This window comes from Bombina bombina, chromosome 5, assembly GCF_027579735.1.
Source record: "Bombina bombina isolate aBomBom1 chromosome 5, aBomBom1.pri, whole genome shotgun sequence".
Lineage (NCBI taxonomy): Eukaryota > Metazoa > Chordata > Amphibia > Anura > Bombinatoridae > Bombina > Bombina bombina.
This window is the reverse complement of record NC_069503.1, coordinates 1,043,825,141-1,043,897,229: the sequence shown is the minus strand read 5'-3', so window position 1 is coordinate 1,043,897,229 and position 72,089 is coordinate 1,043,825,141. Positions and strand designations below refer to the sequence as shown.

The 72,089-nt window shown below is 39.6% G+C and overlaps 1 protein-coding gene across 1 annotated transcript; it reads right to left on the bottom strand.

Moving 5' to 3' along the window:
• Nucleotides 1-24,437: 24,437 nt before the first annotated feature.
• Nucleotides 24,438-58,920, bottom strand: MED30 (mediator complex subunit 30). The gene is made up of 4 exons (XM_053713199.1): nt 58,697-58,920; nt 53,049-53,207; nt 33,410-33,520; nt 24,438-25,289 (listed from the first exon to the last, which is right to left on the bottom strand). Exons 1-4 carry the CDS (start codon nt 58,880-58,882, stop codon nt 25,194-25,196), a joined length of 552 nt encoding a protein of 183 aa, XP_053569174.1. The 5' UTR covers nt 58,883-58,920; the 3' UTR covers nt 24,438-25,193.
• Between the last annotated feature and the right edge of the window lie 13,169 nt (nt 58,921-72,089).

Genomic DNA, 72,089 nt, shown 5'->3' with positions numbered 1-72,089 from the left:
GGCTTAGTTCTAGGGAGATTCTCTAAGCACTAGCACACAAGCTACTTAGGTTTCCTGCGCAGCAAAGTCTTCTAATCCGCAATCGCTAGAGTGGATCTACTGTATCCAGAACTGACATGAAGGCGGTGACGTATTCAATGACGTTTACCTATCTTGCGCATGCGCATCGCGTACAACAGTCGTCATCTTCCAACTGGAGTTGTCCGCCCGCATTGGAAAGAGCAAACCGATAGCAAAGCAGTGGGTTTGGAAAAGTTAGAAAATTCAGAGCAATATTTTTTTACAAACGGTAAGTATTTGGAACATGATGGGCATTGAAAATGTATTAACCCCTTAACGACCAAGGACGTACGCCACACGTCCTCAAAAAAAAAACAGTTAATGACCGAGGACGTGTGGCGTACGTCCTTGGTCTGGAAAGCAGCTGGAAGCGATCCTGCTTGCTTCCAGCTGCTTTCCGGTTATTGCAGTGATGCCTCGATATGGAGGCATCCTGCAATAACCCCCCTTGGCCATCCGATGCAGAGAGAGCCACTCTGTGGCCCTCTCTGCACCGGACATCGATGGCCGGTATCGTTGGTGGGTGGGAGCTTACGTGGGAGGCGGGTGGGCGGCCATCGGTGCTCTGTGTGAAGTGGAGGGGGCGGGATCGGGATCTACGGGGGCGCGCACAGGAGCGCGCGCGTGCACGGGGGGTGGCGGGAGCGTGTGGGAACCGCTACACTACAGAAAAAAAAAAGTTAAAAGCTTAAAAAAATAAAAATAAATGGCCAATTAAAAATGTAATCTAAGGGACCTGGAAGGGGTTGGGGGTTGGTCTTGGTGGGGAGGGAAAGCTACACTACAGAAAAGGGCATTTTTTAAAACAAAAGGCACATTTTGTTACAAAACTGGGTACTGGCAGACAGCTGCCAGTACCCAAGATGGCGCCCATTAAGGCAGAGGGGAAGGGTTAGAGAGCTGTTTGGTGGGGGATCAGTGAGGTTGGGGTCTAAGGGGGGATCCTACACATCAGCATATGTAAATATGCTTTTTTTTTTTTTTTTTTTTTTAAAAAAAGGGCCAAATACCTTTTATTTTAGTACTGGCAGAGTTTCTGCCAGTACTTAAGATGGCGGGGACAATTGTGGGGTGGGGGAGGAAAGAGAGCTGTTTGGGAGGGATCAGGGGGTCTGATGTTTCAGGTGGGAGGCTGAGCTCTACACTAAAGCTAAAATTAACCCTGCAAGCTACATAATTAACCCCTTCACTGCTAGCCATAATACACGTGTGATGCGCAGCGGCATTTAGAGGCCTTCTAATTACCAAAAAGCAATGCCAAAGCCATATATGTCTGCTATTTCTGAACAAAGGGGATCCCAGAGAAGCATTTACAACCATTTGTGCCATAATTGCACAAGCTGTTTGTAAATAATTTCAGTGAGAAACCTAAAATTGAGAAAAAATTAACGTTTTTTTTAATTTGATCGCATTTGGCGGTGAAATGGTGGCATGAAATGTACCAAAATTGGCCTAGATCAATACTTGGGGTTGTCTACTACACTACACTAAAGCTAAAACTACCCCAAAAAGCTTCCTACATGCTCCCTAATTAACCCCTTCACTGCTGGGCATAATACACGTGTGGTGCGCAGTGGCATTTAGCGGCCTTCTAATTACCAAAAAGCAACGCCAAAGTCATATATGTCTGCTATTTCTGAACAAAGGGGATCCCAGAGAAGAATTTACAACCATTTATGCCATAATTGCACAAGCTGTTTGTAAATAATTTAAGTTAGAAACCAAAAGTTTGTGAAAAAAAACATAATTTATGTAAGAACTTACCTGATAAATTCATTTCTTTCATATTAGCAAGAGTCCATGAGCTAGTGACGTATGGGATATACATTCCTACCAGGAGGGGCAAAGTTTCCCAAACCTCAAAATGCCTACAAATACACCCCTCACCACACCCACAATTCAGTTTAACGAATAGCCAAGAAGTGGGGTGATAAAAAAGTGCGAAAGCATATAAAATAAGGAATTGGAATAATTGTGCTTTATACAAAATCATAACCACCACAAAAAAAGGGCGAGCCTCATGGACTCTTGCTAATATGAAAGAAATGAATTTATCAGGTAAGTTCTTACATAAATTATGTTTTCTTTCATGTAATTAGCAAGAGTCCATGAGCTAGTGACGTATGGGATAATGATTACCCAAGATGTGGATCTTTCCACACAAGAGTCACTAGAGAGGGAGGGATAAAATAAAGACAGCCAATTCCTGCTGAAAATAATCCACACCCAAAATAAAGTTTAACGAAAAACATAAGCAGAAGAAACCGCTGCCTGAAGTACTTTTCTACCAAAAACTGCTTCAGAAGAAGAAAATACATCAAAATGGTAGAATTTAGTAAAAGTATGCAAAGAGGACCAAGTTGCTGCTTTGCAAATCTGATCAACCGAAGCTTCATTCCTAAACGCCCAGGAAGTAGAAACTGACCTAGTAGAATGAGCTGTAATTCTCTGAGGCAGAGTTTTACCCGACTCAACATAGGCAAGATGAATTAAAGATTTCAACCAAGATGCCAAAGAAATGGCAGAAGCTTTCTGGCCTTTTCTAGAACTGGAAAAGATAACAAATAGACTAGAAGTCTTTCGGAAAGATTTAGTAGCTTCAACATAATATTTCAAAGCTCTAACAACATCCAAAGAATGCAACGATTTCTCCTTAGAATTCTTAGGATTAGGACATAATGAAGGAACCGCAATTTCTCTACTAATGTTGTTGGAATTCACAACTTTAGGTAAAAATTCAAAAGAAGTTCGCAACACCGCCTTATCCTGATGAAAAATCAGAAAAGGAGACTCACAAGAAAGAGCAGATAATTCAGAAACTCTTCTGGCAGAAGAGATGGCCAAAAGGAACAAAACTTTCCAAGAAAGTAATTTAATGTCCAATGAATGCATAGGTTCAAACGGAGGAGCTTGAAGAGCCCCCAGAACCAAATTCAAACTCCAAGGAGGAGAAATTGACTTAATGACAGGTTTTATACGAACCAAAGCTTGTACAAAACAATGAATATCAGGAAGAATAGCAATCTTTCTGTGAAAAAGAACAGAAAGAGCAGAGATTTGTCCTTTCAAGGAACTTGCGGACAAACCTTTATCTAAACCATCCTGAAGAAACTGTAAAATTCTCGGTATTCTAAAAGAATGCCAAGAAAAATGATGAGAAATACACCAAGAAATATAAGTCTTCCAGACTCTATAATATATCTCTCTAGATACAGATTTACGAGCCTGTAACATAGTATTAATCACAGAGTCACAGAAACCTCTTTGACGAAGAATCAAGCGTTCAATCTCCATACCTTTAAATTTAAGGATTTCAGATCCTGATGGAAAAAAGGACCTTGTGACAGAAGGTCTGGTCTTAACGGAAGAGTCCACGGTTGGCAAGAGGCCATCCGGACAAGATCCGCATACCAAAACCTGTGAGGCCATGCCGGAGCTACCAGCAGAACAAACGAGCATTCCTTCAGAATCTTGGAGATTACTCTTGGAAGAAGAACTAGAGGCGGAAAGATATAGGCAGGATGATACTTCCAAGGAAGTGATAATGCATCCACTGCTTCCGCCTGAGGATCCCGGGATCTGGACAGATACCTGGGAAGTTTCTTGTTTAGATGGGACGCCATCAAATCTATTTCTGGAAGTTCCCGCATTTGAACAATCTGAAGAAAACATAATTTATGTAAGAACTTACCTGATAAATTCATTTCTTTCATATTAGCAAGAGTCCATGAGCTAGTGACGTATGGGATATACATTCCTACCAGGAGGGGCAAAGTTTCCCAAACCTCAAAATGCCTACAAATACACCCCTCACCACACCCAATTCAGTTTAACGAATAGCCAAGAAGTGGGGTGATAAGAAAAAAGTGCGAAAGCATAAAAAATAAGGAATTGGAATAATTGTGCTTTATACCAAAAAATCAGAACCACCACAAAAAAAGGGCGGGCCTCATGGACTCTTGCTAATATGAAAGAAATGAATTTATCAGGTAAGTTCTTACATAAATTATGTTTTCTTTCATGTAATTAGCAAGAGTCCATGAGCTAGTGACGTATGGGATAATGACTACCCAAGATGTGGATCTTTCCACACAAGAGTCACTAGAGAGGGAGGGATAAAATAAAGACAGCCAATTCCTGCTGAAAATAATCCACACCCAAAATAAAGTTTAACGAAAAACATAAGCAGAAGATTCAAACTGAAACTGCTGCCTGAAGTACTTTTCTACCAAAAACTGCTTCAGAAGAAGAAAATACATCAAAATGGTAGAATTTAGTAAAAATATGCAAAGAGGACCAAGTTGCTGCTTTGCAAATCTGATCAACCGAAGCTTCATTCCTAAACGCCCAGGAAGTAGAAACTGACCTAGTAGAATGAGCTGTAATTCTCTGAGGCGGAGTTTTACCCGACTCAACATAGGCAAGATGAATTAAAGATTTCAACCAAGATGCCAAAGAAATGGCAGAAGTTTTCTGGCCTTTCTAAAACCGGAAAAGATAACAAATAAACTAGAAGTCTTTCGGAAAGACTTAGTAGCTTCAACATAATATTTCAAAGCTCTAATAACATCCAAAGAATGCAACGATTTCTCCTTAGAATTCTTAGGATTAGGACATAATGAAGGAACCACAATGTCTCTACTAATGTTGTTGGAATTCACAACTTAGGTAAAAATTCAAAAGAAGTTCGCAACACCGCCTTATCCTGATGAAAAATCAGAAAAGGAGACTCACAAGAAAGAGCAGATAATTCAGAAACTCTTCTGGCAGAAGAGATGGCCAAAAGGAACAAAACTTTCCAAGAAAGTAATTTAATATCCAATGAATACATAGGTTCAAATGGAGGAGCTTGAAGAGCCCCCAGAACCAAATTCAAACTCCAAGGAGGAGAAATTGACTTAATGACAGGCTTTATACGAACCAAAGCTTGTACAAAACAATGAATATCAGGAAGAATAGCAATCTTTCTGTGAAAAAGAACAGAAAGACAGAGATTTGACCTGTCAAGGAACTTGCGGACAAACCTTTATCTAAACCATCCTGAAGAAACTGTAATATTCTCGGTATTCTAAAAGAATGCCAAGAAAAATGATGAGAAAGACACCAAGAAATATGTCTTCCAGACTCTATAATATATCTCTCTGGATACAGATTTACGAGCCTGAAACATAGTATTAATCACAGAGTCAGAGAAACCTCTTTGACCAAGAATCAAGTGTTCAATCTCCATACCTTTAAATTTAAGGATTTCAGATCCTGATGGAAAAAAGGACCTTGAGACAGAAGGTCTGGTCTTAACGGAAGAGTCCACGGTTGGCAAGAGGCCATCCGGACAAGATCCGCATACCAAAACCTGTGAGGCCATGCTGGAGCTACCAGCAGAACAAACGAGCATTCCTTCAGAATCTTGGAGATTACTCTTGGAAGAAGAACTAGAGGCGGAAAGATATAGGCAGGATGATACTTCCAAGGAAGTGATAATGCATCCACTGCCTCCGCCTGAGGATCCCGGGATCTGGATAGATACCTGGGAAGTTTCTTGTTTAGATGAGAAACCATCAGATCTATTTCTGGAAGTTCCCACATTTGAACAATCTGAAGAAATACCTCTGGGTGAAGAGACCATTCACCCGGATGCAACGTTTGGCGACTGAGATAATCCGCTTTCCAATTGTCCATACCTGGGATATAAACCGCAGAGATTAGACAGGAGCTGGATTCCGCCCAAACCAAAATTCGAGATACTTCTTTCATAGCCAGAGGACTGTGAGTCCCTCCTTGATGATTGATGTATGCCACAGTTGTGACATTGTCTATCTGAAAACAAATGAACAACTCTCTCTTCAGAAGAGGCCAAGACTGAAGAGCTCTGAAAATTGCACGGAGTTCCAAATATTGATCGGAAATCTCACCTCCTGAGATTCCCAAACCCCTTGTGCCGTCAGATACCCCCACATAGCTCCCCAACCTGTAAGACTTGCATCTGTTGAGATTATAGTCCAGGTCGGAAGAACAAAGAAGCCCCATGAACTAAACGATGGTGATCTGTCCACCATGTCAGAGAGTGTCGTAAAATCGGTTTAAAGATATTAATTGAGATATTTTTGAGTAATCCCTGCACCATTGGTTCAGCATACAGAGCTGAAGAGGTCGCATGTGAAAACGAGCAAAGGAGATCGCATCTGATGCGGCAGTCCTAAGACCCAACATTTCCATGCATAAGGCTACCAAAGGGAAAGATTGTGACTGAAGGTTTTGACAAGCTGATATCAATGCCACCTTCATCGGAGGCAAAGTTTGTAAAACTGAATTGTGGGTGTGGTGAGGGGTGTATTTATAGGCATTTTAAGGTTTGGGAAACTTTGCCCCTCCTGGTAGGAATGTATATCCCATACGTCACTAGCTCATGGACTCTTGCTAATTACATGAAAGAAATACCTCTGGGTGAAGAGACCATTCGCCCGGATGTAACGTTTGGCGACTGAGATAATCCGCTTCCCAATTGTCTACACCTGGGATATGAACCGCAGAGATTAGACAGGAGCTGGATTCCGCCCAAACCAAAATTTGAGATACTTCTTTCATAGCCAGAGGACTGTGAGTCCCTCCTTGATGATTGATGTATGCCACAGTTGTGACATTGTCTGTCTGAAAACAAATGAACGAATCTCTCTTCAGAAGAGGCCAAAACTGAAGAGCTCTGAAAATTGCACGGAGTTCCAAAATATTGATCGGTAATCTCACCTCCTGAGATTCCCAAACTCCTTGTGCCGTCAGAGATCCCCACACAGCTCCCCAACCTGTGAGACTTGCATCTGTTGAAATTACAGTCCAGGTCGGAAGCACAAAAGAAGCCCCCTGAATTAAACGATGGTGATCTGTCCACCACGTTAGAGAGTGTCGAACAATCGGTTTTAAAGATATTAATTGAGATATCTTTGTGTAATCCTTGCACCATTGATTCAGCATACAAAGCTGAAGAGGTCGCATGTGAAAACGAGCAAAGGGGATCGCGTCCGATGCAGCAGTCATAAGACCTAGAATTTCCATGCATAAGGCTACCGAAGGGAATGATTGTGACTGAAGGTTTCGACAAGCTGCAATCAGTTTTAGACGTCTCTTGTCTGTTAAAGACAGAGTCATGGACACTGAATCTATCTGGAAACCCAGAAAGGTTACCCTTGTCTGAGGAATCAATTAACTTTTTGGTAAATTGATCCTCCAACCATGATCTTGAAGAAACAACACAAGTCGATTCGTATGAAATTCTGCTAAATGTAAAGACTCAGCAAGTACCAAGATATCGTCCAAATAAGGAAATACCACAATACCCTGTTCTCTGATTACAGACAGAAGGGCACCGAGAACCTTTGTAAAAATTCTTGGAGCTGTAGCTAGGCCAAACGGCAGAGCCACAAACTCGTAATGCTTGTCCAGAAAAGAGAATCTCAGGAACTGATAATGATCTGGATGAATCGGAATATGCAGATATGCATCCTGTAAATCTATTGTGGACATATAATTCCCTTGCTGAACAAAAGGCAAGATAGTCCTTACAGTTACCATCTTGAACGTTGGTATCCTTACATAACGATTCAATATTTTTAGATCCAGAACTGGTCTGAAGGAATTCTCCTTCTTTGGTACAATGAAGAGATTTGAATAAAACCCCATCCCCTGTTCCTGAACTGGAACTGGCATAATTACTCCAGTCAACTCTAGATCTGAAACACAATTCAGAAATACTTGAGCTTTTACTGGATTTACTGGGACACGGGAAAGAAAAAATCTCTTTGCAGGAGGTCTCATCTTGAAACCAATTCTGTACCCTTCTGAAACAATGTTCTGAATCCAAAGATTGTGAACAGAATTGATCCAAATTTCTTTGAAAAAACGTAACCTGCCCCCTACCAGCTGAGCTGGAATGAGGGCCGCACCTTCATGTGGACTTAGAAGCAGGCTTTGCCTTTCTGGCTGGCTTGGATTTATTCCAGATTGGAGATGGTTTCCAAACTGAAACTGCTCCTGAGGATGAAGGATCAGACTTTTGTTCTTTGTTGAAACGAAAGGAACGAAAACGATTATTAGCCCTGTTTTTACCTTTAGATTTTTTATCCTGTGGTAAAAAAGTTCCTTTCCCACCAGTAACAGTTGAAATAATAGAATCCAACTGAGAACCAAATAATTTGTTACCCTGGAAAGAAATGGAAAGTAGAGTTGATTTAGAAGCCATATCAGCATTCCAAGTCTTAAGCCATAAAGCTCTTCTAGCTAAAATAGCTAGAGACATAAACCTGACGTCAACTCTGATAATATCAAAGATGGCATCACAGATAAAATTATTAGCATGCTGAAGAAGAATAATAATATCATGAGAATCATGATGTGTTACTTGTTGCGCTAAAGTTTCCAACCAAAAAGTTGAAGCTGCAGCAACATCAGCCAAAGATATAGCAGGTCTAAGAAGATTACCTGAACACAGATAAGCTTTTCTTAGAAAGGATTCAATTTTCCTATCTAAAGGATCCTTAAACGAAGTACCATCTGACGTAGGAATAGTAGTACGTTTAGCAAGGGTAGAAATAGCCCCATAAACTTTAGGGATTTTGTCCCAAAATTCTAATCTGTCAGACGGCACAGGATATAATTGCTTAAAACGTTTAGAAGGAGTAAATGAATTACCCAATTTATCCCATTCTTTGGAAATTACTGCAGAAATAGCATTAGGAACAGGAAAAACTTCTGGAATAACCACAGGAGATTTAAATACCTTATCCAAACGTTTAAAATTAGTATCAAGAGGACCAGAATCCTCTATTTCTAAAGCAATTAGAACTTCTTTAAGTAAAGAACGAATAAATTCCATTTTAAATAAATATGAAGATTTATCAGCATAAACCTCTGAGACAGAATCCTCTGAACCAGAAGAGTCATCAGAATCAGAATGATGATGTTCATTTAAAAATTCATCTGTAGGGAGAGAAGTTTTAAAAGATTTTTTACGTTTACTAGAAGGAGAAATAACAGACATAGCCTTCTTTATGGATTCAGAAACAAAATCTCTTATGTTATCAGGAACATTCTGCACCTTAGATGTTGAAGGAACTGCAACAGGCAATGGTACTTTACTAAAGGAAATATTATCTGCATTAACAAGTTTGTCATGACAATCAATACAAACAACAGCTGGAGGAATAGCTACCAAAAGTTTACAGCAGATACACTTAGCTTTGGTAGATCCAGCACTAGACAGCGATTTTCCTGTAGTATCTTCTGACTCAGATGCAACGTGAGACATCTTGCAATATGTAAGAGAAAAAACAACATATAAAGCAAAATTGATCAAATTCCTTAAATGACAGTTTCAGGAATGGGAAAAAATGCCAAAGAACAAGCTTCTAGCAACCAGAAGCAATGAAAAATGAGACTTAAATAATGTGGAGACAAAAGCGACGCCCATAATTTTTTAGCGCCAAATAAGACGCCCACATTATTTGGCGCCAAAAATGACGCCACATCCGGAATGCCGACATTTTTGGCGCAAAATAACGTCAAAAAAATGACGCAACTTCCGGCGACACGTATGACGCCGGAAACGGAAAAGAATTTTTGCGCCAAAAAAGTCCGCTCCAAGAATGACGCAATAAAATGAAGCATTTTCAGCCCCCGCGAGCCTAACAGCCCACAGGGAAAAAGAGTCAAATTTTTGAAGGTAAGAAAAAATGATTAAATCAAATGCATTATCCCAAATATGAAACTGACTGTCTGAAAAATAAGGAAAGTTGAACATTCTGAGTCAAGGCAAATAAATGTTTGAATACATATATTTAGAACTTTATGAACAAAAGTGCCCAACCATAGCTTAGAGTGTCACAGAAAATAAGATTTACTTACCCCAGGACACTCATCTACATGTTTGTAGAAAGCCAAACCAGTACTGAAACGAGAATCAGCAGAGGTAATGGTATATATAAGAGTATATCGTCGATCTGAAAAGGGAGGTAAGAGATGAATCTCTACGACCGATAACAGAGAACCTATGAAATAGACCCCGTAGAAGGAGATCACTGCATTCAAATAGGCAATACTCTCCTCACATCCCTCTGACATTCACTGCACGCTGAGAGGAAAACCGGGCTCCAACTTGCTGCGGAGCGCATATCAACGTAGAATCTAGCACAAACTTACTTCACCACCTCCATCGGAGGCAAAGTTTGTAAAACTGAATTGTGGGTGTGGTGAGGGGTGTATTTGTAGGCATTTTGAGGTTTGGGAAACTTTGCCCCTCTTGGTAGGAATGTATATCCCATACGTCACTAGCTCATGGACTCTTGCTAATTACATGAAAGAAATTTGTGAAAAGTGAACGATTTTTTGTATTTGATTGCATTTGGCGGTGAAATGGTGGCATGAAATATACCAAAATGGGCCTAGATCAATACTTTGGGTTGTCTACTAAAAAAAAATATATACATGTCAATGGCTATTCAGAGATTCCTGAAAGATATTAGTGTTCTAATGTAACTGTCGCTAATTTTGAAAAGAAATGGTTTGGAAATAGCAAAGTGCTACTTGTATTTATGGCCCTATAGTTTACAAAAAAAGCAAAGAACATGTAAACATTGGGAATTTCTAAAATCAGGACAAAATTTAGAAACTATTTAGCATGGGTGTTTTTTGGTGGTTGTAGATGTGTAACAGATTTTGGGGGTCAAAGTTAGAAAAAGTGTGTTTTTTTCCATTTTTTCCTCATATTTTATAATTTTTTTTATAGTAAATTATAAGATATGATGAAAATAATGGTATCTTTAGAAAAAAAAAATTACAGCTAAACACAAACACCTCAAAAATGTAAAAATAGCTTTGGTCCCAAAAGGACAGAAAATGGTGCTGTGGTCATTAAGGGGTTAATATAGGGGTTAATATAGATGCATATATTTTAACAAGAGTTAATTATTTTGGGACTACAGTGTCCCTTTAAGAAAAAAAGGAAATGAACAATCTCTACAACGTAAGTAAAAAATTTGTATCTATATACATCAGTGTTAATTTCGTCAACTAAAACTAGACTAAAATGAGTATAAAACTAAAGAAATTCTGATGACTAAAATAAGACTAAAACTAAAATGGAATTTTAGTCCAAAGACTATGACTAAAACTAAATCAAAATTTGCTGACAAAAAACATTTTATGCAAGGTGTTATAATCAATCCATATCTAATTATAGTTATATACCACAACAGTTAAATCTGTTAAATCTGTATTGCATGTTCAAACCTTAATACCATAAATTAAATCAGGTTAATAAACCTTTTCTCCAGGAGTATATAATAAGTTTGGAAGTTCTAGAACAGTGCTAATATTGTTGCCGAAAAGTTATCGAATCTGTGAACAATTAATGGATTATTCATATAGAAATAAGCACAACCCACGAGTATGAGTTCTAGCTGCAGAAATGTTTTGTTGTGTTGAGTTACTTGATACTCGTTTTAATTATTAAAGGGACATTAAACCCAAATTTTTTATTTCATGATTCAGATAGAGAATACCATTTTAAAACACTTTCTAATTTACTTATATAATCTAATTTGCTTCATTCTCTTGATATGCTCAGTAGCTTCTGATTGGTGGCTGCACGTATTTGCCTCATGTGATTGGCTCACCAATGTGCATTGCTATTTCTTTAACAAAAGATATCTAAAGAATGAAGCAAATAAGGTAATAGAAGTAAATTGGGATGTTGTTTAAAATTGTATTCTCTCTCTGACTCATGAAAGAAAAATGTTGGGTTTAATGTGCCTTTAACAGAGAACTGTTAAGGTTTTTATATTGGGTAATATGTGCAATACAGCCAATACAGTTTAGTTTTGTTTTCTTATATTTTAAAGTTGCACTTCTGTTTCTTTATGGAACTTGGTTTTATTTAATTTGAAGTTTAATAAAGATGTTATATATCACAATGGCTAAATCTGTGTCTGTATTGCATGTTTAAACCTTAATACCATAGGTACCATAACAGGTGTTATGTTTACTCCTGGAGTATATAATCATCTTGCAAATTATAGAAAAATGCTTAAATAATGCATTACACCTTAACTAAACCACTAAGATGTTAGTTGACTAAAACTAAAACAATTCAGATTACTAAAATACAAATAAAACTAAGACTAAATTGAAATTTGCCGTCAAAAACAAAATTTATGCTTACCTGATAAATTTCTTTCTTTTGCGATGTACCGAGTCCACGGATTCATCCTTACTTGTGGGATATTATCCTTCCTAACAGGAAGTGGCAAAGAGAGCACCACAGCAGAGCTGTCTATATAGCTCCCCCTTTAACTCCACCCCCCAGTCATTCAACCGAAGGCCAAGGAAGAAAAAGGAGAAACTATAAAATGCAGAGGTGAGTGAAGTTTTCAATAAAAAATACTATCTGTCTTGAATAGAAAGGGCGGGCCGTGGACTCGGTACATCGCAAAAGAAATAAATTTATCAGGTAAGCATGAATTTTGTTCTCTTTGGCAAGATGTACCAAGTCCACGGATTCATCCTTACTTGTGGGATACCAATACCAAAGCTTTAGGACACAGATGAAGGGTGGGAAAAGACAGGAGCCTAAACGGAAGGCACCACTGCTTTCAAAACCTTTCTCCCAAAAATAGCCTCCGAAGAAGCAAAAGTATCAAATTTGTAAAAGGTATGAAGTGAAGACCAAGTCGCAGCCTTACAAATCTGTTCAACAGAAGCATCATTTTTAAAAACCCATGTGGAAGCCACCGCTCTAGTAGAGTGAGCAGTAATTCTTTCAGGAAGCTGCTGTCCAGCAGTCTCATAAGCCAAACGGATGATGCTTTTCAGCCAAAAGGAAAGAGAGGTAGCCGTAGCCTTTTGACCCCTACGTTTTCCAGAATAGACAACAAACAAAGAAGATGATTGACGAAAATCTTTGGTTGCCTGCAAATAGAACTTTAAAGCACGAACCACGTCCAAGTTGTGCAATAAACGTTCCTTCTTAGAAGAAGGATTAGGACACAGAGAAGGAACAACAATCTCCTGATTGATATTCCTGATAGTAACAACCTTAGGGAGGAATCCAGGTTTGGTACGCAAAACTACCTTATCAGCATGGAAAACAAGTCACATTGTAATGCAGATAATTCAGAAACCCTTCGAGCTGAAGAGATAGCAACTAGAAACAGAACTTTCCAAGATAGAAGCTTAATATCTATGGAATGCATGGGTTCAAACAGAACCCCCTGAAGAACATTAAGAACTACATTTAAATTCCATGGCGGAGCAACAGGTTTAAACACAGGCTTGATTCTAACTAAAGCCTGACAAAAGGCCCAAACGTCTGGGACATCTGCCAGACGCTTGTGCAGATATCTGTCCTTTTAAGGAACTAGCTGACAATCCTTTCTCCAATCCTTCTTGAAGAAAGGATAAAGTCCTAGGAATCCTGATCTTACTCCATGAGTAGCTTTTGGATTTGCACCAAAAAAGATATTTACGCCATATCTTATTATAGATCTTCCTGGTGACAGGCTTTCGAGCCTGAATCAAGGTATCTATGACCGACTCAAGCAGTCAGTTGCAGAGAAATTAGATTTGGATGCTTGAACGGACCTTGAATCAGAAGGTCCTGTCGCAGTGGCAGAGTCCATGGTGGCAGAGATGACATGTCCACCAGGTCTGCATACCAAGTCCTGCGTGGCCGCGCAGGTGCTATCAAAATCACCGAAGCTCTCTCCTGTTTGATTCTGGCAATCAGACGCGGAAGGAGAGGGAAAGGTGGAAACACATAAGCCAGGTTGAACGACCAGGGTACTGCTAGAGCATCTATCAGTACTGCCTGAGGATCCCCTGAGGATTATGGTGTGCCCCATAGCTGAACCAGTTGAGCAAACACCTCCAGATGGAGCTCCCACTCCCCTGGATGAAAAGTCTGACAACTTAGAAAATCTGCCTCCCAGTTCTCTACCCCTGGGAAATAGATCGCAGATAGATGGCAAGAGTGAGTCTTTGCCCATTGGATTATCCTGGAAACTTCTATCATCGCCAAGGAACTCCCTGATGATTGATATAAGCTACAGTCGTGATGTTGTCTGACTGAAATCTGATGAATCTGGCCGAAGCTAGCTGAGGCCACGCCTGAAGAGCATTGAATATCGCTCTTAATTCCAGAATATTTATCGGCAGGAGGGCCTCCTCCTGAGTCCACAAACCCTGAGCTTTCAGGGAATTCCAGACTGCACCCCAGCCCAGTAGGCTGGCGTCGGTCGTCACTATAACCCACGCTGGCCTGCGGAAACACATTCCCCGGGACAGGTGATCCTGTGACAACCACCAAAGAAGAGAGTCTCTGGTCTCTTGATCCAGAATTATCTGGAGGAGATAAATCTGCATAATCCCCATTCCACTGTTTGAGAATGCAAAGTTGCAGTGGTCTGAGATGCAAGCGAACAAAGGGAACTATGTCCATTGCTGCTACTATAAGTCCGATTACCTCCATACACTGAGCCAGACGGCCGAGGAATGGAATGAAGAGCTTGGCAGGTGGTTAAAATCTTTGATTTCCTGACCTCCGTCAGAAAAATGTTCATGCCCACCAAATCTATCAGAGTTCCCAGGAATGGAACTCTTGTGAGAGGAATAAGAACTCTTTTTCACGTTCACCTTCCACCCATGAGATCTTAGAAAGGCCAACACTAAGTCCGTGTGAGACTTGGCAAGTTGGAAAGTCGACGCTTGAATTAGGATGTCGTCTAGATAAGGCGCCAATGCTATGCCCCGCGGCCTTAGGACTGCCAGAAGGGACCCTAGCACCTTTGTGAAGATTCTTGGCGTCATAGCCAACCCGAAGGGAAGAGCAACAAACTGGTAATGCCTGTCAAGAAAGGCAAACCTGAGGAACTGGTGATTATCTCTGTGGATAGGAATGTGTAGATACGCATCCTTTAAATCCACGGTGGTCATATATTGACCCTCCTGGATCATTGGTAAAATAGTCCGAACGGTCTCCATCTTGAAGGATGGAACTCTTAGGAATTGGTTTAGGATCTTGAGATCTAGAATTGGTCTGAAGGTTCCCTCTTTTTTGGGAACCACAAAAAGATTGGAGAAAAAACCTTGTCCCTGTTCTGCTTTCGGAACTGAGCAGATCACTTCCATGGTAAAAAGGTCTTCTACACAGCGTAAGAACGCCTCTCTTTTTGTCTGGTTTACAGAAAATTGAGAAAGATGGAATCTCCCCCTTGGAGGAGAATCTTTGAAATCTAGAAGATACCCCTGGGTTACAATTTCTATGGCCCAGGAGTCCTGAACGTCTCTTTCCAAGGCCTGAGCAAAGAGAGAGTCTGCCCCCTACTAGATCCGGTCCCGGATCGGGGCTACCCCTTCATGCTGTCTTAGTGGCAGCAGCAGGCTTTTTGGCCTGTTTATCCTTGTTCCAAGCTATCCAGGTTGGCTTGGATTGAGCAAAGTTCCCGTCTTGCTTTGCAGCAGGGGAAGAGGAAGCAGGACCACCCTTGAAGTTTTGAAAGGAACAAAAATTATTTAGTTTGGTCCTTGTCTTATCTTGGGGGAGGGCATGACCCTTCCCCCCAGTGATGTCTGGAATGATCTCTTTCAGTGCAGGCCCGAATAGGTTCTTACCTTTGAAAGGGGTAGTCAAAAGCTTAGATTTAGAAGACACATCAGCCGACCAGGACTTAAGCCATGACGCTCTACGCGCTAAAATGGCAAAACCTGAATTCTTTGCCGCTAACTTAGCAAGATGAAAGCGGCGTCTGTAATAAAAGAATTAGCTAGCTTAAGAGCCTTAATTCTGTCCAGAATATCATCTAGTGGGGTCTCCACCTAAAGAGCCTCTTCTAGAGCCTCAAACCAGAAGGCAGCTGCAGTGGTTACAGGAACAATGCACGCTATAGGTTGAAGAAGAAAACCTTGATGAACAAATTTTCTTTAGGAGACCCTCTAATTTTTTATCCATAGGATCAATGAAAGCACAACTGTTTTCAATAGGTATAGTTGTACGCTTAGCCAGAGTAGAAATAGCTCCCTCCACCTTAGGGACCGTCTGCCACGAGTCCCTCATGGTGTCCGATATGGGAAACATTTTCTTAAAAAGAGGAGGGGGAGCGAACGGAATACCTTGTCTATCCCACTCCTTAGTAACAATGTCCGAAATCCTCTTAGGGACCGGAAAAACATCAGTGTAAACAGGAACCTCTAAATATTTGTAAATTTTACACAATTTCTCTGGAACTACAATAGGGTCACAAACATCCAGAGTCGCTAAAACCTCCCTGAGCAATAAACAGAGGTGTTCTAGCTTGAATTTAAATGCCGTCATATCTGAATCTGTCTGAGGGAACATCCTTCCTGAATCAGAAATCTCTCCCTCAGATAGCAAATCCCTCATCCCTACCTCAGAACATTGTGAGGGAATATCGGATACGGCTACTAAAGCGTCAGAAGTCTCAGCATTTGTTCTTAACCCAGAGCTACTGCGCTTCCCTTGCAACCCTGGCAGTTTAGATAAAACCTCTGTGAGGGTAGAATTCATAAATGAGGCCATATCTTGCAAGGTGAAAAAATAAGACGCACTAGAAGTACTTGGCGTCGCTTGTGCGAGCGTTACTGGTTGTGACACTTGGGGAGAACTAGATGGCAAAACCTGATTTCCTTCTGTCTGAAAATCATCCAATGCCAAACTCTTATAAGTCAAAATATGCTGTCTGCAATTTATAGACATATCAGTACAAGTGGGACACATTCTAAGAGGGGGTTCCACAATGGCTTCTAAAGAAATTAAGCAATGAGTTTCCTCAATGTCAGACATGTTGAAACAGACTAGTAATGAGACAAGCAAGCTTGGAAAACACTTTATTTAATAAAAAAAAACCACAATTTTCAAAAATGGTACTGTGCCTTTAAGAGAAAAAAAAGGCATACACAAACTGCAAAACTGCTTAAAATTGCTTCAAATTTTCCGAAATTTTTACAGTATACCCACTAAGCTTTAGTAAGATTGCACCACAAGTAATTAAGCAATAAACCCCCAAATGAGAAAACCGGATTGACAAATGTCCAAAACCTGTAAAAAAAAACCTGCCCTTAGGGAACGATAATGTGGGGATAAAGCTTTTGATTAGGCCCCAGAAGTATACCAGGACCTCTGGAGATGTTGCTTGCTGCTTGTCTGCATAAACTAAATGCGCAACTGAGGCGTGAAAATAGGCCCCGCCCATCTCACTCGATGTTGCTGGGGCCTACACAAAATCTACCAAACCTTTTTTTGTAAGCCATGTGGGTTATAAAACCCCTAAATAAGCCAAGTGTACCCTCAAAAAGATGTCCCATCAGAATAAAAAAACATAATTTATGCTTACCTGATAAATTCCTTTCTTCTGTTGTGTGATCAGTCCACGGGTCATCATTACTTCTGGGATATAACTCCTCCCCAACAGGAAATGCAAGAGGATTCACCCAGCAGAGCTGCATATAGCTCCTCCCCTCTACGTCACTCCCAGTCATTCGACCAAGAATCAACGAGAAAGGAGAAACCAAGGGTGAAGTGGTGACTGGAGTATAATTTAAAAGATATTTACCTGCCTTAAAACAGGGCGGGCCGTGGACTGATCACACAACAGAAGAAAGGAATTTATCAGGTAAGCATAAATTATGTTTTCTTCTGTTATGTGTGATCAGTCCACGGGTCATCATTACTTCTGGGATACCAATACCAAAGCAAAAGTACACGGATGACGGGAGGGATAGGCAGGCTCATTATACAGAAGGAACCACTGCCTGAAGAACCTTTCTCCCAAAAATAGCCTCCGAAGAAGCAAAAGTGTCAAATTTGTAAAATTTGGAAAAAGTATGAAGCGAAGACCAAGTTGCAGCCTTGCAAATCTGTTCAACAGAGGCCTCATTCTTAAAGGCCCAAGTGGAAGCTACAGCTCTAGTGGAATGAGCTGTAATTCTTTCAGGAGGCTGCTGTCCAGCAGTCTCATAGGCTAAACGTATTATGCTACGAAGCCAAAAAGAGAGAGAGGTAGCAGAAGCTTTTTGACCTCTCCTCTGACCAGAATAAACGACAAACAGGGAAGAAGTTTGGCGAAAATCTTTAGTTGCCTGCAAGTAGAACTTGAGGGCACGAACTACATCCAGATTGTGTAGAAGACGTTCCTTCTTTGAAGAAGGATTTGGACACAAGGATGGAACAACAATCTCTTGATTGATATTCCTGTTAGTGACTACCTTAGGTAAGAACCCAGGTTTAGTACGCAGAACTACCTTGTCTGAGTGAAAGATCAGATAAGGAGAATCACAATGTAAGGCTGATAACTCAGAGACTCTTCGAGCCGAGGAAATAGCCATTAAAAACAGAACTTTCCAAGATAACAATTTTATATCAATGGAATGAAGGGGTTCAAACGGAACACCCTGTAAAACGTTAAGAACTAAGTTTAAACTCCATGGCGGAGCAACAGCTTTAAACACAGGCTTGATCCTAGCTAAAGCCTGACAAAAGGCCTGGACGTCTGGATTTTCTGACAGACGCCTGTGTAACAAGATGGACAGAGCTGAGATCTGTCCCTTTAATGAGCTAGCCGATAAACCCTTTTCTAAACCTTCTTGTAGAAAGGACATTATCCTAGGAATCCTAACCTTACTCCAGGAGTAACCTTTGGATTCGCACCAGTATAGGTATTTACGCCATATCTTATGGTAAATCCTTCTGGTAACAGGCTTCCTAGCCTGTATCAGGGTATCAATAACCGACTCAGAAAAACCACGTTTTGATAAAATCAAGCGTTCAATTTCCAAGCAGTCAGCTTCAGAGAAGTTAGATTTTGATGTTTGAATGGACCCTGTATCAGAAGGTCCTGTCTTAGAGGTAGAGACCAAGGTGGACAGGATGACATGTCCACTAGATCTGCATACCAAGTCCTGCGTGGCCATGCAGGCGCTATTAGAATCACTGATGCTCTCTCCTGTTTGATTTTGGCAATCAATCGAGGAAGCAGCGGGAAGGGTGGAAACACATAAGCCATCCCGAAGTTCCAAGGTGCTGTCAAAGCATCTATCAGAACCGCTCCCGGATCCCTGGATCTGGACCCGTAGTGAGGAAGTTTGGCGTTCTGGCGAGACGCCATGAGATCTATCTCTGGTTTGCCCCAACGTCGAAGTATTTGGGCAAAGACCTCCGGATGAAGTTCCCACTCCCCCGGATGAAAAGTCTGGCGACTCAAGAAATCCGCCTCCCAGTTCTCCACTCCCGGGATGTGGATTGCTGACAGGTGGCAAGAGTGAGACTCTGCCCAGCGAATTATCTTTGATACTTCCATCATTGCTAGGGAGCTTCTTGTCCCTCCTTGATGGTTGATGTAAGCTACCGTCGTGATGTTGTCCGACTGAAACCTGATGAACCCCCGAGTCTTTAACTGGGGCCAAGCCAGAAGGGCATGGAGAACTGCTCTCAATTCCAGAATGTTTATTGGCAGGAGACTTTCCTCCTGATTCCATTGTCCCTGAGCCTTCAGAGAATTCCAGACAGCGCCCCAACCTAGTAGGCTGGCGTCTGTTGTTACAATTGTCCAGTCCGGCCTGCTGAATGGCATCCCCCTGGACAGATGTGGCCGAGAAAGCCACCATAGAAGAGAGTTTCTGGTCTCTTGATCCAGATTCAGAGTAGGGGACAAGTCTGAGTAATCCCCATTCCACTGACTCAGCATGCACAATTGCAGCGGTCTGAGATGTAGACGTGCAAAGGGAACTATGTCCATTGCTGCTACCATTAAGCCGATCACCTCCATGCATTGAGCTACTGACGGGAGTTGAATGGAATGAAGGACACGGCATGCATTTAGAAGCTTTGTTAATCTGTCTTCTGTCAGATAAATCTTCATTTCTACAGAATCTATAAGAGTCCCCAAGAATGGAACTCTTGTGAGCGGAAAAAGAGAACTCTTCTTTTCGTTCACTTTCCATCCATGCGACCTTAGAAATGCCAGAACTAACTCTGTATGAGACTTGCAGTTTGAAAGCTTGAAGCTTGTATCAGAATGTCGTCTAGGTACGGAGCTACCGAAATTCCTCGCGGTCTTAGTACCGCCAGAAGGGCACCCAGAACCCTTGTGAAGATTCTTGGAGCCGTAGCCAATCCGAATGGAAGAGCTACAAACTGGTAATGCCTGTCTAAGAAGGCAAACCTTAGATACCGGTAATGATCTTTGTGAATCGGTATGTGAAGGTAAGCATCCTTTAAATCCACTGTGGTCATGTACTGACCCTTTTGGATCATGGGTAAGATTGTCCGAATAGTTTCCATTTTGAACGATGGAACTCTTAGGAATTTGTTTAGGATCTTTAAATCCAAGATTGGCCTGAAAGTTCCCTCTTTTTTGGGAACCACAAACAGGTTTGAGTAAAACCCTTGTCCTTGTTCCGACCGCGGAACCGGATGGATCACTCCCATTAATAACAGATCTTGTACACAGCGTAGAAACGCTTCTTTCTTTATCTGGTTTGTTGACAACCTTGACAGATGAAATCTCCCTCTTGGGGGAGAGAATTTGAAGTCTAGAAGGTATCCCTGAGATATGATCTCTAGCGCCCAGGGATCCTGAACATCTCTTGCCCAAGCCTGGGCGAAGAGAAAGAGTCTGCCCCCCACTAGACCCGGTCCCGGATCGGGGGCCCTCGGTTCATGCTGTCTTTGGGGCAGCAGCAGGTTTCCTGGCCTGCTTGCCCTTGTTCCAGGACTGGTTAGGTTTCCAGCCTTGTCTGTAACGAGCAACAGCTCCTTCCTGTTTTGGTGCAGTGGAAGTTGATGCTGCTCCTGTTTTGAAATTCCGAAAGGGACGAAAATTAGACTGTCTAGCCTTAGCTTTGGCTTTGTCTTGAGGCAGGGCGTGGCCCTTACCTCCTGTAATGTCAGCGATAATTTCTTTCAAACCGGGCCCAAATAAAGTTTGCCCCTTGAAAGGAATATTAAGTAATTTGGACTTAGAAGTTACATCAGCTGACCAGGACTTTAGCCACAGCGCTCTACGTGCCTGAATGGCGAATCCTGAGTTCTTAGCCGTAAGTTTGGTTAAATGTACTACGGCCTCCGAAATGAATGAATTAGCTAGTTTAAGGACTCTAAGCCTGTCCGTAATGTCGTCCAGCGTAGATGAACTAAGGTTCTCTTCCAGAGACTCAATCCAAAATGCTGCCGCAGCCGTAATCGGCGCGATGCATGCAAGGGGTTGCAATATAAAACCTTGTTGAACAAACATTTTCTTAAGGTAACCCTCTAATTTTTTATCCATTGGATCTGAAAAAGCACAGCTATCCTCCACCGGGATAGTGGTACGCTTAGCTAAAGTAGAAACTGCTCCCTCCACCTTAGGGACCGTTTGCCATAAGTCCCGTGTGGTGGCGTCTATTGGAAACATCTTTCTAAATATTGGAGGGGGTGAGAACGGCACACCGGGTCTATCCCACTCCTTAGTAACAATTTCAGTTAGTCTCTTAGGTATAGGAAAAACGTCAGTACTCGCCGGTACAGCAAAGTATTTATCCAACCTACACAATTTCTCTGGTATTGCAACAGTGTTACAATCATTAAGAGCCGCTAAAACCTCCCCTAGTAATACACGGAGGTTTTCCAATTTAAATTTAAAATTTGAAATATCTGAATCCAATCTGTTTGGATCAGAACCGTCACCCACAGAATGAAGCTCTCCGTCCTCATGCTCTGCAAGCTGTGACGCAGTATCAGACATGGCCCTAGTATTATCAGCGCACTCTGTTCTCACCCCAGAGTGATCACGCTTGCCTCTTAGTTCTGGTAATTTAGCCAAAACTTCAGTCATAACAGTAGCCATATCTTGTAATGTTATCTGTAATGGCCGCCCATAATATCACGCACCTCCCGGGCGGGAGATGCAGGTACTGCCACGTGAGGCGAGTTAGTCGGCATAACTCTCCCCTCGCTGTTTGGTGAAATTTGTTCAAATTGTACAGATTGGCTTTTATTTAAAGTAGCATCAATACAGTTAGTACATAAATTTCTATTGGGCTCCACCTTGGCATTGGAACAAATGACACAGGTATCTTCCTCTGAGTCAGACATGTTTAACACACTAGCAATAAACTTGCAACTTGGTTACAATCTTATTTAACAAAAACGTACTGTGCCTTCAAGAAGCACTAAACGATTAAATGACAGTTGAAATAATGAACTGAAAAACAGTTATAGTCTCAATCCTTAAAAACAACACAACTTTTAGCAAAGGTTTGTTCCCATTAGTAAATTAACAATAATTAAATTTGAAAATAAAAATTACAGAGCAACGTTTTTTAATCACAGTCAATATATAAGTCTCACAGCTCTGCTGAGAGAATCTACCTCCCTCCAAAGAAGTTTGAAGACCCCTGAGTTCTGTTAGAGATGAACCGGATCATGCAGGAAATACAAGAGTAACTGACTGGAAATTTTTGATGCGTAGCAAAAGAGCGCCAAAAACGGCCCCTCCCCCTCACCACAGCAGTGAGAGAGAAACGAAACTGTCACAATTAAAACAAGTAACTGCCAAGTGGAAAAATAATGCCCAAATATTTATTCACTCAGTACCTCAGAAATGCAAACGATTCTACATTCCAGCAAAAACGTTTAACATGATAAATACCTATTAAAAGGTTTAGTGTACTTTTAACAGAGTAATTCCGGTGAAATACCATCCCCAGAATACTGAAGTGTAGAGTATACATACATGTCATTATAACGGTATGGCAGGATTTTCTCATCAATTCCATTCAGAAAATAAAAACTGCTACATACCTCAATGCAGATTCATCTGCCCGCTGTCCCCTGATCTGAAGCTTTTACCTCCCTCAGATGGCCGAGAAACAGCAATATGATCTTAACTACTCCGGTTAAAATCATAGTAAAAACTCTGGTAGATTCTTCTTCAAACTCTGCCAGAGAGGCAACAACACGCTCCGGTGCTATTGTAAAATAACAAACTTTTGATTGAAGTTATAAAAACTAAGTATAATCACCATAGTCCTCTCACACATCCTATCTAGTCGTTGGGTGCAAGAGAATGACTGGGAGTGACGTAGAGGGGAGGAGCTATATGCAGCTCTGCTGGGTGAATCCTCTTGCATTTCCTGTTGGGGAGGAGTTATATCCCAGAAGTAATGATGACCCGTGGACTGATCACACATAACAGAAGAAAACAGTACTCTCAGAACACACAAACGTTTGCCTACTATATCATATACAAACTGAGTGCCCATAAGATTAGCCCTTTATGCAAGTTAGTAATGCCCCTTATGAAACTAGGATTACTGCTTACCCTTCCCCTAATGGGGATACTGTCAGCCTTTCTGAGTTAACACAGTCTCTGCAGAAAAAATGACTGAACATACCTCATTGCTGTATAGCAAGAAACCGTTCCTCACACTGAAGTTTTCCTGTACTCCTCAGCTTCTGTGGGAACAGCAGTGGACCTTAGTTACAAACGCTAAGATCATCATCCTCCAGGCAGAAATCTTCATCTATGTTCTGCCTGAGAGTAAATAGTACAACACCGGTACCATTTAAAAATAAACTCTTGATTGAAGATAAAATAAAACTAACAGTTTAACACCTCTTTCACTTTACCCTTCCTGCTTAGAGCCGGCAAAGAGAATGACTGGGGGGTGGAGTTAAGGGGGAGCTATATAGACAGCTCTGCTGTGGTGCTCTCTTTGCCACTTTCTGTTAGGAAGGATAATATACCACAAGTAAGGATGAATCCGTGGACTCGGTACATCTTGCAAAAGAAATTAACACTGTTATACATGCACGGGTAGTGGTAAACTGGCAGCTAAAGGACTTAAAACCCCAACATTTTATTTCATGATTCAGATAGAACATACCATTTTAAACATTTTTCCAATTTACTTCTATTATCAAAATGTCTTTGTTTTCTTGTTATCCTTTGTTGAAAAGCAGGAAGGTAAGTTCAGGAGCATGCACGTGCATGCAGTACTATATAGCAGCAGTTCTGCAACAATGTTATACATTAGCAAGATCACTAGATGGCAGCACTATTTCCTGATGTGTAGTGTTCCAGACATGTGCTCTCTACCTCGCTAGATATCTCATCAACAAAGAATAACAAGAAAACAAAGCAAATGTGATAATAGAAGTAAATTGGACATTTTTTTTCCAATTCTTTTCTATATCCGAATCATGAAAAATGATTTGGGTTTCAGGTCCCTTTAAAGGATTACTAACTCCCCCCCCCCCCCCCAAACTGACCACACATATCTTATACCATACCTAAATATAACATAATGTACCTACTTTTTTAATAAAACGATGCTGCATATCGTTATAAAATATAGTTTTAATTTTTGGAGATGATGTCACAACATCCAACCCCCAAATATGGGCCATACATGCTCTAAATAAATGTCCAATAGTATCTAGATTTCATGAATAAATTATATGACAATTTTGTCCCCACAAAGTAATAAAAAACGCATGCGTATAAGAGAGGCTTTCCTACTCTCGGCAGAGACATCCATTGAGTGACGTCAAGGACGGGGATAGAGCTTGCGCATGCGCATTGCGGCTAAGTGCCGCCATATTCCAACTGAGGTTGTCAGCCCGGAATGGAAAACCTACAACGGTACCCACGGAGTGGGTTTGGAAACCAGTGAAAAATAAAATTGCGGCTAAAAAGATAGATATTTAAAAACAGAAGTGCATTAAAAAAAAAAATTGTTTCTAAACGTTTAAATGATTTTTGCTAACTTTGTTTTTGCTTAGTATCCCTTTAAGGCCGATTCCAAAGTCACCAGAAATAAAACTAAACAGTATATAACTATTATGAGACAAACTGAAGCTGGAGATATTACTTATTAAAATAAATACATAAAGTTTGAGAAAATGTAGACACAATATAATAACTAATTATTTTTATAAAAGTGTATAGAGTACTATACGTTGAGAAAAAAAAAACTGTTTGGCAAATAATATTTATTAATTTCCTACAAACTAAATATTTTACAAAATGTAAAAAAAAAAAAAAAATATAAAAAAATAAGGTGGAGTAGATCTTGTTTATATGATAATAGAAGCTTTAGTTTCTCATGGCCAACATTGAATTAATGTCCCAAATCAGATTCCGTAATTGATCCATAATCTGCTTCAACTGCTGATTCTTCTGTTTCAATTTCTGTAATAAAAAAAATTATCTGTAAAAATCTTAAAAGTCATAGCAAAAACATATTACATATACAGACATACAATTATACATATTTTTTTTATATGTTGGCATATATAGACCATACGTAAAATGTTAAAGGGATATGAAAACCCAATATTTTTCTTTCATAATTCGGATACAGAACTATACAATTTTAAACATCTTTCAAATGTACTTGTATGGTCAAATTTGCTTAAAAGGGACAATCTACTTGAAAACTGTTATTGTTTAAAGACAGATAATCCCTTTATTACCCATTCCCTAGTTGTGCAACCGACTTATATTAAGATGGTTTTTACCTCTGTTATTACCTTGTATCTAAGCCTCTGCAGACTACCCCCTTATCTCAGTGCATTTAACAAACTTGCATTGTAGCCAATTAGTGCTGGTTCTTGTATAAACAATATTATCCATGGGAGTGAGCACAATGTTATCTATATGGCACACAAACTAGCACTGTCTGGCTGTTGCACAAGATAAAAAAAGCTAATAAAAAGCACTGAGATAACAGAATTTATGTTTACCTGATAAATTACTTTCTCCAACGGTGTGTCCGGTCCACGGCGTCATCCTTACTTGTGGGATATTCTCTTCCCCAACAGGAAATGGCAAAGAGCCCAGCAAAGCTGGTCACATGATCCCTCCTAGGCTCCGCCTTCCCCAGTCATTCGACCGACGTAAAGGAGGAATATTTGCATAGGAGAAATCATATGATACCGTGGTGACTGTAGTTAAAGAAAATAAATTATCAGACCTGATTAAAAAACCAGGGCGGGCCGTGGACCGGACACACCGTTGGAGAAAGTAATTTATCAGGTAAACATAAATTCTGTTTTCTCCAACATAGGTGTGTCCGGTCCACGGCGTCATCCTTACTTGTGGGAACCAATACCAAAGCTTTAGGACACGGATGAAGGGAGGGAGCAAATCAGGTCACCTAGATGGAAGGCACCACGGCTTGCAAAACCTTTCTCCCAAAAATAGCCTCAGAAGAAGCAAAAGTATCAAATTTGTAAAATTTAGTAAAAGTGTGCAGTGAAGACCAAGTCGCTGCCTTACATATCTGATCAACAGAAGCCTCGTTCTTGAAGGCCCATGTGGAAGCCACAGCCCTAGTGGAATGAGCTGTGATTCTTTCAGGAGGCTGCCGTCCGGCAGTCTCGTAAGCCAATCTGATGATGCTTTTAAGCCAAAAAGAGAGAGAGGTAGAAGTTGCTTTTTGACCTCTCCTTTTACCAGAATAAACAACAAACAAGGAAGATGTTTGTCTAAAATCCTTTGTAGCATCTAAATAGAATTTTAGAGCACGAACTACATCCAAATTGTGCAACAAACGTTCCTTCTTTGAAACTGGATTCGGACACAAAGAAGGCACGACTATCTCCTGGTTAATGTTTTTGTTAGAAACAACTTTCGGAAGAAAACCAGGTTTAGTACGCAAAACCACCTTATCTGCATGGAACACCAGATAAGGAGGAGAACACTGCAGAGCAGATAATTCTGAAACTCTTCTAGCAGAAGAAATTGCAACCAAAAACAAAACTTTCCAAGATAATAACTTAATATCAACGGAATGTAAGGGTTCAAACGGAACCCCCTGAAGAACTGAAAGAACTAAATTGAGACTCCAAGGAGGAGTCAAAGGTTTGTAAACAGGCTTGATTCTAACCAGAGCCTGAACAAAGGCTTGAACATCTGGCACAGCTGCCAGCTTTTTGTGAAGTAACACAGACAAGGCAGAAATCTGTCCCTTCAAAGAACTTGCAGATAATCCTTTCTCCAAACCTTCTTGAAGAAAGGATAGAATCTTAGGAATTTTTATCTTGTCCCAAGGGAATCCTTTAGATTCACACCAACAGATATATTTTTTCCATATTTTGTGGTAGATTTTTCTAGTTACAGGCTTTCTGGCCTGAACAAGAGTATCAATGACAGAATCTGAGAACCCTCGCTTTGATAAGATCAAGCGTTCAATCTCCAGGCAGTCAGTTGGAGTGAGACCAGATTCGGATGTTCGAACGGACCTTGAACAAGAAGGTCTCGTCTCAAAGGTAGCTTCCATGGTGGAGCCGATGACATATTCACCAGGTCTGCATACCAAGTCCTGCGTGGCCACGCAGGAGCTATCAAGATCACCGATGCCCTCTCCTGATTGATCCTGGCTACCAGCCTGGGGATGAGAGGAAACGGCGGGAATACATAAGCTAGTTTGAAGGTCCAAGGTGCTACTAGTGCATCTACTAGAGTCGCCTTGGGATCCCTGGATCTGGACCCGTAGCAAGGAACCTTGAAGTTCTGACGAGAGGCCATCAGATCCATGTCTGGAATGCCCCACAATTGAGTAATTTGGGCAAAGATTTCCGGATGGAGTTCCCACTCCCCCGGATGAAATGTCTGACGACTCAGAAAATCCGCTTCCCAATTTTCCACTCCTGGGATGTGGATTGCAGACAAGTGGCAGGAGTGAGTCTCCGCCCATTGAATGATTTCGGTCACTTCTTCCATCGCCAGGGAACTCCTTGTTCCCCCCTGATGGTTGATGTACGCAACAGTCGTCATGTTGTCTGATTGAAACCGTATGAACTTGGCCTTTGCTAGCTGAGGCCAAGCCTTGAGAGCATTGAATATCGCTCTCAGTTCCAGAATATTTATCGGGAGAAGAGATTCTTCCCGAGACCAAAGACCCTGAGCTTTCAGGGGTCCCCAGACCGCGCCCCAGCCCACCAGACTGGCGTCGGTCGTGACAATGACCCACTCTGGTCTGCGGAAGCTCATCCCCTGTGACAGGTTGTCCAGGGACAGCCACCAACGGAGTGAATCTCTGGTCCTCTGATCTACTTGTATCGTCGGAGACAAGTCTGTATAGTCCCCATTCCACTGACTGAGCATGCACAGTTGTAATGGTCTTAGATGAATTCGCGCAAAAGGAACTATGTCCATTGCCGCTACCATCAAACCTATTACTTCCATGCACTGCGCTATGGAAGGAAGAGGAACAGAATGAAGTATTTGACAAGAGTTTAGAAGTTTTGATTTTCTGGCCTCTGTCAGAAAAATCCTCATTTCTAAGGAGTCTATTATTGTTCCCAAGAAGGGAACCCTTGTTGACGGAGATAGAGAACTTTTTTCTACGTTCACTTTCCACCCGTGAGATCTGAGAAAGGCCAGGACAATGTCCGTGTGAGCCTTTGCTTGTGGAAGGGACGACGCTTGAATCAGTATGTCGTCCAAGTAAGGTACTACTGCAATGCCCCTTGGTCTTAGCACCGCTAGAAGGGACCCTAGTACCTTTGTGAAAATTCTTGGAGCAGTGGCTAATCCGAACGGAAGTGCCACAAACTGGTAATGCTTGTCCAGAAATGCGAACCTTAGGAACCGATGATGTTCCTTGTGGATAGGAATATGTAGATACGCATCCTTTAAATCCACCGTGGTCATGAATTGACCTTCCTGGATGGAAGGAAGAATTGTTCGAATGGTTTCCATTTTGAACGATGGAACCTTGAGAAACTTGTTTAGGATCTTGAGATCTAAGATTGGTCTGAATGTTCCCTCTTTTTTGGGAACTACGAACAGATTGGAGTAGAACCCCATCCCTTGTTCTCCTAATGGAACAGGATGAATCACTCCCATTTTTAACAGGTCTTCTACACAATGTAAGAATGCCTGTTTTTTTATGTGGTCTGAAGACAATTGAGACCTGTGGAACCTCCCCCTTGGGGGAAGCCCCTTGAATTCCAGAAGATAACCTTGGGAGACTATTTCTAGCGCCCAAGGATCTAGAACATCTCTTGCCCAAGCCTGAGCGAAGAGAGAGAGTCTGCCCCCCACCAGATCCGGTCCCGGATCGGGGGCCAACATCTCATGCTGTCTTGGTAGCAGTGGCAGGTTTCTTGGCCTGCTTACCTTTGTTCCAGCCTTGCATTGGCCTCCAGGCTGGCTTGGCTTGAGAAGTATTACCCTCTTGCTTAGAGGACGTAGCACTTGGGGCTGGTCCGTTTCTGCGAAAGGGACGAAAATTAGGTTTATTTTTGGCCTTGAAAGACCTATCCTGAGGAAGGGCGTGGCCCTTGCCCCCAGTGATATCAGAAATAATCTCTTTCAAGTCAGGGCCAAACAGCGTTTTCCCCTTGAAAGGAATGTTAAGCAATTTGTTCTTGGAAGACGCATCCGCTGACCAAGATTTTAGCCAAAGCGCTCTGCGCGCCACAATAGCAAACCCAGAATTTTTCGCCGCTAATCTAGCCAATTGCAAAGTGGCGTCTAGGGTGAAAGAGTTAGCCAATTTGAGAGCATGAATTCTGTCCAAAATCTCCTCATAAGAAGAATCTTTATTGAGCGCCTTTTCTAGTTCATCGAACCAGAAACACGCTGCTGTAGTGACAGGAACAATGCATGAAATTGGTTGTAGAAGGTAACCTTGCTGAACAAACATCTTTTTAAGCAAACCCTCTAATTTTTTATCCATAGGATCTTTGAAAGCACAACTATCTTCTATGGGTATAGTGGTGCGTTTGTTTAGAGTAGAAACCGCCCCCTCGACCTTGGGGACTGTCTGCCATAAGTCCTTTCTGGGGTCGACCATAGGAAACAATTTCTTAAATATAGGGGGAGGGACGAAAGGTATGCCGGGCCTTTCCCATTCTTTATTTACAATGTCCGCCACCCGCTTGGGTATAGGAAAAGCTTCGGGGGGCCCCGGGACCTCTAGGAACTTGTCCATTTTACATAATTTCTCTGGAATGACCAAATTCTCACAATCATCCAGAGTAGATAACACCTCCTTAAGCAGGGCGCGGAGATGTTCCAATTTAAATTTAAATGTAATCACATCAGGTTCAGCTTGTTGAGAAATTTTCCCTGAATCTGAAATTTCTCCCTCAGACAAAACCTCCCTGGCCCCCTCAGACTGGTGTAGGGGCACTTCAGAACCAATATCATAAGCGTCCTCATGCTCTTCAGTATTTTCTAAAACAGAGCAGTCGCGCTTACGCTGATAAGTGGGCATTTTGGCTAAAATGTTTTTGATAGAATTATCCATTACAGCCGTTAATTGTTGCATAGTAAGGAGTATTGGCGCACTAGATGTACTAGGGGCCTCCTGTGTGGGCAAGACTGGTGTAGACGAAGGAGGGGATGATGCAGTACCATGCTTACTCCCCTCACTTGAGGAATCATCTTGGGCATCATTTTCTCTAAATTTTGTGTCACATAAATCACATCTATTTAAATGAGAAGGAACCTTGGCTTCCCCACATACAGAACACAGTCTATCTGGTAGTTCAGACATGTTAAACAGGCATAAACTTGATAACAAAGTACAAAAAACGTTTTAAAATAAAACCGTTACTGTCACTTTAAATTTTAAACTGAACACACTTTATTACTGCAAATGTGAAAAAGTATGAAGGAATTGTTCAAAATTCACCAAAATTTCACCACAGTGTCTTAAAGCCTTAAAAGTATTGCACACCAAATTTGAAAGCTTTAACCCTTAAAATAACGGAACCGGAGCCGTTTTTATATTTAACCCCTTTACAGTCCCTGGTATCTGCTTTGCTGAGACCCAACCAAGCCCAAAGGGGAATACGATACCAAATGACGCCTTCAGAAAGTCTTTTCTATGTATCAGAGCTCCTCACACATGCATCTGCATGTCATGCTTCCCAAAAACAAGTGCGCAATAGAGGCGCGAAAATGAGGCTCTGCCTATGATTAGGGAAAGCCCCTAGGGAATAAGGTGTCCAATACAGTGCCTGCCGGTTATTTTACATAATTCCCAAGAATAAAATAATTCCTCAAAGCTATGAAGTATAAAATATGCTTATATATCAATCGTTTTAGCCCAGAAAATGTCTACAGTCTTAAAAGCCCTTGTGAAGCCCTTTTTTTCTTTATGTAATAAAAATGGCTTACCGGATCCCATAGGGAAAATGACAGCTTCCAGCATTACATCGTCTTGTTAGAAATGTGTCATACCTCAAGCAGCAAAAGTCTGCTCACTGTTTCCCCCAACTGAAGTTAATTCCTCTCAACAGTCCTGTGTGGAAACAGCCATCGATTTTAGTAACGGTTGCTAAAATCATTTTCCTCTTACAAACAGAAATCTTCATCTCTTTTCTGTTTCAGAGTAAATAGTACATACCAGCACTATTTTAAAATAACAAACTCTTGATTGAATAATAAAAACTACAGTTAAACACCAAAAAACTCTAAGCCATCTCCGTGGAGATGTTGCCTGTACAACGGCAAAGAGAATGACTGGGGAAGGCGGAGCCTAGGAGGGATCATGTGACCAGCTTTGCTGGGCTCTTTGCCATTTCCTGTTGGGGAAGAGAATATCCCACAAGTAAGGATGACGCCGTGGACCGGACACACCTATGTTGGAGAAAAGGGGTTTAGAAACAGGCAAACTTAAAGGTTATAAGGAATATCAATACATTATGCAACGTTGGGGAATGGGTAGTAAAGGCATTATTTATCTTTTTAAACAATAAACAAATCAAGTAGACTGCCCCTATAATTATTGTGGTGTCCTTTGTTGAAGGATCAGAAATGCAATACTGGGAGCTAGCTGAACCCAGATGAGTCAATTACAAGAGGCATATATGTGCAGCCATCAATCAGCAGCTAGCTCCCGCAAGTACATCCCTGCTCTTAAGCCTTCCTAGATATAATTTTCAACAAAGGATATATCAAGAGAGCAAACAATTTTAATTTTGAGTTTACTGCCATTTTAAGAGGCCTTGGGAATTACAAAGGCATTGTCTATAATTTCACTTACTTATTTTTTTCAGTTTTTTACTACACAATTATTTAATATCTCAAAGTGTTCCATGTCACAGAAGAATTATCATCCAGTCAGGTAAAACAAACAAAATAATCAATAACAGTATATTACAAAGTTTTCTTTTTACCAAGCATAATTATACTTTTAATAGGGAATTCAATTTTGAGCTTAATGACCCTGTATATAAATAGAACTAATAAATAGCAATTTCTTAAAATGAAAATAACAAAAAAAAATTGCACCCAGAACTTGACTGAACACTGTTGAGAATGTAAAAAAAAAACTTGCTAGAGAAATGTAATATACAGGCTTTGTTTATGGCCTCTGTTTAGTATCAGAAGCAAACAGTGCTCCAGTGTCTCATGCTTTTAACTAATGTCAAACCACTTTGCCATAACAACTATTTGCAAGATTCATATTCTCAATTATTTCCCCAGGTATTCTTTTCTGGAGATAAAAAAAATGCATATGGCATACATGAAAACATAAATTAGTACTAGTAAAATGTGAGTGAGGCACACAATCTTTTTTATAGGACCTTAGAATATCTCAAAAATAAGTCTAGAACAGAGTAAAGATTTCCAGTACTTTGATCAGTGAAAGAGTAAATACATTTACATAACTTGATAGACATAGCAATAAAATAGCTTTATTAAAGCGACAAAAACCTTTTAATGTCTATTGCCTATAATAGGGCACTGTTTAAATATGTTAAAAATATTTTTTTACAAGTTTTAGGAAGATTATTGATGTCCTACAAGATATGTTTAAACAAAACATGTTTTTTCCTTTTAAAATGTATTCTTGGTTAGTGTAATCTAGCCATTTCCCATCTCCGCTACTCTTCATCCCACCCTAACCAGGAATACATTTTATTATTTGTTTATTTGTCATCATTGTGCACAAAGACTTCCTTCTACATTTATCAATTTTAAATACCCAAGTCAGGAATTATTTTTTTCAGAGAGACTGTGCATACTTTTCTTTTGAATGCTGACCTCTAATTTATGTACCACTTAAAATAATTAAATGCAGTTATACAGCCCTTTCCAAAGCATCCTGCAAATTAACCCTTTAAGGACACAGCTTTCAGTTTGCTCAATTGTTTTATGACGGAAAAATTCCGTCATATGTCCTTAAGAGGTTAATTTTAGTGTGTTGTGCTTGATAAAATACCAATCTGAAGTGTACTTTTCATTCTGTGTGACATTCACAGTCTGATGATGCTGGATGGGTCTAACTCACATAAAACATTTCTAAACATAACATTTCATATTAAGCCATATCAAGAAATCATTACCTTATTTACTTCCAGAATTTCTCTCTTTTCTTCACTTGCAAAACGAAGATGACTGGCAGCGCTACGGTCATCGTGTTTTGAGTACTCTTCTTCTACGTATGGAATAAGTTGCTGCAAATTAACACCATAAAGAGAACAGATATTAAATTCCAATTTATAATAAATAAGCTAACGTTGCTGTGTCTAGCAAATTAATTCTGAAAGGGAAGTAAAGATGTGATGTTTTCTATCACACACACCTTTAAATTATGAGTTATTTGTGCAATAATTCCTATTTCAAAAAAGTAATAAAAAAACTCAGTGCAACAAATGTTAAAAGATGTTATACACTAACTAGAAGTAGATTTGAAGCAATGCACAGTTCAGTATTCATGAATTAGAGACATGAACCCCAACATTTTTCTTTAATTGTTCAGATAAAAAGTTGTTTAACATTGTATGCTCTCAGTGGTGTATTTAGGTTTTGTGCTGCCCTAGGCACCCAAAATTCTGCTCCCTAAGGTTATAGGCCATAATATTTTTTGGTCAGAGAGTAATGTGAATTTTTTATGGAATTTCCAAAATAAATGCTCAGTCACATACATACACACAAAGTTATACACATACAAATGCATGCAGGCACACATGCAATATACCCCAAACACAGATTTCTTTAAACAATAATTCCCCAAACAGTGCTGAAAGCCAACAGAACTAAAGGCAATAGCTAGCTGAATAAAAGAAAGGTACAGAGCTACCTCTAAACCGTAAGCTCCGTGGGCAGGCTCTTATTATACCCTTTAGAATGTAAGCTCTTTGGGCAAAATCTCCCATTATATACCTGTATAATACCTTTAAAAGAACTGTAAGCTTTTTACAAATATAGCCACAAAAAGGTGCTGCCCCCTCCTAATCTGCTGCCCAAGGTAAGTGCCTTGTTTTCCTAGGCCTAAATACGCCCTTGTATGCTCTATTTTATTTCTATTATCAATTTTGCTTCCTTCTATTGGTATGCTTTATTGAAAGAGCAGCAATGCAGTACTGGGAGCTAGCTGAACACAACCCAATGAAAAAAGGAATATATGGGCAGCCACCAATCAGCAGCTATATCCCAGCTCCTAAGTCTACCTAGGTATGTTTTTCAACAAAGGATAACCTAAGAGAATGAAGCAAATTATATAATAGAAGTAAAATGGAAAGCTGTTTAAAATGATATGCCCTATCTGCATCATAAAATAAGTTTTTTGGGTTTCATGTCCATTTAATGCTGGGTGCTGCACTACTATTTTATATATTGTATGAGTGACACGTTTGTTGTTACGTGGTGGTAAACCAATTATAATGCAATGGTAACACCAAAGATGTAAAAAAAATATAAGTTAACAAATATTATAGTTAGGGTTTGCAAAATCTATTTACAGCAACTGTCACTTAAGTAATCTTGTTCACTTTCTCTCATTAGACGCCCCAAACTGACTGGACAATCATTTGAGAGTATTAATATGATGATAGTATTTATTAAAAACAAAATGGTCTTGTGTGACTAGCTAAAAACCTGTTGACAGCTGCTTTCTTCAACAATGAGCGAATGTGCATGCCTTTGTATGTATATAAATATATATATATACTGTGTATATATAATATATATATATATTTTTTTTTTATATTTTTTTTTTATTAAATATTTTTTTTATTTAAAGCAGATTAGTTTGATTAAAATTTTATATAAAATGTTTTTTTTTGGAGGAAAAATATATCTAAAGATAGTTTTCTATTTAAGATACATTAAATAACAGCAGAATGTTATAAAATAAAGATGCAAAGTTGAGAAAAAACAAAATGTATGCTTACCTGAAAAATGTATTTATTTCTTGACACAGTGAGTGCACGGATCATCATTAATTACTGTTGGGAATATCACTCCTGGACAACAGGAGGCGGCAAAGAGCACTTCCTTACCCACAACCCCCAGTCATTAGACCAAAGGAAAGGAGAGAAAGGAAATAACACAAAGTGCAGAGGTGCCTGAGGTTTATACAACAAAGAAACGGTCTGAAAAACAGGGTGGGCTATGGACTCACCGTGTCAAGAAATAAATACATTTATCAGGTAAGCATTCATTTTTTTTTTCTTTCTAATGACACGGTGTCTGATGTGTCAGGTGGGAGGCCGATCTCTACACTAAAGCTAAAATTAACCCTGCAAGCTCCCTACAAGCTACCTAATTAACCCCTTCACTGCTAGACATAATACATGTGTGATGCGCAGTGGCATTTAGCAGCCTTCTAATTACCAAAATGCAACGCCAAAGCCATATATGTCTGCTATTTCTGAACAAAGGGATTCCCAGAGAAGCATTTACAACCATTTGTGCCATAATTGCACAAGCTGTTTGTAAATAATTTCTGTGAGAAACCTAAAGTTTGTGAAAAAGTGAAGTTTTTTTTTTAAAATTTGATCGCATTTGGCGGGGAAACGGTGGCATGAAATATACCAAAATGGGCCTAGATCAATACTTTGGGTTGTCTACTACACTAAAGCTAAAATTAACCCTACAAGCTCCCTACTTAACCCCTTCAATGCTGGGCATAATACACGTGTGGTGCGCAGCTGCATTTAGCGGCCTTCCAATTACCAAAAAGCAACGCCAAAGCCATATATGTCTGCTATTTCTGAACAAAGGTGATCCCAGAGAAGCTTTTACAACCATTTGTGCCATAATTGCACAAGCTGTTTGTAAATAATTTCAGTGAGAAACCTAAAAAAAATAAAATTTGTTCACAATTTTATTTGATTGCATTTGGCGGTGAAATGGTGGCATGAAATATACCAAGAAGGGCCTAGATCAAAACTTGGGGTTGTCTACTACACTAAAGCTAAAATTAACCCTAGAAGCTCCCTACATGCTCCCTAATTAACCCCTCCACTGCTGGGCATAATACACGTGTTGGTGCGCAGTGGCATTTAGCGGCCTTCTAATTACCAAAAAGCAATGCCAAAGCCATATATGTCTGCCATTTCTGAACAAAGGGGATCCCAGAGAAGCTTTTACAACCATTTGTGCAAAAATTGCACAAGTTGTTTGCAAATAATTTCAGTGAGAAACCTAAAGTTTGTGAAAATATTTGTGAAAAAGTGAACAATTATTTTTATTTGATCTCATTTGGCGGTGAAATGGTGGCAAGAAATATACCAAAATGGGCCTAGATCAATACTTTGGGATGTCTTCTAAAAAAAAATATATACGTCAAGGGATATTCAGGGATTCCTGACAGATATCAGTGTCCCAATGTAACTAGCGCAAGTGCTACTTGTATTTATTGCCCTATAACTTGTAAAAAAAGCAAAAAACATGTAAACATTGGGTAATTCTAAACTTAGGACAAAATTTAGAAACTATTTAGCATGAGTGTTTTTTGGTGGTTGTAGATGTGTAACAGATTTTGGGGGTCAAAGTTAGAAAAAGTGTGTTTTTTTCCATTTTATGTATTTTTTAAAGTAAATTATAAGATATGATGAGAATAATGGTATCTTTAGAAAGTCCATTTAATGGCGAGAAAAACAGTATATAATATGTGTGGGTACAGTAAATGAGTAAGAGGAAAATTACAGCTAAACACAAACGCCACAAAAATGCAAAAATAGCCTTGGTCCTGTGGTCATTAAGGGGTTAATTACTGTTGGGAATCAATACCAAAGCTAGAGGACACAGATGATAAGGGAGGGACAAGACAGGAAACATAAACAGAAGGCACCATTGTTTGAAGAACCTTTCTCCCATAAGAAGCCTAAACCATGGCAAAAGTATCAAACTTAACAAATCTGTAAAAAATATGTAAAGAGGACCAAGTTGCAGCCTTGCAAATCTGAACCACAAAAGACTCAATTTTGAAGACCCATGAAGAAGAAACAGCCCTCGTAGAATGAGCTGTGATTCTCTCAGGAGGTTGCTGTCCAGCCGTCTCACAAGCCAAACAAAGCATCAACCGAAAGGAAGGAGAAGTAGCCGTAGCTTTCTCACCCTTGCGCTTCCCATTGGAACAAACAAACGAAGCAGAAGACTGACGAAAATCTGTAGTCGCCTGTGGATAGAAATTCAGTGCACGCACAAAATCAAGGTACTGCAACAACTCTCCATATGAAAAGAAGGGACGACGATCTCCTGATTAATATCCTGTTTGAAAAAAAAGTAGGCAGAAAAACTACCTAGTACGCAGGACCCCTTATCAAAAAGAAAAATAAGATAAGGAGAATCATACTGCAGAGCCGAGAGTTCCGAAACTCTGCTAGCAGAAGAAATAACAAGAAACAAAACATTACAAGATATTTCTTAATATTTAAGAATGCATAGGCTCAAACGGATCCCGCTGTAAAACCTTAAGAATAAGGTTAAGACTCCAGGGAGGAGTAAAGGTCTAAATAAAGGCCTGATCCAGACCAAGGCCCGACAAAACGATTGCACATCTGGCGCATCCGCCAAACGTTTATGCAACAAAATAGATAACGCAGAAATGACATTTCAGAGTACTAGCTGACAAACCATTCTCCAGAACCTCCTGGAGAAAAGACAAAACCTAGGAATCCTGCCACTGGATTCAAACCAATACAGATATTTATGCCATATCCTATGGAAATCTTTCATGACACTGGCTAACGAGCCTATATCAAGGTCCCAATGACTGACTCCAAAAACCTACACTTAGAAAAAACTAAGTGTTCAATCTCCAAGCAGTCAGCTTCAGAGCAACGAGATTTGGATGATGCAAAAGGACCCTGAAGTAGAAGTTCCCTCCTCAGAAGTAGTCTCCCAGGCAGAAGAGATGACATTTCCACTAGATCTGCATACCAGATCCTGCAAGGCCATGCCGGTGCATGAGAATCACTGACGCCTACTTGATCCAAGCAATGACTGTTGGAAGTAGACCGAACGGAGGAAACGGGTATGCTAGACTAAAATTCCAAGAGACCGCCAGAGCATCCATCAGGATGGTCTGAGGATCCCTTTTTTTCGGGAGCTTGACATTCTGCCGAGAAACTATGAGATCCAGCACCGGCTGCCCCCAATTGAAGGTTAGATAAGAAAACACCTCCGGAAGAGTTCCCACTCCCCGGGATGAAAGTCTGTATGTCTGAGATGCCATCAGATCCAACAACTAGATTGTTACCTAGAACTCTCCGGATGGAGAACCTACTCTCCAGAATGGAAGTCTGACTGTTCAGACAACCACAACCCAATAGTCCACTCCTTTAAAGGAGGAAGACATATAGACAGAAATTGAGGATCTCCGCCCACTAAAAGATACTCGTCGCCTCCTACATGATCAAGGAACTCAGAGTCTCACACCCCAGGAGGCCGTTGTAATTCACTGAAAGTTACATTGTTGCAAACCCTGAGGGGAATCAAATCTAAGGCTTACAGTTGAAAAAAACAAAGGCAAAACCTCAATGCTATCTTTGAATAGCTTCTTAACTGGAACCTGAAGAACCAGGCTAGAAGACAGTTGAGATCCAATCCTCAATGAAGGTCGTTCTCATTCCAAAATGATTATGGGGAGAGTAAACGGAAACCCCCATTTCATTGGGTAAGCCAGTATAGCCGCAGAGGCCTCCAATGGAACTAAGCAAAAGAAAATATGACCATGGAATCCCCATCAAACTGATTCCATACATTGGAGCACTGATGATTGAGCCGCAGACCATAAGGACAGGCAATCTGAAAGAACCTTGGCTCTTCTGACCTCCGTCAGAAAGATCTCATTAATAGGAAGTCTAAAGCGGATTCAGCTAGGTCCAAACATAAAGCCTGGAACCTACGGATGTCCAGATAGGGAGTCACTGCCATACACTGGGACCAAACACTGCCTTCTTGAGCTGTGGCGAAGCCAACTGAAAGCGCAACAATTGCAAATTCCTTCCTTATCGGAATCAAAATCAGGAATTAATAAAATTCAGACCCGTCTCTAAAATAGTCTCGAAGTTTCCCAAACACTATGTATGTATTGGATACTTGAAAAACACGGCTAATCACCCGTAAGGGTCTCAAGGCGTTCATTTTATCGACCTCGGAAGGATGAAGAGCTGAGTGGACCTCAACGGGGATTAAACCTGCAACAGTGCCTTAGCATGCCGAGCTATCTGTCCAGCTGTCTTACAAAATGTCTCCTAGTTATCTGGCCTACAGATACAAATTGGAAAGGAGGAACTGCTTCAGGACGGAAGGAAATGACTACCAAGTAGTAACCTTGAAGAACTATGTCCTTGGCCTATCTGGGACCTCTCAATCCACCCTTGAAGGCCATAGTAAAAAATACTAGAAAAACCAGAACGTTCCCTGGCAGACCAGACTTTACCCTAGTACACAGACACCAGAACTAGGACACAGAGTAAAATTCCACTGTCCAAAGGGGCATTTGTAGAGCATTGCTGTCAGAGCCGTGCCTGTAATTGAACCTTGAACTCCTGGTTCTCAGTCTGATGTATCAATAAACAAAGAGAAGCTAGATATCATAGCTCCCGTAGCTCAAGAACTTTTCTTCTCAAAATGGATCAGACAAGGCATTGCGCCATTAAGACGCTGACCTTTAAGCAATGAAAGTCTTTGGTCTGCAAGGTGCTAACCACTAAGCGCTCCATAGAACCTGAAAAGAACAGCTATACTCACTAATAATCGAAGATCTCTAAGCAAAAGTAGAACATCCTACTATTTAAGACAGGAAAGTAGGACAAGGAAACCTTAACTACTCCTATTTCTCCTAGCACGGACTGGAACTGAAACACACTCCACAGGGGAATCCCAGAATCATAAAACGTAATAGATTTTTTAAGAATAACAACGACACAACGTGTCGAAGTCGCATCAAGATAGCTAAACCTCCTTTAACATCACAAAGGTGTTCAAGCTTAATCTGAAGTTTACAACTTTAACCTCAGATTGAAGGAATTATACTGCCCAGGTTTGAGATTTCACCCTCAGAAACTCCCAAATCCTCCTCGCCATCCTAGGAAAGGGACCACTGTGTAGCCAAAAGTGGAACAGAAACCCTCAAATTCTGAAATGATAAATGTCCTCTTGCACTTTCCTTAAAGGATTACTTTCTGTTATAATTTTTAAACTAAACAACTAACATATTAAAGTTAATAAACATAAAACCTGCTGACCTATATTTTCTCCAAAACGAAGTTTCATAACGTTCTAAAAGTTATATCTTTTATTCGCCGATGATGTCATGTTATCCTGCCCACTATTTTCAGCACTGTGTGTTCAAAATACTTAAACCAATAACTTTGTGTTTAAATCACCATTTTGAAACCTAGGTATTGTAAACGGATAGGTACAGAGCAAAGGATACCCACGGAGTGGGTTTGGAAAACAATTAAATTTGCAGACAAGATTTCTGATATACGGTAGAGATATGTTAATGAAATGCTATTGATAAAAAGCGTATTTGGGGTAGTTAATTAGTTAGTAACAGGCATAGAAAATATTTACTTACAGTGGCCCTTTAAGAAAAGTGAAAAACAGACCAACAGGCAAAGCCGCAGATAACGCAGCTGCAAACTGTAATTAAACATAGATTTAGAGGAACCGTAGAGCACCGCATGTGATGCCAAAAAGGCTTGGGACATAAAGGGAGAGAGCTGTGGCATCCCTGGGAGACATAAGGCTCAGATAAAGGTGTACCATCAATAGTTTAACTGACAATATGGTAGAAAAAAGTTGGCATTTTAAACAGTCAAAGCTACCTCTTAAAGGATAAATTCCGGAAAGAATAACGGATTTCTATAAAAAAATAATCTTATAAAATCTTATATTTTATATTATTTATAAAATACTTTAAAGGGCCACTGTAAGTAAATATTTTCTATGCCTGTTACTAACTAACTACCCCAAATACGCTTTTTATCAATAGCATTTCATTAACATATCTCTACCTTATATCAGAAATCTTGTCTGCAAATTTAATTGTTTTCCAAACCCACTCCGTGGGTATCCTTTGCTCTGTACCAATCCGTTTAAAATACCTAGGTTTCAAAATGGCGCTTTAAACACAAAGTTATTGGTTTAAGTATTTTGAACATGCAGTGCTGAAAATAGTGGGCAGGATAACGTGACATCATCGGCGAATAAAAGATAACTTTTAGAACGTTATGAAACTTCGTTTTGGAGAAAATATAGGTCAGTAGGTTTTAATTAATATTTATTAACTTTAATATGTTAGTTGTTTAGCTTAAAAATTATAACAGAAAGTAATCCTTTAAGAAATAAAATGGAACATTTTAAATAAAAAAATATATATTAAAATGGAACAGATGACAGTGTAAGAATATGTTCTACCTTCCATTAACAGCCCTTATAAGGAAAATAGGTTCCTACACTTTGATAAAAACTGAAATGAATCAACATAACCACATACTGCAAACACCTCTCAATGCCGTTTAAGGCACAGAGAAGAAACACTCCATGTCTAAATCACAGTAGAAAATTACTTGAACGACTTCCGGTGGGCGGAGCTAACGGCAGGCAGCAGAGGAGAAGCGCTCCATAACTTAGATAGATAAAAAGCCATATAACTTGCTGCCAGCAACTCTGCCTTGCTGGGCTACATGCCCTGTGAACTCCCAGCTGGCTAAAGCTTTGTGAAAGGCTGGAGATCGCCCTTATCCCGAGAAGGACCATACTGCTGCGCAAAGCCACAGTACTTGCGGGTGCCATCTTTGAGGAGCCCTCCCCACCTTGCCACATCAAGCGGCTCTGAAGGAGCCCTAATAAAAAATAAAAGGGGAAAAACGGAGCGCACCTGCCTGTGGGAACTACTGAGGGATCGTTCATACCCTCGAGGTCTAAGAAACCCTGCAGACCGAGTCAGCCACGACAGGAGGCCGGTAAGAACGTTGTGCAAACAGGCTCTTCAAGGGGCTTATATACGGCCCTGTACATACATATAGATAAATCATAGTCCTACTCTGCCCCTCAACATACTGGGCAATTTTTTAAAGGGGAAACTGGGACACCACCTGGGACATTTGCGGTCTTAAAGTTTAGGCCCCTGTCTCCATTAATTTGATCTGCAGAGAACTGCTCCTTTATAGGATGATTTCCCACTGAACACCTTCCTGGCAAGAATTGCAAACAAGCTGGTATACATTTGTGTTTCTGGGATTTGTGGCACTAAGAACTTTATTATCCTGATAGTGTGCAATACAGTAGAGAAAGGTTATGGAATAAGCATTAAGATCTATCACTTTGCAATAAAACAGACTGCAGCAGTGACAACACAGACTCACATCACCATCTTGTGGCCTCTCAGAAGTATTGCATCTGACATTTCTTGTTGTCAAAGATCATTTAGCAAAAAGCTCTTGAGGTTAGATCAGTATTTCCCATCTGCTTCCAATTCACTGGCGGGAAAGATGACCTCTAGAAATAAACAACTAGACAAACGAAAGGCCACAGTTGAAATACATGCAGACTCCCCGCCCTCACCTAAGGCCTCAAATGCCACCATCATGGATTCAACTGCCCTGCTGCAGGAGCTCAAATCCTTTTTCCTGCCAAAAATGGAGTCCCTTCAGGCGGGTGTAGATACCCTCACCAGCGAGGTTAGCCAGTTCTCCACGAGAATCTCACAAGCAGAGCAGCGTATATCGGATGTAGAAGACAGGCAGGAATCTAAAACTGCATCAGAGAGACAACTCTTACGCCAGAATCAGGCATTGCAGGAAAAGGTGGAGGATCTCGAAAACCGCAGCCGTAGAAATAATCTCAGAGTGGTGGGGGTCCCTGAATCAATTAAAGGCAAAGATATACTAGAAATTCACGGCAATGATATACCCTAAAATGCTTAAGATAAACCAGGATCATCTTCCTTTTGATATAGAAAGGGCACACCGTGTAGGCCCAGACAAAGGCCTGGAAACTTCCAACTCCTATCCCCGCCAAATAAACCTTAAATGCCTTAATTATCTGGAGAAGCTTGCACTACTACGGGCATACCGTGCCCACAAGGGAGATCTGATATTTGAAGGCAAAAAACTTTTAATCTTTCAGGACTTTTCCACGGAAGTGACCAAACTGCGTAAGGATTTTGCGCCCCTTTGCTCACGCCTGTATAAAGAGGGGAGACAGGCCTCCCTGCTATACCCTGCCAAGTTAATGTTACAGACGTCGGATGGAGCCAGGTTCTTCCGTACACCTAAAGAACTACAGGCATACTTGGATACAGAAGGTCAAGGTGATGTCCGCTGACCAAGCACAACAATTTTTCATCTGCCTTTTGTTTCACTATGGAAGGCTCAGTATTGCTACGATCTTCCTATGGCAGGAACATTTTCTGGACAACCCCCAGTACAGAGGGATTGCTGTGGAGGTCCCTACATACTTGGATCCTTACTCTGGTAACTGTATCATATGGGGACATGGTCCCCCCTGCTTCTTCCACGTGGGAGAGAAGAGAGTTGAGCAGGATAGTTTATGTTCATATTTCTAATGTTTTCAATATTGCTACACTGTTTTGTGTAACTGTCTGCATTTTGTCGTTATATATCGCTATTGTGATCTTTTTGTATTGTGTTTTGGCCAAATTACAGCCATCCTCTATCACACTAGTCTGTAGTGTCGCTGCAGATGCATGGTTCCATTTAGACCGCACCCTTCTGACCGCTGTCAACTCAGGTATTTCTTTGCCCGAATCCACCAACCCCAGACACCCCCAACCTATGTATAGTATACCTAACCGGCCAACGGAAGGTGGCGCTGAGAGATCTGTGATCAGTTGTTCCTTTCAACTCATTAGACCCCATACACCTTCACAACGTAGTGTTCCGATCCAGAATAAGGTACAATTACCACTAAGCACCCTCACCTATAATGTTTACAGACACTGGATCCCACACACCCTATGTGAGAGAGAAAACCTAATCACACCCCTAAAGTCAGAGGGAAGAGTGCTATCTTGTCTTTCAGATATAGTATACCCTGTGCTGGAGCTCACTTATTAAGACACCAAAGTTTCAGTTTATATAGCCTTGACATGTTGCATCTGCGTGTGATCCATAAAAAAAAAAAAAAAACTGATGGAATTTGTTGTCCCCCTTTTTCTTAGTTCGGACCTGGAGTACCTACGGACCTGCCGGCCGCTGATACCTATGCAGTTGAACACATATAGTAAGTTTCACCTACAACCACTCAATATGCACACACCTAATCACTATTGTCCTGGGCTACCTTGGGGGACCCACACATCTCTCATAATAAATCACCATGAGGGTGAACTATAGAATTACTTCATGGAATGTTGGTGGTATAACCTCTCCAGCAAAGAGGAGTATGATATTGCAACACCTTAACACACTAAGATCAGATGTAGCTTTGATCCAGGAGACCAGGTTGTCTGCCGTTGAACATGAGAAACTTAAATATAGATGGGTGGGTCAGATTCTCTACACACCAACAGAGGGTAGGAAGAGGGGGGTGGCAATTTTGGTCAGGAAGGGGCTACCTATTTCTTTCACTGACAGTGGAGGATAGTAGGGGCAGGTATCTAATCACAATAATACATATCCAAACTTTTGCATATGTTCTATGTAATATATATGGCCCCAACGCATATTGCCCTTCATTCTGGGCCACTTTGCTTGCAAAACTAGCCATTTATAGCAATCCACTCTTGATTATTGGGGGGGGGGATTTCAACTTGGCGCAGACTTTACCGTTGGACAGGTTTAAAGACCCCACTCTAGGTACCATAACCAAAAGGGGCACTTCAAGATATAAGAGAGAAACTTGTTTAATGCATGCATTTAAGGAGACCTTGGGCTTGACTGATATTTGGAGAGTGCAAAACCCAGACCAGAGAGACTATACCTGTATCTCTAAGTCACGCATTGACTTCTTCCTGACCTCTGCTGCTTTGCTGTCCCAGGTTCACTCACCTACAATAGATCAAGTCACAATATCAGACCATGCCCCGATACATATAAAGTTGCAACCGGTGGCAAAGAAACAGTCAAACAAAGCTTGGAGATTCCCCTCCCATTTATATAATAATGTGGAATTCCGACAATACCTTACACAAGCATGGACGAAATATATATCAGACAACAACCAACACCTGGAAAACCTAGACCTATTCTGGCATGCCTCTAGGGCAGTCCTGAGGGGACACATCACTGCCTTTACTGCACATCATAAACTGTCCATTAGTTAAGGACTTCCTGTCGCGGTTACTGGAGGCGTATAACATTACCTTTCTAAGCCCTCTTGCACAACTAGACAAACTTATTATGACCTGAAACAGACCAGAGACACCTTTCTAGCCCAACAGGACAATAGACATACCATCTACAGACAGGGACATTTCTACAGACATGGCAATAAGGCAGGCAAGTTACTGGCCAACTTGGTCAAGGATTACAACCCAAGGTCATTTGTCACTGCGATTCAGACACAATCGGGTTCGACAACGCAAACTAGAGAGATCATGACTGAGTTTGTTAAATATTACCAAACACTCTACTCTCAACAACACATAGATACAGAGAGAAAAAAACAAATTCTGGAGTGATATTAAAGTTCCTACTTGAGAGACGAACAAAGAGGAAAATTAAATGCCCCAATATCTTCGCAGGAAATTACCAGAACGATTAAGCGACTCAAATTAAATAAAGCGGCAGGCCCGATGGACTGCCAGCAGAATATTATAAGATCTTAGAGAAGGCGGTTAGCCCTATATTGGCGTCCCTGTACTCAGACTATCTACTGCATGACGTCCAGCCTAACTGTTGCTTCACCGAAGCTAATATATGTATCATACCCAAGCCAGACAGAGACCCCACACTCACTTCTTCTTACAGACCAATTTCACTGCTTAACAGCGATTACAAATTATTGACTAAGATACTAGCGGACAGATTGACACATGTCCTTCCCCTGTTAATTCACCCAGACCAGACAGGATGTCTTCGGTGGTAAATCTACGAAAGACCTTGACAATATCCGCCCATTATTGGTATGGTACCCACTCAGATACAGGCCCTGACTTACAAGACGCATGCCTTTTGGCGTTAGACACCGAAAAGGCCTTTGATAGGATTGAATGGGATCACCTATACTCCTCCATTGCACGCTTTGGCGTCACTGGCACCTTCTTTAACCTCATCCAAAAACTATATACAGCCCCTAGAGCTTTGTTAATTATAAATGGCGGAATGTCTGCGCCATTTGAACTACAAAGGGGAACCCGACAGTGGTGCCCCTTATCCACCCTCCTCTTCGACTTGGCTATAGAGACACTGGCCTGTTATATCCAACAGTATAGTGAGGGACTGGTCATTAACAGACTTACAGGGAGTGCAGAATTATTAGGCAAATGAGTATTTTGACCACATCATCCTCTTTATGCATGTTGTCTTACTCCAAGCTGTATAGGCTCGAAAGCCTACTACCAATTAAGCATATTAGGTGATGTGCATCTCTGTAATGAGAAGGGATGTGGTCTAATGACATCAACACCCTATATCAGGTGTGCATAATTATTAGGCAACTTCCTTTCCTTTGGCAAAATGGGTCAAAAGAAGGACTTGACAGGCTCAGAAAAGTCAAAAATAGTGAGATATCTTGCAGAGGGATGCAGCACTCTTAAAATTGCAAAGCTTCTGAAGCGTGATCATCGAACAAACAAGCGTTTCATTCAAAATAGTCAACAGGGTCGCAAGAAGCGTGTGGAAAAACCAAGGCGCAAAATAACTGCCCATGAACAGAGAAAAGTCAAGCGTGCAGCTGCCAAGATGCCACTTGCCACCAGTTTGGCCATATTTCAGAGCTGCAACATCACTGGAGTGCCCAAAAGCACAAGGTGTGCAATACTCAGAGACATGGCCAAGGTAAGAAAGGCTGAAAGACGACCACCACTGAACAAGACACACAAGCTGAAACGTCAAGACTGGGCCAAGAAATATCTCAAGACTGATTTTTCTAAGGTTTTATGGACTGATGAAATGAGAGTGAGTCTTGATGGGCCAGATGGATGGGCCCGTGGCTGGATTGGTAAAGGGCAGAGAGCTCCAGTCCGACTCAGACGCCAGCAAGGTGGAGGTGGAGTACTGGTTTGGGCTGGTATCATCAAAGATGAGCTTGTGGGGCCTTTTCGGGTTGAGGATGGAGTCAAGCTCAACTCCCAGTCCTACTGCCAGTTTCTGGAAGACATCTTCTTCAAGCAGTGGTACAGGAAGAAGTCTGCATCCTTCAAGAAAAACATGATTTTCATGCAGGACAATGCTCCATTACACGCGTCCAAGTACTCCACAGCGTGGCTGGCAAGAAAGGGTATAAAAGAAGAAAATCTAATGACATGGCCTCCTTGTTCACCTGATCTGAACCCCATTGAGAACCTGTGGTCCATCATCAAATGTGAGATTTACAAGGAGGGAAAACAGTACACCTCTCTGAACAGTGTCTGGGAGGCTGTGGTTGCTGCTGCACGCAATGTTGATGGTGAACAGATCAAAACACTGACAGAATCCATGGATGGCAGGCTTTTGAGTGTCCTTGCAAAGAAAGGTGGCTATATTGGTCACTGATTTGTTTTTGTTTTGTTTTTGAATGTCAGAAATGTATATTTGTGAATGTTGAGATGTTATATTGGTTTCACTGGTAAAAATAAATAATTGAAATGGGTATATATTTGTTTTCTGTTAAGTTGCCTAATAATTATGCACAATAATAGTCACCTGCACACACAGATATCCCCCTAAAATAGCTATAACTAAAAACAAACTAAAAACTACTTCCAAAATTATTCAGCTTTGATATTAATGAGTTTTTTGGGTTCATTGAGAACATGGTTGTTGTTCAATAATAAAATTAATCCTCAAAAATACAACTTGCCTAATAATTCTGCACTCCCTGTAGACAACATTTGTCACTATATGCAGACGACCTCTTATTATTCATAGGCAACCCAGACGTTGGTGTACCTAAACTCCTTAAAATTATAGATACATTTGGAACTTTCTCCGGTTATAAAATCAACAAAGACAAATCGGAGGTCACCTGGCTGAAAAACTCTAAACGTAACATACTACAAAATTGCGGCCTTCAAGTAACGGAAGGTACATTAAATATCTAGGCATACAGATACAAGTTGATCCCTCTAAACTATATCTCCTAAACATAGACAAGATGATTTCATACATAGGAGACATGCTGCGGGGTTGGAGCGGACTCCCCCTGTCACTAACTGGCAGAATACACCTTTTTAAAATGATAGCTCTTCCCAAGATACTCTACCCGCTACAAAAGATCCCTTTAATGTTGACGCATAAGGACATGAAAACTCTACAGTCTGCTATAGGTCATTTTGTCTGAAAGGGAAAGAAACAGAATAGGCAGGTCCACTTTGGTCATGCCATTTGATAGGGGTGGGTTGCGCCTCCCGAACATTATTTGTTACAACTGGGCGACATTGACGAAAATAGTACTAGATTGGCTAGTCGGAAATGAACAGTTCTCAATCCCTTCTTTAGAGACAAGCATTACGTACCCAATACATCTAGCTTTTCTACCGCATGCCAAACTTAATGCCTTACCCTTGAAAATTCAGCACCACATCCCGTTGAGGACATGGGCCAAATTGGGCAGATTGTGGAATACACAATTCACTACTAGCAAATTCCTTCCAATCCAGGGCAACCTTTCTTTCCTGCCTGGGTACACCACCAAGGTATTTAGGACATGGCAGGAAAAGGGTCTTACAAAAATAGGACAGTTATTTAACCCTTTGACTCTTGAAGTTTACTCCTTTCAAGATTTGCAAAATACATATCTGCTTCCAAACGAGCATAGATTTGCATACCTACAGTGTAGGCACTATGTTACTAAATTAAAAGCAGGTGGCCTTCTGCACACAGAAAACAACAATTTAACTATGTTATGCTCACTGGCTAAACATGGTTCATACAAGCTAGCAAATACATATAACCTTGTGCTCAAACATTTTGACAACCTTAATGTTCAAAAACTAATATCGAAATGGTCTGAATGTAGAACAATAGACAGCGAAGGGCTTATAAGTAGTTTCATAGAAGTCAGAAATATTACGTTATCAGTAACTCTGAGACACATACCAAAATCCTCCAACAAGCATACATTACCCCAGCCCTTAGAGCCAAATGGGTACCTGGAGCACAAGACACATGCATTAAATGTAACCATGCAAATCCGGACTGGATTCACTTGTTCTGGGATTGTCCTAAGCTGAAGTGATTTTGGAGTAAGTTAACCTATTGGTTGTCTAAAGTAATTAAAGATCGGATATCCCTTTCGGCACAATGAGTGCTGTTTCTACTTCCAGCGCACAACATACGCTCCCATGATACTTTCCTCTCTGTGTCTATATTGCTTGCAAGGCAACTGATACTACAATATTGGGCGGATAGCTCATCTCCACCTTTTCAGAAACTACTCACCAGGCTTCATACCCAGAAGCTCATAGAAAAGCAGATGTTAGGAGGAACATTGAGCAAAGGATTCCTAGATTCACAAAGAAATGGGCACCATACCTACTATATACCAAACACTGTTAGGGAACGTGTCTTATACCCATTTAAAAAAAGTGAATTCATTCTAAAAGAAAACCTTAGGGGAAATTAGTGTTTTTCTAACACAACTACATGATAAGTAAGTACACCTCATCACTATCTATGCTATATTTGCACTAGTTCAGAGACTCACTTCGTGGCCGGCGGTCCGGGGGGGGGGGGGGGATCCGGGTAAGTAGGAGATGCAACTGATTTTGCTGATGTTCTTATTGTTTATTTGTTATGTTTTTGAATGGTTGTTCATTGTTATTATATAAAGAAAAGAGGAAAAAGGCGAGGAGAGGAGGCATGACCCTTGACTTTCCTGATATGTCAATGCAGGACTTTTAAGAATCTTCCATTGGACTCTCTTTGTACTGAACTATCGCCAGAGTCCTGTATCTGACAGAGATGTAATAACTTCCTTATGTTTGTACTGAAAATTCACGCCGTCTTGGGCTCATGTGCCTTTCTTTTTTGTGGTATAAATAAAGTTTAGAAAAAAAAAAAATGACATGAATGACTACCGTATGCTTAAATTCACAATGCAGACCAAACACTAACAACTCCGCTCCCATGCCGGGAATGAGGCGGAGTTAAGTTACTTAGCCACCTCTAGGAAAAATAAATGGGGAAGCTCTGATATATCAAGGAGGAGGAGTGGCCACAATTCGGCGCGGAAAGGAAGCTTTACACAGTCCACTAACTCTCACTGTTAGGAAGATTCCACCATAGAGACACAAACTGAAAATAACAGATTTTTTAAACAGTCAACCTCACTGTCGACTAACTTTCTCTGTTAATCGTGCAGCTTCCACACCCAGCCGAGCTAAAACGCTTCTAAAAGCGGAGCAGGAGAAATTCAAGACGAAAAACACTGCGTGCTCAAGTCTTCTTTGTTAATGACACCAGCACATCAATGCAGCCCCCTAGAAATGGCGCCATATGCACTCTCCTAACATCCTCTGACATAGTCAATTCATAATAAAAGGAGCTGCCAGATACAGATCATGTATAAACATATTAATATAATAAAGGTTAGACAGCTAAACTGTTCCTTGTTATGAAGAATGTTAACCCCAAGTCTCCAATCACATGCATAAGTGCCTGCCACTGACACCAGCATCCATAAGGATATGTCCCAATTAAAGGGACATCAAACCCAAATTTTTTCTTCAATGATTTAGAAAGAGCATGGTATTTTAAACAACTTTCTAATTTACTTCTATAATCTAATTTGCTTCATTCTCATGATATCCTTTCCTAAAAAGCATATCTAGATAGGCTCAGAAGCTGCTGCAGTAGCTGCTGATTGGTAGTTGCACATAGAGCGCTTGTGTGATTGGCTCACCCATGTGTATTGCTATGTCTTCAAAAAATTATATCTAATGAATGTAGCAAATTAGATAAAATAAATACATTGGAATGTTGTTTAAAATTGTATTCTCTATCTGAATCATGAAAGAAATGTGTTAAGTTTAGTGTCCCTTTAAAAGCAGATGGTCTTAACCCCTTCAGTGCCAGCCTTCCAGAACCCTCAGAACAAAAAGGCACTTACCTGATTCTAGCCGTCCGGCAGTCAGACGACTCACAAAGTATGAGAGGATGCCGCTCCTTATAGAGACCCGTGCAAAAAGAAAGACAGAGTAAACTTACTCAGGCTCTCTATACCAGGGTAGCAACATGTTAGGAAAATGCAGCAATGCACACTTTACAAGTTCCTCACTGCTTTAAAGCTACCACAGTCCTACTGAAGAGACTAAAAGTTGAGTACAGCTATACCCAATTTGTGATGGAAGATCAGAGCAATCCTGCCCAGTCCTCAAAATAAAAAAATCTTGATAGAAGAATCCTAATCAGGACATCTAATTACTTGTCTCCTTCTTGCACTAGAAGCAAAGAGAATGACTAGGGGTTGTGGGTAAGGAAGTGATACTTAAAAGCTTTGCTGTGGTGCTCTTTGCCTCCTCCTGCTGGCCAGGAGTGATATTCCCAACAGTAATTAATGATGATCCGTGGACTCACTGTGTCATTAGAAAGAAATACTTTAAAGGTTGATAAACCCAATGTTTTTCTTTTATGATTCAGATTGTCTAAAGTTTTATGCTCTATGACAAGAGGCGTATTTGTACAGCCACCAATCAGCAGCTAGCTACCAATAGTGCACTGCTGCTCCTGAGCCTACCAAGGTATGCTTTCTAACAAAAGAGATAAAATGAGATAAAAAAAAGTGCATCGGAAAGTTATTTAAAATTACATCTATCTGAATCATGAAATTTTAATTTTGACTTTAATGTTCCTTTTAATCCCATTGTTCCCCAGCAATTCTATGTACACAGAATCAACCCCTTACTAAGTTTCAAGAAGCTCAATGAATAGGTTATTTAGAGTGGAATAGATCTGCACAAGGACCTAAGTGTGAGTAAAAATTAAATATATTGTTATTGCTTTAGTTAAAAAAAAAAACTATTTAAATTATTATTAAGGTAATTCTTTTTCTTTAGTTAAATAAAACTATTTAAAACGGTTATAATTAAAAGGTAATTACTATTTTTCTCCTTCCTATAAAGTACAGCTGAAAAGTTCATCAAATATGAATGATTAAACTATTAAGCTGGAGTCAATTATGACATTATTGGTGAACTATGTATTTCTGATGGTATATAACTAAATCAGTAATTTTCTGATAATACTGGAAATGAAACCTTTGTGTAGAAAAACATGATTTAAATCAAGCCTTACTAACTAGAGATTTAAATCAAATCAATCAATCAAATGACAAAAATGCTTAAGGCGAGGGGTGGCCAGGACGGTAAGTATAGCAGTACTCATGGGGGTCTGTTAATCATATTTCCAGTTTGCTCACTTTCCCTGTAAGTATTATGCGTTATACACTTCAATCTTTCATATCGAATTTTATTCTAAAAGGGGTGTGTCATATTTAGTAAGACAGTTTTCATGCAATGACAGGCAGTATGGTTTCTAAGTACCCTAATAAAAAATTAAATAAGCATGAATATGTTACTTGCACTATATGTAACAAGGACAAAAGCAAAACAAAACATGATATAGAACACAAACTTACTTCTATTGGTACCGGATCCAGACCAGAACAGTTCTCGTTGCACTTGTCATAAACCAATCTCAGCTTGCGGAAAAGCACTGATAGTTGACGGAGATGTTCTTGTAGCTTTCCTAACCTATCCTGGTAGGTCCCAGTATGGTAGGTGACACCATTTGGTAACTACAAAAAAAAAAATCATTAAGATTTCAAAATGAAGATAAATATTTTTATAGTTTAACATATTTAGATCTTTAAATTTTACAAAATGTAACAAATAAAAAAAATTATTTAAATGCAACTTTGTTTTTAGTAAAATATATACAATACTGGACATAAGATACTATTTGATCTTTTCAACTATGGTAAGGAACAAATTTCAGGACTCAACTAAAAGAAACAAATGTGAATTGATAGTTCATATACATAATGCAAAAAAAAAAAAAAAAAAAAAAAAAAAAAAGAAGAAACCATCAATTACTGAAAGATGTTCTAAAGAACAGGGAGTCACAGATACCAGACGTTTTCTTCAACATATATATATTATGAACATGCCATTGCCTATTTCCTCAGTATTCTTCCTGGCTTATAAATATGAAAAAAGAAAACTGTCAACCACTGCTTTAATATGGCTTCTGCTTCTAATATTTTTGCTATTCTACTCAATGGTTGGGCAACCAAAGGCAAGGAAATCACTCCAGAAGATGTATTTTGTCACACAATTTTTAAGACTGCTCCTGTTCACAAATGGTTCAAACAAGTTTCCTTTCCTGGTTTCTGCTGGAACCTCAATATTCTGGTTATCTTAAAAAGTTTATTCTAAGTATGTTAACCACGGATCTAAGGAAAGGGTGCCCTAAACTAACACTATACATTCCATCACTACTGAATCCTCTTAGGCTAACTCTGGGAAACTGTAAGTTCAAGTGAGTAACGGTGGAAACTGAGCATGCAAATGCTACAATTGTAAAGTGATAGTTTACAAAGCATATTTGTAAAGCAGTAAAATGATAAAAGGTACTCCAGATATGGCCAACATCATTAGAAGCCTTTAAAATATGTTACTTATTTTTATTTTTTTAAAACAATCCCCATTCTTTGTTGTCCGTGAACATGTTATTCCCAGTAATTTGCGCTTCCACAGGCGCATATGGTACAAAGTTTTATATGTATATATCGATATATTGATATATTAATTTTTGTGTCAACTTATGGCACAAACAGCATAGAAACATTGTGTAATATAAATATTAGCTAATTAGTTACCTAAAAAACGTTTTTTTAATAATCAAAACATGGCGGCGCAAATATTTATAGGGAGTAAATGCTGTTCCCGACAGGCGCAATTTATCATTACTACGCTCCAGCTCGCCTGCGCAAAGTTACGTCTATTTTTTTGATAAATTTAGGCGCACATGTGCGCCTCTCCGGAAGGCGAACTGGGGCACAATTACCGGCGAAGAACATACAGAGTTCGCTTAGCCTTTGATAAATCTAGCCCTAAGAAATAACATTCAGAGATGCCAGTTCTCACACTTCCTTTTATTTTAGTACAGATCTTAAAGTGATGGTTCATTTCAGACTATAAGAATGTTGCAATAAAAAATTATATTAGTTTGCAAGTAAAACCACATAACATTTTTTTTTAAAGTGCATATATATTTTATAATAAAATATTTATAATCCTAACTGGTATTGTCTGTTCCTCCACCACCTTCATTTCCTCTTTTGGCTGGGCTGTGATGTATAGAGCAGTCACACCCTCTCTCTACATAGGCTTTCTAAGGACTTTAAAGGGGCTGGACTTCAAGCTTGTCAAATAACACACGTTGATTGGATGTTAACTGGATTTGTCAATAAAAAATAAATGGGGGCCGGCATAACATTGTTATAGAAGCATTATTATATGAACTAATTTAAAGGGACACTGAACCCAATTTTTTTCTTTTGCGATTCCGAAAGAGAATGAAATTTGAAGCAACTTTCAAATTTACTCCTATTAAGATTTATTTGTTCTCTTGCTATCTTTATTTGAAAAAGGAGGCATCTAAGCTTTTTTTTCCGTTCATAACTCTGGACAGCATTTTTTTTATTGGTGGATGGATTTATCCACCAATCAGCAAGGACAACCTAGGTTGTTCACAAAACATGGGCCGGCATCTAAACATAGATTCTTGCATTTCAAATAAAGATACCAAGAGAATGAAGAAAATTTGATAAAAGGAGTAAATTAGAAAGTTGCTTAAAATGTCATGATCTATCTGAATCACGTAAGAAAACAATTGGGTTCAGTGTCCCTTTAAGCCTTTCACATATGGATTAAAACAACAAAAAGGTACTCATACTTTTTTTAATGGCAAAAATTACATTTATGGCATTTGATTATTTAAAGTTTACCATCTTAAAGGGACACTAAACCCAATTTTGTTTCTTTCATGATTCAGATAGAGCATGCAATTTTAAGCAACTTTCTAATTTACTCCTATTATCAATTTCTTCGTTCTCTTGCTATCTTTATTTAAAAAGTAGGAATGTGATGCATAGGAGCCGGCCCATTTTTGTTTGAGAACCTGGGTTATGCTTGCTTATTGGTGGGTAAATGTAAGCCTCCAATAAGCAAGTGTTATCCATGGTGCTAAACCTAAAATGGGATAGCTGCTAAGATTTACATTCCTGCTTTTAAAATAAAGATAGCAAGAGAACAAAGAAAAAATGATATTTGGAGTAAATTAGAAAGTTGATTAAAGGGATACTAACCCCACATTTTTTATTTCATGATTCAGATACAGCATGCAATTTTAAGAAACTTTTTAATTTACTCCTATTATCAATTTTTCTTTGTTCTCATGTTACCTTGATTTGAAAAAGCAGTAATAAAAGGTTAGGAGCCGGCCCATTTTTAGTTCAGCACCTTGGTAGAGCTTGCTGATTGGTTTGCTACATTTAGCCACAAATCAGCAAGTGCTACCCAGGTGCTGAACAAAAAATGGTCCAGCTCAAAAGCTTACAGTACTGCTTTTTCAAATCAAGATAGCATGAGAACAAAGAAAAATTGATAATAGGAGTAAATTAGAAAGGATCATGAAAAAAAAAAAAATTGGGTTTAGTATCCCTTTAAAGGGACACTGAACCCAATTTTTTTCTTTCGTGATTCAGACAGAGCATGCAATTTTAAGCAACTTCCTAATTTACTCCTATTATTAAATTTTATTTATTCTCTTGATAACTTTATTTGAAAAGCAAGAATGTAAGTTTAGATGCCAGCCCATTTTTGGTGAACAATCTGGGTTGTTCTTGCTGATTGGTGGATTAATTTAACTGTAATAGAGAGAAAACCAATGGCACTACTTGAGTAAATTGAACGTTCCCAAATAATTGATTAAAAAGTATTAGATAAATCACGAAAGGGGATGGTGCTTGTACTGTATTAATTTAACTGACAATAAAGAAGTGCTGTCCAGAGTTCTGAAGCAAAAAATAGCTTAGATGCCCTTTTCAAATAAAAATAGCAAGAGAACAAAGAAAAATTGATAATAGGAGTAAATTAGAAAGTTGCTTAAAATTGCATGCTCTATCTGAATCACAAAAGAAAAGAAAAATTGGGTTCAGTGTCCCTTTAAAATGTCATGCTCTATCTGAATCATGGAAAAAAAAATTGGGTTCAGTGTCCCTTTAAGCAACTTTCTAATTTACGCCTATTTTTTTTTTCAGTTCTCTTGCTATCTTTATGTAAAAAGCAGGAATGCAAAGCATAGGAGTTGGCCCATTTTAGGTTCAGCAGCCTGGATAGCACTTGATAATTGGTGACTACATTTAGCCACCAATAAGCAAACAGAACCCAGGTTCTGAACTAAATATGGGCCAGCTCCTAAGCTTTATATTCCTGCTTTTTAAATAAAGATAGCAAGAGAATAAAAAAAAAAAATTATTAATAGATGTAAATTATTAAAGGGGCAGTCTACACCAGAATTGTTATTGTTTTAAAAGAAAGATAATCCCTTTATTACCCATTCCCTATTTTTGCATAACCAACAGTTATTCTAATACACGTTTTACCTCTGTGATTACCTTGTATCTAAGCCTCTGCAAACTGCCCCCTTATTTCAGTTCTTTTGACAGACTTGAACTTTAGCCAATCAGTGCTTACTCCTGGGAACTCCACGTGCGTGAGCCCAGTGTTATCTATGACACACATGAACTAACACCCTCTAGTGGTAAAAAAACATCAAAATGCATTCATTAAGGGGCGGCCTTCAAGGTCTAAGAAATTTGAATATGAACCTCCTAAGTTTACCTTTCAACTATGAATACCTTCTTTGTTGTCCGTGAACATGTTATTCCCAGTAATTTGCGCTTCCACAGGCGCATATGGTACAAAGTTTTATATGTATATATCGATATATTGATATATTAATTTTTGTGTCAACTTATGGCACAAACAGCACAGAAACATTGTGTAATATAAATATTAGCTAATTAGTTACCTAAAAAACGTTTTTTTAATAATCAAAACATGGCGGCGCAAATATTTATAGGGAGTAAATAGGGAGTAAATGCTGTTCCCGACAGACGCAATTTATCATTACTACGCTCCAGCTCGCCTGCGCAAAGTTACGTCTATTTTTTTGATAAATTTAGGCGCACATGTGCGCCTCTCCGGAAGGCGAACTGGGGCACAGTTACAGGCGAAGAACATACAGAGTTCGCCTAGCCTTTGATAAATCTAGCCCTAAGAAATAATATTCAGAGATGCCAGTTCTCACACTTCCTTTTATTTTAGTACAGATCTTAAAGGGACAGTCTACACCCAATTAAATAATGAGCCGTTACTTTGATCACCCTTAAAACCGTGACGTCGCTGTTCTGCTTATGCGCATAGTGTTCCGACCGCTGACAAGTATTGTAGTGTAGATTCATATAATCAAAGTAACACTCAATTACACAAAGGTTCCGGATATTTGGTTCCTATTTAATTGCGCATGCGCGAATCGGCGTGAACGCTTCTTTAAAGTTTAACAAGTGAGCAGATTCTGATTGGACTATTTAATATAACATGGTGTAAAGATGTAACAGTGGGGGGAGTTTGGCGGCCATATGTACATGAACTAAACCCATGTTCTTTTTAGGATTATTTGTGTACCGGTCAAGCTACAGGACATGCAATGCAGGTGGATCTTCTTTGGTTAATCTAAGGTATGGGTTTATGTTTAATCGGGTGTAGACTGTCCCTTTAAAGTGATGGTTCATTTCAGACTATAAGAATGTTGCAATAAAAAATTATATTAGTTTGCAAGTAAAACAACATAATATTTTTTTTTTTAAAGTGCATATATATTTTATAATAAAAGATAGAGCATGCTCTATCTGAATCATGAGAGGAAAACAATTGGGTTTAGTATCCCTTTAATCTGTTTATGAACCAGATGCAAATCTGTCTGTATTCCTAACAATTTTAAATAGCCAGTTTCGGTGCTTTTCTTAGTTCAAAATCAACTGAATTTGTGAGTGTCTGGTAGCTTGACTCCAGTGAAAATAACCTGCTCAGGTCAGGGTCATTTCACATCCCTATCAGGGCTAGTGGCAGACATTGACAACTCCTAGTAGAGGTCAGAATCAGCCATACTCTCTCATGCTAGTCCAGGCCAGCTTCAGTCACAGCCTCCGGTTATCACCTGAATGTTTCTCAGCAGCTGGAAGATCTCCATGGTCCTGAGCACAATGTCCTGCACAGTCTCCTGCCCTATCCTGCATAATGACGCAGTGTTCACCTCTCGGGCCGCTGCTGCCTGCGTACCTTGGAAGGGTCCAGGCACTGGAGCTGCCGCCATCCCTGCCCCAGAAAGCGGCGGAGTTGACATTTCCCTAAACACTCAGTTGCTGCAGTCGCACTCTACAATGGAACCGGAAACACGTAATGTTTGTGACCTTCTCAAGATGGCAGCTGGAAATTATAAATATCTCGGTTTTTTCGTGCCACTCTCAACATGGCGCCGAAAGCTATAACATCCTCGTGTCCATACTAAGATGATTGTTTCCTAACATCCATAAGTAAAAAAACAAAACAAAAACAAGCTGAAAGAATAAAATGATGTGTAGAAGAGATTAACTAGTTCATGGTCTATAACAGTATGAAATAACTTTAAAGAATATAAAAACGGCGTTCTTAGTCTTACAGTAAAAATAAAATGGGTGTAATTAAAAAGGTGTTAAAGTTAAACACAAATTTCCTCATATCTTGGCTGCTACTCATGACAAGTCCGAAACAGAAAGTACAAAGAGAAATATTTAAAGAATGGTGTAAAATACCAAGGTAGTTAATAGTATGCAAATTATTTGCATATTTAATGATACAATGGGAAGTTTAATAAGGACCTGACTTAAGGGGTGTCTATCTCCTCCCTCACAGGGGCGCACTCTCTTTGCCCTCTTTGTCAGTTCTTACCCAGCCTATGCTGTAGCCGATGTTGCCTGCTGCTGATTCTCCTCCTCCCCCAAGAGCCTTATTGCCCCTGTTCTGGTAAGAGGCCGAACTTTTGAAAAGAGCGAACCATGTCAATTCCTGTGACGTTACATCAGCTGTTTTACACATTTAGGCCCTAATGCGCATGCGTGCCAGCGTCATCACATACCTGGCCGCATACGTCACTGGTAAACTAGACCTGTGAAATTCAGAAACCCTTTCTATAGAGCGCATGCGTGTGATTTTGTATCACAAATGGGGGTTTATGGAAAGCTGTTAATTCGTCTCCTCGGCAATATTCGGAAGTCCACTGCAACTACTCCCATTAAGCTGAGTCTCCATACGTGCATGACAAACAACAGCCACTCGGCTATCGCCACTGCTGCTTCTGCTGATCCAATGCTTACTGCTGCAACAAATGTTTAAACAATGACATTGAAGGGAGCCTGTGAAAAGCTGCATTGGATCATCAGAAGCAGCAGTGGTGATAGCCGAGTGGCTGTTTGTCATGCACGCACAGAGACTCAGCTTAATGGGAGCAGTTGCAGTGGGTGGGGGGGCGGAGTTCAAAATATTGCAGAGTAGACGAATAAACAGCTTTCCATAAACCCCCCATTTGTGATACAAAATCACACGCATGCGCTATAGAAAGGGTTTCTGAATTTCACAGGTCTAAATAGTTTACCAGTGACGTATGCGGCTAGGTATGTGGTGACGCTGGCACGCATGCGCATTAGTGCCAAAATGTGTAAAAGAGCTGATGTAACGTCACAGGAAGTAACATGGTTCGCTCTTTTCAAAAGTTCGGCCTCTTACCAGAGCACCGCCTCCAAACAGCAGGAAGGAGGGTGGGAGACACGCAATACGCTGAACGTAAAGACAGACTTGCCGTGACAACGCCTTTCTGCTCGATGACGTCACCACAACTATATGCATTCCTTAAAGAAACACTGTTTCCGGATTTGGGCCACGTTGGATCATAGTACTTGTAGTTTCAGGGAGATTGCATTTCATTTGCGGGCGCCAGGGAGCCGCTATTACAATGAGGGAGACTACCTGAACTTCAGGGAGAATTGGGATGTCTGGAAATGTATAAAAAGAAAATGCTCTGTTATAGCATTTTATTGTTGCACCATTGTTTCTATTTAATTGTGTTAACCCCTTTGTGAAATGTAGGCATAAACAACTATACATATACAGAAGCTATTAGGGACCCCTAGTGTGACAGAAGGGATGTTGCTTAGAACCACGCAAGACATCTAATCAACAGGAAAATATAACAAGAAACACGTCTTATTGGAATTCATGCACCATAACATTTAGTAGTTGCAAGGTAGAGTTGCCAACTAAAAACATACTGGACATCCTGTGTCACACAATAGCTCCCCCAAGACCTGTTGCTTTATGATGCACCATTTGATCCCAACAATTTTATTTTTCACAACTGATTGACCTTTGTATTGGTCCCTAGTTAATTGCACATAAATAATGTTTCCTCTTTTGCTGCAAGAAACACATTTACATAGTAATGAGTTGACCCCCTTGACTGCCAGAATCACACATCTAGAGTGGTGATTTAAGACCCACATGACTCCCTGTAACATTTTTACATTCTTTGGCTGCCAGTAAAACACAAAACAGTTCCTGCACAGTGTCACCTCATTCATGGCCATATTCATAATACATAGAGGCATAAGAGATCTTTTACATTTAACTGATACTCAAGGTGCTTTAAAAAACTGAACTATTGTTTTGTGTAGATTTTACTTGACAAATTACAGTACCTGCTAAATTATTGGACTGTCCAGTTGAATACTAGACTCCTGGCAACCCTATTCAAGTAGAAGGCTGTGTGAAAGTGACATAATGAATAATGCTCACTTTAATCTTTGTCACACTTCACATCAGCGCCACCCGCAGTTACTGCCTTCTTCTGATTCCCGGCTTCTCTGAATGTTGGCAGTATAAACAGGAGTGAGGGCAGGAAGTCATATTAAGTAGTTGCCATTTAGTACAGTGCATGGAAAGTACTCCCGGTCCTTGTGCCACTGTGATATGTTTAAACAGCTTAAACATGCATGTGTTAAACATAAGATTTTCACCAAGCCAGTATTTTATTGTCATTACTCCCAATGTAGACAATACAAAATAAAGACTGTTATGATGAAATTTCTGTTAACTGTACACTGTATTAGGCATGTCTGTAAAAGAAAAGAGAAACCAATATGGCTTTCCAGAGGAGTAGCACATGGTGTAAAGACAAAAATATAGCCTATATAAAATATAGACAAATGTGGCTTGTTGATGATGTGCATATATCCAAAAAAGAAATAAAAGATTAAGGGCTAGATTACAAGTGGCGCGCTAAAGTTAGCACGGGTTGTGATAAGCAATATTGCGACTGCACTTACTTGCTTACATATCACAAGGTGAAAGTAAACAGTGCGCTCCAGTGCAAACATAATTTGCGCTCGTCTGGTTAGCGCGACTGAAGACCTAGCATAAAGTGTAAGGGTTAAAAAAAAATATGCACCAAACACAACAAAAGTACACTAAAATAAAGTGTTACACTCATATTTACAGCTTCTGATATAAATAATTAATATAAATATTAATTAAAAATGTATAAGGGTTAAAGGTATTGGTATATACTGTATATGTATTTATATAATATAATATATATAATATATATATATATATATATATATATATATATATATATACACACACATATAAACACACACACACACATATATAGATGCGTCAGTTAGGTTACATGCAACAGCATGTTGACTGGATCAGTATTTCATCATCCAACCCATACTTAGAATGATGAAATCATGTCCTTTATAACATGCACCACAAAGTACATTGTCTACCTGCTCAACTGCTCATGTGGCCTGCTTTATGTGAGCAAAACCATAGACAATGCGAGAATATGATTGGCCAACCATCGTTCATCAATCAGAGCTGCTATCAAATCTGGCAAGTCAGAACAACCAGTGGCCCCACATTTCCTTAAAGCAGGTAATTCTGTCAAAGACCTTAGATTAATCATCATCAATCACGTCCCTCTGTTAAAGGGGGGATTGTGACAAGCGCCTACTACAGAACTAGGCCCGGTGGATTTACGAATTGGAAACTGTCTCCCCTAACGGACTTAACACACACACTGGGTGGCAGAGCTACCTATAAGCTACTACAGAGTGATCTATTCACATCCAGTAACATCACACATATGGGGTGTATGTTACCCTTGATATGATGATGGGTGTTACCATACCTGAGTTTTTAGTGCAATCACTCCTACGGACGGGGTATTCATTACGTCATTTGGGTTGGTTAATACTTAATCGTGAGGTGCCTTTGTGTAAATTGATATTTTTGTTAATTTTTTATCTTTTTTATCCTTTTCAATTGTTCTTATAAGTTCTCTCTCCGTGACCCAATCTGTTGTTCTGCTGACCTAATGATGTACGTGAGTATGGTTATCGGGTGCCATATCGTTATTCTGGTGTTACCAACAGTTATGTGATTATTCAAAGACACTTTGGTGGTTCCTCCTATCTGTTTTAGTTTCATGATGCTAATCTACGCCTTTAGGTGATGCAAATAAGATAATATATTTTGTACTTTTTTTACACAGGGGAGTGTGTAGACGCTGTGTGCAGTACTAGTAGCAATATGTATGGTTGTCCTTATGTGCTGTCACAATGTGGGTGTTTAGACTTTATTTGTTTATATATCCCGGGGAGCTTATTGCTATTAAATGTGTCGGCTGCTTTAACCTCTAATCAGTGTATGAGGAAGTTGCAGGACATTGGTATTTAATTTGGCATATGCTGGTAGAGTGCTTAATTGGGTAGGTTGGGTTATAACAGTTACGGACTGATGTAATGTGGTGGTTATAAGCTTTAGTTGTGCCATAGGGAAGAACATCTGATTACGTTCTGACAGGTTAGTGTTTGACACGTTGGTGTTATTCGCTATTCACACTGTGGCAATATGATATCTAAGTAGGAGGGGCGGAGGACAAACCTCCCTGTCTGTGGTCTATGACGGACTGGGTGTGTATCCCTTGTTGAGTTAGGATTGGTTGACAGACCAAGCTGCGGTTAAGATAAGTGGTTTAATAGCAGACACCAGTCAGTGGCGATCGTGAGTTACCTATGTTGTTTTGTTTGAGTTGCATACGATAGGGACAATTGTGTTAGAATGCTTGATGACAGTAGCTGCGATTAGCTATTCGGCTAAGGCTCTTTTGAATAGGCGAGTCATATGTTAGTTGTCAGTTGATGTGAGTTGAAGGGTTTTGGTTTTGCAGCTTCTCTGATTGTGGGGCGGAGTTGAGTGAGACAATTGTTTTTAATGACACACTTGGTGGTTTATAAAAAAAAAAAGCACTATTGTACATTTTAAACACAACGGTTTTTGTTAGTAACTTCTAACTCTGACTTTACCATCACTTTAAAGGGACATAAAACCCAATTTTTTTCTTTAATGATTTAGACAGAGCATGCAATTTTAAACAACTTTCTAATGTACTTCTATTATCTAATTTGCTTCATTCTCTTGATATACTTTGCTGAAAAGCATATCTAGATAGTCTCAGTAGCTGCTGATTGGTTGCTGCACATAGATGCCTCGTGTGATTGGCTCACCCACATGCATTGCAATTTCTTCAACAAAAGATATATAAAGAATGAAGCAAATTAGATAATAGAAGTAAATTGGAATGTTGTTTATAATTGTATTCTCTACTTGAATCATGAAAGAAAATTTTTGGGTTCAGTGTCCCTTTAAAGGGAGAGTCAACACCAAAATTGTTATTATTGAAAAAGATAGATAACCCTTTTACTACTTATTCCCCAGCCTTGCCCAATCAACATTGTTATATTAATATACTTTATAACATTACACCTTAAATTTCTGCCTGTTTCTAAGCCACTACAGACAGCCTCTTATCACATGCATTTTAATTAGCTTTTTCACAACAGGAGACTGCTAGTTCACCAGAACTGCTTGTGCAATGTTAAATGTCGATAGCGTATGCTGTCGGCATTCAGCCATGTAAATCGACCCCTTAGATACAAGGTAAGCACAGAGCTAAAAAGTATATTAATATAACCATGTTGGTTATGCAAAACTGGGGAATAAGTAAAAAAGGGCTCATCTATCTTTTTCAACAATAAACATTTTGGAGTTGGCTGTCCCTTTAAGGTACAAAAACTTACAAGACCTACTTTTTGAAAGGCAATGTGTGCCTTGGGGGGGGGGACAGGGACGGAGTTTCTATTCCAACCTCTTCATTGTCCCAAAGAAGGAAGGCACATACTGTCCTATTCTGGACCTAATGATTTTGAAGGATTCTTATCTACACATCCAAATTCACAATGATCATTTCCAGTTTCTAAGATTTGCGTTTCTCAACAAACATTATCGATTTTTGGCACTCCCCTTCAGTTTGGCCACAGCCCCATGTATCTTCATGAAGGTATAAGGGGGTCTCTTAGCAGTGATCAGAGCACAGGGAATCTTCATTGACCCTTTTTGGACAATATTGGTCCAAGCCCTGTCTCTTTTTCTGGCTACTGTTCATACCCTCAGAATGGAACATGAATGGAAAATCAGTGTCCCCAAATGTTCTTTATCACCAGCCACAAGGGTGCATTTTCTGTAAGTGATAAAAGACTCTGTTCAAATGTGCTTGTTTCTCACAGATACTCACAGAACCAAACTTCAGAATGCCTGTTGTTCCCTACAGATGGTTCATTCTCCCTCTGTAGCGCAATGTATGGAAATAGTAAAAAGTCACTGCCGTTGCGTACATCATCTTTTTAAGATTAGTTTATTTTTTTATTTTTCAATGTGCAGAAAAAGAGCTGAATTCTCTTTTAAAGGGACAGTCTAGGCCAAAATAAACTTTCATGATTCAGATAGAGCATGTAATTTTAAACACCAATTTACTTTTATCACCAATTTTGCTTTGTTCTCTTGGTATTCTTAGTTGAAAGCTTAACCTAGGTGGTTCATATGCTAATTTCTTAGACCTTGAAGCCCACCTCTTTCAGATTGCATTTTAAAAATTCTGGTGTAGACTGTCCCTTTAAGAGTAATGCCCATCTAAATGCCTTTTTCAGGTCAATGTGTAGTTAACGTGTTTTTTTTTAGTTAGTTTTTTTTTATTTTGGGGGCTGTAATGTTAGGGGTTAATTGTTTTATTTAATGCAAAAGAGCAATAATGCCCTACAAAAGGCCCTTTAAAGGGCTATTGGTAGTTTATTTTTAGAATAGGGTTTTTTATTTTGGGTTGATTTTTTTTATGGGGGGGGGGCGGTATTAGAATAGGATTCATTTTTTTATTTTTGGTAATTTCGTTTGTTGTTGTGGGGGATGGAGGTTTAGGGGTTAATTATTTATTTATATAGTTTGCGGTGTGAGGGGATGGCAATTTTGGAGTAATGATTTATTTATATATTTTGCGATGTGGCGATGTGGGGGTGGCGGTTTAGAGGTTATTGATTTATTTAGATAGTTTGCGATGTGGGGGGATGGCGGTTTAGAGGTTAATGATTTTTTTATTACAGTTTGCAATGTGGGGGTTAGTAGTTTAGGGGTTAATGGTTTATTTAGATAGTTTGCGATGTGGGGGGATGGCCGTTTAGGGGTTAATACTGTAGTTTATGGTTGTAAGTGTACTTTGTAATGTATTTTTGTTGTGTTTTGTGAAAATTTTTAGTTTCGCAAAACACTTTACGAGAGCTCATTGATTGCGGTATGGATTAATGCGGAAAGTGCTATTGTAGTAGCCCAATGGTGATTAATTCCGACTTGTAATATCAGCGGATATTTGCTCTCTCTCCCCCCTCTCTTTTGCTCTCTCTCTCCCCCTCTCTTTTGCGCTCTCTTCTCCCCCTCTTTTGCTGTCTCTCTCCTTCTCTTTTGCTCTCTCCCTCTCCCCCTCTTTTGCTGTCTCTCTCCCCCTCTTTTGCTCTCTCTCTTCCCCCTCTCGTTTGCTCTCTCTCTCCTCTCGTTTGCTCTCTCTCTCCTCTCTTTTGCTTTCTCTCTCCCTCTCTTTTGCGCTCTCTCCCCCTCTCTTTTGCGCTCTCTCCTCCAATCTTTTGTGCTCTCTCCCCCTCTCTTTTGTTCTCTCTCCCCCCTCTCTTTTGTGCTCTCTCCCCCTCTCTTTTGTGCTCTCCTCCCTCTCTTTTGTGCTCTGTCCCCCCTCTCTTTTGTGCTCTCTCCCCCTCTCTTTTGTGCTCTCTCCCCCCTCTCTTTTGTGCACTCTCCCCCCTCTCTTTTGTGCACTCTCCCCCCTCTCTTTTGTGCACTCTCCCCTCTCTCTTTTGTGCACTCTACCTCCTCTATTTTGCTGTCTCTCTCCCTCTCTTTATCCCCCCTCTTCTGCTCTCTCTATCCCCCCTCTCTTTAGATCTCTCTGTCTCTCGGCAGTCGGCCCTGGCATCTGGCCCCGCCCACGTCATGCCCAGGCCCTGTCCATGTCGCACCCGCCCGACCACGCCCACTCCACCACACTCCAGATGCCAGGTCAGTTGGAAGGCCAGGTGTGTTTGTCCTCGCGCGCAGTTTCTACTGCGCATGACAGCTTCGGACAAACACACTTGGCCTTTTATTATATAGGATATATATATATATATATATATATATATATACAAACAAACAACAAAGTATTAGTGCACATCCAAAATGAAACCACACATTTTGATATAAAGTCTGCAAAAAATGCCTGTTTAAAACTCTATACTCTTAAATAAAATTGGGATCTTAGTCACACAATATGGCCATATTCTGCTCAGCCAGTCACCATTTACAAGGTGTCCCAATATAGTCTGGTCCTAACACTATAAATTTTAACCTTACTGGGCTGAATCCTTTGATTCTTATATAGAATTCCAACTCTGTGGTTCTATGCCTCATTGAATGAGGCTGCCTGGCTTTATATAGCCTTAATGACACTGTCTGGAACACACCTGAGCAGGTTTTTTAGTGGTGTGCTTTAACCAAGGGATTTGGTCAATCTCCCTGTAAGAAATACAGCAAATAAAACATCTGGGTTTGGTTAAGCACACCTTACAAAAACATATTATATATTAATGCACATATTGTGGGAGTGCTGCCAAAATGACCAGAGTAAATACAAACAAACAACAAAGTATTAGAGCACATCCAAAATGAAACCACACTTATTTTGATATAAAGTCTGCAAAAAATGCCTGTTTAAAACTCTTAGTCACACAATATGGCTATATTCTGCTCAGCCAGTCACCACTTACAAGGTGTCCCAAAATAGACTGGTCCTAACACTATAAATTTTAACCTTACTATATATATATACGAAAGTTTATATGGATTTGCACTCTCACCTCCAAAGATATGAGCCAGGGTGTCAGGAGCAGCAATATCCAATTCCAAGTAATAGACCTGCACTTGCTGGACTTTTAAAAAACAATAGTTTATTGTGTACAGTGACATTTCGGGGAGCCAACTGTCCCATTCATCAGACCATATATATGTGTATACATATGTAGTTATGTCTTTATATGTGTATAAATTATAATATAAATTTACAGACATATATAGACATATAAACACATAAATGCGTATATAGACATACTCAATAGTGGAAGCGACAGCACTACTCGTAATGTATAATATCTGTAAATATGATTGCAGGTGCACCAGAGGTATTGCCAAATTACCATAATAGATACAAAAATAAATTCTCAGCACTCTTATAATGAAGAAACTTGTGTTTATTTGTCATATAGTTCAAAAGTGAAATAATAATATAGGCCCTACATACTCTCTATTCACACAGACCACGCTCACCAAAAAAGAGAAAGAAAGAAGATGCGCATTTCGGGACTCCGCTCTTTGTCAAGCAACGCGCGTCTTCTTTCTTTTTTTTTTTTGGCTGTGTGAATGGAGAGTATGTAGGGCCTATATTATTATTTCACTTTTGAACTATATGACAAATAAACACAAGTTTCTTCATTATAAGAGTACTGAGAATGTTTTTTAATTTTTATTTTTTTTACACACACACACATATATATATAGTATAGTAAAGTGGGGCCCTTTGCAGTCAAGTACCTGAAAACATGAAAAAAACATATTTATGCAATATATTAATATTTTTTTAAAAAAGTGTTTAACTGTATATTTACTGTAAATATTTAACATTTCAATGTTCTTCACACAGGGGAATATGTTCTAAGTATTTTAAATATATATATAGTTATAGATATATATTTTACCAAAAAAATCATCATATATATAGAAATATGCATTTAAGAATAAATAAAGCATATTCTGCTTTGTGAAGAACATTGGAATGTGAAATAGTCATATTTCATATCAGGTTAGCGCTCTCGAGTAAATGTGATCGGGTTTGCGTTTTAGCAAGGTTGTTAAGTATTTTTCACTTTTCACTCTCCATTGTAGTCTATGGGGGAATACGCTAATACATTTGGGATATTCGAACTTCACCTTTTTGCGTGCATCGGGTTAGCACTTGTGCGAAAACCTTTTACTTTTAACTTCTAATACAAGCACATCTCAACACACGCAAAAAGCCTCCATCTAGTGAAGTTAATGCACGAGCGGGAATGCTAATTTGCACTCTACTTGTAATCTAGCTCTTGATTGGATTATGGTCTCAATTAACAGACAGCTATTTCAAATACAAAAATATACCTAAATGAGCAAACCAATTTTACAGCACAATGTCCCTTTAAGTACATCTAAAAATAGCATGTGTTTTTTTCTGTGCACTAAAGCAATATTTCTTCTATTTTTAAAATTGTGTGAAGGTAAAACAAAAGAGGCCAGTTTTTTGGTTTCTGAAGTTCTGTATGAACAGTCACTTTTCCAGATTGGTCCACTTTGGTTAATATCTCCAGCATTCATTTTATAATCACTTTATTACAAGGGTTAACCATGGACTTGGATTAGGAGCAAGCTTGCATGGGCAAGATCGCAATATGTGGTCTAGAGGTAAAAATATTGCAAGTTCTCAGTTTGCACTTCTCATGGTATCTATTGCATTCTAGTTGTAATATAGGCCTAAATGTGAAATGATTCAATAAATGCATATCATAAATTAATATTGGGGTTGATTCCAATCTCGTAGATCATGGTTTTCAGTTCTTGATATGCTTTTTTCAACATGATCATTATGCAAATGATAACACAATTCTTATATTTGAAAAATATTGGATCGTATTTCATACAAATCATGGACTATATTTACATACAAAGGATGCATGGACTGTATTTACTTAGGTGATCACAATCCTCTAAACCACACGTTATCAACTAAATATCAATGACAAGACGAACACATTAAATTCAAGAGCCAAATGCACTTGGTAGATGCTCAATGCTAATAGATCCACTAATAACACTCATTGGATAAACAATAATGATATCAGCCAACAATCTGCACACACTTCGACTAAAAAAAAGATGGCACTGTCAATGGCAACAATGATAATAGCCCTTTTAGATGATGATTGTGGCAAATAAAAAATTACATTGAACACGCCATCACTATCATTGCTATCATCACTATAATCAATATCATCGCTATTATTGCTATCATCACCATCATCTCTATCTTCACTATCATTGCTATCATCGCTATCACCACTATCATCGCTGTCTTTACTATCATCTTTAACATCGCTATCATCACTATCATCGCTATCATCCCTATCATCACTATCATCGCTATCATCCCTATCATCGCTGTAATCACTATCATCACTATATCACTATTATCGCTAACATCGCTATCATTACTATCATCACTATAATCACTATCATTCCTATCATCGCTATAATCACTATCATTGCTATCATCACTATCATCACTATCATTCCTATCATTGCTATAATCACTATCATTGCTATCATCACTATCATCGCTATTATCACTATCATTGCTATCATCACTATTATTACTATCATTGCTATAATCACTATCATCGCTATCATCACTATCATCGCTATAATCACTATCATCGCTATCATCCCTATCATCGCTGTAATCACTATCATCACTATATCACTATTATCGCTAACATCGCTATCATTACTATCATCACTATAATCACTATCATTCCTATCATCGCTATAATCACTATCATTGCTATCATCACTATCATCGCTATTATCACTATCATTGCTATCATCACTATTATTACTATCATTGCTATAATCACTATCATCGCTATCATCCCTATCATCGCTGTAATCACTATCATCACTATATCACTATTATCGCTAACATCGCTATCATTACTATCATCACTATAATCACTATCATTCCTATCATCGCTATAATCACTGTCATTGCTATCATCACTATCATCGCTATTATCACTATCATTGCTATCATCACTATTATTACTATCATTGCTATAATCACTATCATCACTATCATTCCTATCATCGCTATAATCACTATCATCGCTATCATCCCTATCATCGCTGTAATCACTATCATCACTATATCACTATTATCGCTAACATCGCTATCATTCCTATCATCACTATAATCACTATCATCGCTATCATCACTATCATCACTATCATTGCTATTAATTAAATAAAAAAAAACACAAAGAAAATATTTACAAGATATCAACAGCTGCAACATGCAGAGTGAGAGGATACTGTCAGGAGAGAGTATGCTTGACCAACAGAATGATGATGAGTGGACTGGTCAGTTTGTGAGAGTGGCTGGGCAGCCTGGAGAGTGGTTGTATTTTTCCTGTATCGATTCAATTTTCAGTGATCGACAGCTATTAGTGGTCGTTAACAGTGCCGTTGTAGAGAAATGGAGATCAAATATTGTGTGAGTTCTCAAGCTCAGCTGTGTTTGACTCGGTAAGACTGAGATAATTTTTATATATATTAAAAAAAAAAGCATGCTCTTTTTTCTCAATATCAAACAAAAATTTCTGAAATATTGGAATCAGGCCAATAATGGTTAAGTGTCAAAAACTGCATTCAAAAATGTTAGGTAGTAATCAATATTGGGCTCGATTACGAGTGGAGCGGTAATTACGCATGCTAACTCTGCTCGACTTCTGCTCTTTGTGCATGTCGAGTAGCGCGTTTTTCGATCTCACTCTAACTCACTCAATGTGTGCAAAGAGCAGAAGTTAGAATATCTTGACCACATCAACGTTCTCCCCCAAAGACTTAGAGAAAATTGGAAAAAAAAACTAACACCCCATGACTCACACCTATACTACGGAAGGGCTGCCGAATGCCCCAGCAGCCAGAAGACAAAGACGTCCCGAGTACGCCGCAGAGAAGCGCTGCTCAATTTTCAGACAGCGAGATCGCGGGTGGGTTTCTTCAACTCCAAGGCAAGTGTTAGCCACAAGATAACAAGGCAGCTCGACAGCTACTTCCCTCCGCGAGTGGTACACCAGTTATCTACAGAGGCGTTAAGCTGTAGTATCTGTCTGCATAAAAGCCTAGCATTAATGGAAGCTAGGGGCTAGTGTGCACATCACCTTCATTGTTTGAAAATTGAGAGATATTAAATAGCAGCATTTAGGCAGTGGGCA

Bases quoted from the DNA above. Each gene is read 5' to 3' on its own strand.
- MED30 (XM_053713199.1), bottom strand. From the start codon at position 58,882: ATGTCAACTCCGCCGCTTTCTGGGGCAGGGATGGCGGCAGCTCCAGTG. The intron at 33,521-53,048 runs GTAAGTTTGTGT...GTTAATTTGCAG, and splicing joins TGGATCCGGTACCAATAGAA to CAACTTATTCCATACGTAGA. The intron at 25,290-33,409 runs GTAATGATTTCT...TTTTTATTACAG, and splicing joins AAATTCTGGAAGTAAATAAG to AAATTGAAACAGAAGAATCA.